This window comes from Aedes albopictus, chromosome 1, assembly GCF_035046485.1.
Source record: "Aedes albopictus strain Foshan chromosome 1, AalbF5, whole genome shotgun sequence".
NCBI classification, from domain to species: Eukaryota; Metazoa; Arthropoda; class Insecta; order Diptera; family Culicidae; genus Aedes; species Aedes albopictus.
The window spans coordinates 216,543,767-216,615,855 of record NC_085136.1 but is presented as its reverse complement, the minus strand read 5'-3'; the positions used below and the strand labels follow the sequence as shown (position 1 = coordinate 216,615,855).

General features: G+C 40.8%; 1 protein-coding gene across 4 annotated transcripts; it reads left to right on the top strand.

Moving 5' to 3' along the window:
- The first annotated feature begins 38,461 nt into the window (after nucleotides 1-38,461).
- LOC109621608 (fatty acid hydroxylase domain-containing protein 2) lies at nucleotides 38,462-58,903 on the top strand. 4 transcript variants are annotated; one of them, XM_020075684.3, is made up of 4 exons: nucleotides 38,462-38,976; nucleotides 39,051-39,304; nucleotides 56,560-57,020; nucleotides 58,693-58,903. In XM_020075684.3, the coding sequence occupies exons 2-4, from the start codon at nucleotides 39,077-39,079 to the stop codon at nucleotides 58,805-58,807; spliced, it is 804 nt and encodes a 267-aa protein (XP_019931243.3). In that variant the 5' UTR covers nucleotides 38,462-38,976; nucleotides 39,051-39,076; the 3' UTR covers nucleotides 58,808-58,903. The 4 variants fall into 4 exon arrangements, with proteins under 4 accessions (XP_019931243.3, XP_019931241.3, XP_062704344.1 ...); XM_020075682.3 differs by having other exon boundaries at nucleotides 38,463-38,976; nucleotides 39,054-39,304; XM_062848360.1 differs by having other exon boundaries at nucleotides 38,463-39,304.
- The last annotated feature ends 13,186 nt before the right edge of the window (nucleotides 58,904-72,089 follow it).

Here is a 72,089-nt window from a genome sequence, read left to right as displayed (position 1 = left end):
CTAACACGTCACAATTTTGAGCTATACCTCAATTTATAGGGCAAAATATGCAATTTTGGGCTTTTTTGACTGCAAGCCATTAAGCAGGGAAATATTTTTTTTTCAAGCAATCAAAAGGTTAATTGGTCAATTAACATCTAAATTACGCTCGTTCTGATGGGTAAGACAATCACTCATAGCATGTCTTCTCAATATCTTGGTCTCTGGTTCGACTCTAAATGCACCTGGGGGAAGCACATTGTGTATCTGATACAAAAATGCCAAAAGCGAATCAATTTTATGCGAACTATTACCGGAACTTGGTGGGGAGCACACCCGGAAGATCTGATCAGGCTGTACCAAACAACCATTCTGTCGGTTTTAGAATACGGTAGCTTCTGTTTTCAATCCGCGGCGAAAACACACTTACTGAAGATTCAACGGGTTCAGTACCGTTGCCTTCGGATCGCGTTAGGTTGCATGAACTCAACTCACACTATGAGCTTAGAGGTACTTGCTGGTGTACAGCCTCTGACAGACCGCTTTGCGGAGTTATCGTTCCGGTTCCTCATCCGATGCGAGGTTGTGAATCCATTGGTCATTGAAAACTTCGAAAAGCTGCTTGCACAGAACCCTCAAACTCGTTTTATGAGTGTGTACTACTGGTACATGACGTTGGAGGTAAGCCCATCTCCGGTTAACACCAATCGTGATAACTTCTCAGACTTCGACAGTTCCTCTGTGGATTTTGATCTGTCCATGAAGGATGAGATCACCGGAATACCAGAATCTTTTCGTTCCGTGTGTATTCCACAAATTTTTGCAAGTAAGTTCGGGCATGTTAGCGGGGACAGACAGTTCTTCACAGATGGTTCGAAAACCGATGATTCGACTGGTTTCGGTGTCTACAACGAATTTCATAGCGCCACCTTCATGCTTCAAAAGCCATGCTCGGTATACATTGCTGAGCTAGCGGCTATATACTACACCTTAGAGTACATTCGCACTCTCCCACCTGAGCACTACTTCATTTTTACCGACAGTCTAAGTTCTCTGGAGGCTGTTCGGTCAATGAAACTGATGAAGCACTCAGCGTACTTCCTGAATGGAATTCGCCAAGTCTTGAGTGCTTTGTCCAAACGCTCATACACCATCACCATAGCTTGGGTCCCTTCACATTGCTCAATTCCGGGCAATGAGAAAGCGGACTCTCTGGCTAAGGTGGGCGCTAACGAAGGCGATATTGACGAGCGTCAAATTGCCTTCGACGAATTTTTTGCATTAGCCCGTCAGGAGACCTTGATCAGCTGGCAACACAAATGGAGAGATGGAGAGATGGGTAGATGGTTGCACTCCATCATTCCGCAGGTATCGAAGAAGCCATGGTTCAAAGGGTTGGATTTAGGCCGCGATTTCATTCGTGTAATGTGTCGGCTGATGTCCAACCACTATTTGTTAAACGCACATACCTTCCGTATTGGGCTCTCGGAAAGCAATCTCTGTGTCTGCGGCGTGGCTTACCAGGATATCGAACATGTCGTGTGGGGATGCGATGAGCATCGTGAAGTCAGATCTGAGCTGTATGAAACTCTCCGGGTCCGAGGAAAACAACAGAAACCCGTTAGAGAAGTGTTGGCAGGCCTTGATTTGGAGTACATGGATCTTATTTACCAGTTTTTGAAACGTGTTGATGTCAGAATTTGATCTCGTACGTTCCTTGTTTTCGTTGCCCGAAATTTGGTTTTGTTGTTCGCTCCCTGTCTTTCGTTGCCCCCCTTTCCGTTTGTCCTCTTCTTGTCGTTGTCCTCCGATAAAGCCCTTTCTGTTTAGTCCCGTTACAGATCAGGACAGTCGGTCCCATCAAGGTTTTTAGTATAAGATAGCAAGTAATTTAGTATAAGTCCCTTAATTCCCTCCTTTCCAACTTTATATATTTGTTATCCCTAACCTCGAAACAGCCGCGAGTACTTCTGCTCCCAAAACTAACCTAGTATTAAGTCAGTATAAATTAAAAAAAAAACAACATGTAAAATCAACATAAAAAAATGTAAAGATGATTTCGGCTCTGTTATGCCCAAGTGGCGCCCGAGCCTTCCAAATAAACGAATAAGTAAAAAAAAAACATCTAAATTAACGACTCATGCAAAATATCTCGATTTACCTAATCAAATTTGATAGATTTAAGCATTTTATGTTAGTATGAAAACTTGCATGCAACTTTTGGAGGGTGACTTGTATGGGAAATATCGTACTTAACATAAATCACTTAAAACTATCAAAATCGATTAGGTAAAACGAAATATTTTGCATGAGTCATTAATTTAGATGTTAATTGATCAATTAACCTTTTGATTGCTCAAAAAAATATTTATGTGCTTAATGGCTTGCAAAAGCCCAAAATCGCATATTTTGCCCTATAAATTGAGGTATAGCTCAAAATTGTGACGTGTTGGAGCAAATCTGAGCCCGGATTCGGATTCAGCGGCCCAAAAACCTTCGGAGACACATAAGTTTGCTCTTGAGACAGACCAAAAGTTAATTTTTGTTACGCTGTGTTATTGTCGAAACAAAGTATGTAGCACCAGGAAAAAACAACTCTGAACTACGCATTATAAGTTCTTCAGCTTGCTGTTTATAGTACGTCAAATTAATGTTATTTCTAGGTATTTTAATGACAAACAAAGTAATATGTTATTAAGATGTTCAAAAGATGTTGTTTAAACGTATTGCAGGCATACCTTTTTCATTAGGCGATCAATGATCAATTTATGATAAGGTTACAGTGACTGCTAAAAAAAACCTACATTTTCATGGAAAATGAAAAGTAAGCCGAAAATTCTTTGTTATATTGTTGGAGAGAAAGACTTTTGAAAATATTTTTATTTTCTATATCAAAGAAATATCACATAATTTATTTTATTTTTGGAGATATTCCCATTATCAACATTTTTAGACGGCACTGTATACCAATGCCACCATGTTGCCTTCACGTAAACTTGATTGAAATGTATTAAAAATGTAGCAAACTAGCTGAATATTTGTGGCATTAAGGTGAATATATAACGAAGCCACACCTCAAATTTTAAAGAGCACAAATCTGAGGAACCAAAATACGGATTGCGCTGAAAAGTTGATCGATTGGTGACCCGCTGGTGGTGACCAATCCATCAACTTTTCAGCTCAAACCAACCCTCGGTTCTTCAGATTTGTGCTTTTGAAAAGCGCTTGAATTTTTGGTCACTGAAAACTTTTATTTTACCGTAAATCTGGACTCGCATAGAGGATTTGATCACTGTACTGGGCAATGACAATATGATTATTCCCTAATTTTTTTATGACTTCATAATAATGTTTGACCACCAGCATTTCGTAGGAGGGAGCTGATAGTAAAATTGTGATTTTGAACTTGAGCTGTCAGATATTATTGAATAGTTTGCGTTTGGTATTAGCTTTACTTCCTGCTAACATGAGCACAGAAAGAAGGTATTGGTGATGTTTTTGGATACTTCTCAAAAACATAATGTATGTTCTGACGATGTATTGAAAAACATCTTGTATAACCAGTGTTGGTAAAAACTCAAATTCTCAAATCTCATGGTTGAGTTGTTTCACGCGCGATTCTTGACTCGCCAAACTCACCGCCGAAAAAATCATGCATGAGTTGACTCGTGATTTCACTCATTGCTTTATTTCTTGATGTTCTTATTATTTACATCGAAGTTTTTAGGATCATATGATAGAACAAAAGCCAATCAAGCGTACAACAACATCGAATGCCGTTCAAATTGATTTGGATTCGTTTTACAAGCGAACGACATTTTGGCGCTTGACTCGGGAGAGCGAGATTATGCATAAACATCTCGCGCGTGAGAAAATGATTCAGAATCGCGCGCGAGTTTGCTCACGTAGGAGCGGTTCATGAGTGTGCTTTGAGTGTGATTTTATCAACACTGTGTATAACATCAAAGATGTTGTATAATCCGCCTTTTTTTGCGCTTTTTCGGTGATAAAAGTGTATGAATTTTAGTTTTTCGTATTCGTGACCTAACATGAGGATTTGTATGAAGCTTGTATTATATACATTTATATAACAAAATGTGTTACTTGGGAGGCCACCCCGGCCTTAGCCTGATTCTTTATATTTAGTGCTAGGAAACGTATTTTTGACTTTAGTTTACAAAGTTTTATCTCAATTTCTATCTATATCCACTTATGTTATGTGTGGTCATGCAAGTACGTGAAGTGTTCGAGTTTCGGGTGCTTAGGACCATCTTTGTCTCAAGGAGAACGGTGTGTAGCGATGAAGATGAAGAATCTAGAATCCGGAAGGTCGCAAAAGCTGGAAGGATACGATGGGTAGGGCATGTTGTGAGAATGCCGGACAACAACTCTGCAAAGCAGGCATTCGCAAGAGATCCGGTAGGTACAAGAAAACAGCAGCGTAAAATGGACGGACCAAGTGCAGCCAGAACGATTTGGCGAATGCGGGACGCGTCCTAGGATGAAGGACTTCAATCACGAACAGGGTGTTGCGGCGAGGAAATGTTGATTCAGTTTTATTGTAATAACGATGTTATTCAAAATAAGTGAAAATGTTAAATCTTCAAAATGATCAATATGTGCTAAAGGGGGAATTAACATGCTGCTAGAAGAATTTCTCATCAAGTTATTCTTGCACAGAAATAAAAACAATCCAACAGGTCAGAGATTACACGTGTAGTATCCAGCTGAAAACTACAACTAAAACAAATCTGCCCAACAAAACATTAACCTGTGCTTGCAACACTTGGGTAACATACGCTACCCGACGATAGTTCATTCATATCTACAGATTTCATAGAAAATCCGAAAAAGAAAAAGGACCTTCCAGTCTCACTGCACATCAAACCGAAACCCAAAGGAAGTACCTAGAATACTACCAGCAGTAGACCATCAGCAACACAGCAGCAGCGCCGGGCAACGAAAGCGGGAGGAAAACACGACATCCTGAACGAACGAACGGGCCCCGGCCTGCTGAACCTTCGAGCACCGCCGGCATACACGTGGGACACAAGGGGGCACAAACACTCAAGGAATTGTGTGTATAGATTTTCCCTCCGCCGGTTTTCCGCCTTTGGTTCCGATCTCAACCGACACCGATGCACAGTGGTTCGGAGGGTGTTGGCTTTTGGCACAAGGAAAACCTTGGGGTTGCAAGTCCCCACTGAAGCAACTGGGGTTCATGATCGAGGACAATCTGAAATTCGGAATGGCACTGTCGAAGTGTCACCTACAACGAATGAGCTCGTAGGAAGTTGTCAAACCGGCTTCACCGACAGGTGGTCGATAATAGAACAGATTTTCAGAACAGAATACGTCCGCTTAGAGCTATGGAAAATCTGAAAATGTTTTATGAGAACTTTAGAAGATTTTTTAGAAAAAAAGGTTACTAAAACATTCAATGAAATTAGTGCTCCTGATTGTAAGTTGTCATGTGATATTCTGATACACATTTACATACACCAGACCACCGTGCAGAGCCATTTCTGCTTGGAAGGAAGAAGGAAAGTCTCTTTTTCTCGTCGATTTTCTGGCTCCGACCCACACCGAGGCGAGGGTCCAGACCGGTGCGATTCCTCAGCACATCAGCGGCTGGCATTTACGGTGAATGACGTCATGGGCAATATGTCATATTTACGGAACGAGTGCCATTGCATTGCCGGTGCCGGATGCAGCGGGAATTGACTGTCCCGGAGGCGCGCCGAACACCTGGTCGGCATTTATGGACGCGACCTGCTGCCAACCGGAGTGGGATGAAACTTGCACACTCTCTCTCTCCCCATTTCTACCAATATATTCCAGTTTAATTTTCTCCTCCAGCCAGTCGATGGGTGTTCGGTGCTGCTAGGTCGTTTGGAGGCGGGAAGATAATTCCGAGCATAGTGCTGGATATTTTACGTTGTCAGGAAAAGATGAAGACTGAAGCACTGCCGTAGCTGCCGTTGTTGTTGAATGGCGCGAACGCACATGCTTCGGTGACACAATCAAAATCCATGTGGAGCAAGGTTCTGCCGGACAGTTTGCCTCTGTGCGTGCAATAGATGAGGGCGCATGTTTCTGTGGATTGTGTGATTTGTAGGAAATACTGATAAATTTGAAATATCCGTTGGCAGCGTCGTCATGCTGACTGCAGACGATATTAGAAGAGGCAACCGTTTTCTAGGAACTATGATGCTCGGTTCGCGGATTAATTCAGCGAGTTTGACGTTGCCGAAAATAGCTGCAGGCGTTGTGTTGGAGGGGTTCCGAGTAACAGCGCTTGTGCGACTATGCGAACGTTTCACCATTTTCGACTGATCAATCTCCACAGAAACTGGATGCTCACTTAGCACTCGCCAAAAATGATGACATCTCTGCATTGTAGGTATATTGCCTTTTCCGTCAATGTCGTCGAAATGAAACCACCCACGACCCGCGGAATGTGCGCAGGCAATGACTCTTTCTTATAACAGTATCAGCAACATTTTGTCAGTTGGGCCACACATAGCTCAGGCAGTAAACACGCACAGGAGAGCGATATTACGTTAAGGGTGAGTGGGCTCGAATCCCGATTCTTTAAGGATCTTCTCGACTATGATTCATTTCACCACATAGTTCTGCCAGTAGATTCTGAAGTATGACTTATTCAATCTGTTTAACCCGTAAACACCCGGGACGATCTACTTTTGGTAGAAATGCAATATCTTCTTTGTTTTAAAACATTTTACCCCGGATTTTTTTTATAGTCAAGGGGAATAGTTGTGCTAAGAAATGCATGGTACCTTCTCCCTTTGCACCCTCCCCCCTTTTGCGGGGAGCCGAAAATACGTGGCTTTTTTTTTATATAAATTCTGCATGTTTTTGCTCAAATTTCATCGTTGTGCTAGTCATTAATAGTTTTTACTGATCCTAGACATGCAATGTATTACTACCCATCATAGTCTGTTGAAGTTTTGATCCCAGAGCTATTCTAAGGCCTCCAAAGTACTCCGAAGTTTGTGACACAAATCTAACATTCTCAACCAAATTTTATACACGATGAATGATCACAGAACATAGTCTACGGTACTCAAAAAGCCTCAAAGCACCCCTAAAAAGTTCACGGTACATGACCTGGGTGATCTAGGTCATCCAAACTACTCTGGAATTCATTTTCTTAAGATCTTGAACATCTACCATCGTTTGTGTTCACTCTGTTCAAGAAATTTAGTCACGTTGATGTCCATTAGACCTCACAATGCTATGAGCAACTTGATATTGTGGTAATTCGATATTCTCTGAAATTCAAATGGCCTCCAATACACTTTGAAGTTTGGGTTACGATATCTACATACTGTATCATGCTTTAGTTGTGAAAAATTTCCGTGGAATTTAGTCTATACTGCCAATGGAACCTCAGTGCACATCTATAATGCTTTTGGTACATTCATGGGATATTCCAGGCTTTCCAAACTATTCTGGAGTTAGGAACTTCAAGGCCTGCAGGCTCTACTCTTGTCTTCCTTCACTATAACGGCATAATGCTTTCACGATTGTGTCTGTTGCACCTTATTATATTGCGAGTATCTCTATTTGTTGCTATTTGGGTGTCCACTGGCATACAAATGGACGCAATGTATTTTTAAGTATGGGTCATAATATCTGTAAATCTTAGGATATTTTTATTGTAGCGAATGCTCACGGAATATAATCTACGCTACTCTTGGAACCTCAAAGTGCAATTCTGACAACTTGGCAACATTCACTTGGTGAACTAAGTCATCCAAACTGTTCTGGAATTAAGACCTTCAAGCTCTACAAGCTCTACTCTTGTATCACTTTACTTTATCGATGCAATTCTTCCACGATTACCTCTGTTGTATCTCATAATATGTTGAGTATTTCTTTGTGTGCCTTGTGCATCCACTGACACACAAATGATCCTTATGATATTTGTAAGTATAGTTACCCAAGAATTTCTCAAGGCGTTCCTCGGAAATTCCTCCTGGAGTCCCTCAGAAGTTTATCGTGATGTTCTCCGAGAATACCTCTACGAGTTTCTAGGGAATGTCTCAGGATTTCCCGTGGAATTTCTCAGGAGATTCCCAGCAGTTTCTCCAAAAATTTCATCAGGTGGTATGCTGGAATTCCTCCGAAAATTACTCAGGAATTCCTCCGAAAATTCCCCAAGGATTTTGTTGCCGCTGGGCACACTGCTCAAAGCCATCCGTTAGATGTGTGACAACTACTTTGCGAGGTGGTTCTGTCATGTGTGGAAATAGCTGTGTCATGCGAAAGAAGACGAAATTATTGTGAAAAGAACAAATTATTTGCTACAAAGTGCGCCCTGATTAGTTAAACCCTTTTACTAGTAATTGCATTATTCTACATTTATTTTCCTATTTAAAGTGCTCAAACTTTATGTTATTACTAAATGCGAATCGGTAAACAGTTAAAAGTAGGTTAAATTTCTATATTTCACCTAAAATGATTATAAGTTATTTCCATTTGCAGCTGAATTGTGTTGATATACATATTTTGTTGTGCAGAAGGCAGAATTGTGGAGATGAGATAGAACACCGATAGTGTAAGATTAACAATTATAATCTGTTGAAATGATTAACTAATAAACCTATTTTGCAGTTAAAAGCTGCATCGAAACGCATTCATTGTGTGAGTGCTACTATAAACCCGGCGATCACTATTTCCCCTCTCTGCCCCCGCAACAGATTTCACGGAAGTCCCATAGAGTTCTTCCAAGAATCTCTCCATGAATTTCAAAGACTCCTACTGGACCTTCCCGAAGAATTTCACCAGAGAACCCTCTAAGATTTCTGCCAATAATCCCTTCAGGAATTTCGCCAGAAATTCTTCCAGGGGTTTTTCAAGAAATCCCTTCAAAAATTCATTTAAATAATCCTCCAGAATGTCTTTTTTGAATACCTCCTAGATTCTTCAGGAAACTTCCAGTAATTCCTCAAGAAAATACTCCCGGGACAACTCCAGGGATTCCACCGAGAATAACTTCAAGGATTTTTCCAAGTACTGCTCCGAGACTTCTTCCAAGAATTTTTCCAATATTTCTCAAGGAAATACTCCAAGAATTCCTCCAAAACTTTTCCTGCAAAAATTGATGTAGTAATTTATGAAAGAATTTTTAAAGAATTTCCTTGAACTGCGAGGAAATTTTGAAGTTATTTTTTTTTTTTTAATTTTTATTTTCTGGAGGGATTCCTGTAGGATTTCATGAAGCATTTCCTGTAAGAATTCATGGAGTAATTCATGGAGTAATTCCGAATTCACGTTAGGCATTTCCCGCAAGAACTGGAATTGAAGGAATTTCTGAAGAAATTTTTGTAGTAATTTCTACAGCAGTTCCTGTAGGAATTCCTGCAGTTATTCCTGGAGGAATTCCTTGAATATTTCTTGAAGGAATTCCTGAGTTGTTTCCCGGACGATTTGCTGTAGTAATTCCAGGAGGAATTCGTAGAGTAACTGCTAGAGAAATTCCTGGAGTAATTCCTGAAGGAACTCCTGGGGTATTTGCTGGAGGAATTTCTGAAACATATCCTGGAGTATATTCAGGAAGAATTCTTGGAGGAATACCTGGAGGAATGACAGATAGAATTCCTGGAAGAATTTTAGGAGGAACCCCTGTGAGGAATTCCGGGAAGAACCCCTGTTGGAATTGCTGCAGCTATACTGGGATAATTTTGTGGAGGAATTCCAGGAGGTATTCCTGGAGGAACTCTTGAAGTATTTCTGGAGGACACCGTGGAGGAATTTCTTAAGGAATACCTTGATGAATTCATAGATAAATTAGCAGTTATTCAAGAATAAATTCCTGGAGGTATTCCTGGAGGAATTTCTGGAGAAATACCAGGAGTATTCCCTGGGAGAATTCCTGGAGAAAACTCTGAAGGAATCCCTGGAAGAATTTCTGGAAGAATCCTTTGAATCCTGAAGAAATCCTTGGATTAGTTGTTGGAGGAAATCTTGGATGAATTCCTGGACGAATACTCGAATGAATTCCTTGATGAGTCCATGAAGGAATTCGCGAAGGAATCGCTGGAGGTATTTCTGAAGGAACCCCTTAAGGAATCCCTGGAAGAATTTGTAGAGAAATCGCTGGAGCAATCCCTGGAGAAATTCTTAGGAAAATTGCAGGAGGAATCCCTAGAAAACTTCCAGGAGGAATCCCAGGAGAAATTTCTGGAGGAACTCTTGAGAAATTTTTTTTGAGGAGTTCTAAGGGAATGCCTGGCAAAATCTTTGGAGGACTGCCGTGGTATCTCCAGGGAATTTCTAGAGGATTCCCGAGGAACTCCTGCAGGGTTATTCGAGAGGTTCTTGAAGTAATTTCTGAGGAACTCCTGAAGGAGTTCCAGCATAGCTCCTGATGAAATTTTCGAGAAGCTGCTGGGAATCTCCTGCAGAATTTCACGGGAAGTCCTGAGACATTCCCTAGAAACTCGTAGAGGTATTCTCGGAGAACATCACGATGAACTTCTAAGGGACTCCTGGAGGAATTTCCTAGGAACGCCTAGATGAATTCTTGGGTAATTTCCGACACTTCCAAAATCATTAAGATCATTTGTATGTCAGTGGATTCACAAGGAACACAAAGAAATACTCAACATATTATGAGATACAACAGAGGTAATCGTGGAAGAATTACATCGATAAAGTAAAGAGATATAAGAGTGGAGCTTGTAGAACTTGAAGGTCTTCATTCCAGAACAGTTTGGTTGACCTAGATCACCAAGTGAATGTTGCCAAGTTATCAGAATTGCACTCTTAGGTTCTAAGAGTAGCGTAGATTATATTCCGCGAGCATTCGCTATAATAAAAATATTCTAAGATTTACAGATATTACGACCCATACTGCAAAATACATTGCGTCCATTTGTATGCCAGTAGACACCCAAATAGCAACAAATAGAGATACTCGCAATATAATAAGGTGCAACAGACACAATCGTGAAAGAATTATGCCGTTAGAGTGAAGAAAAACAAGAGTAGAGCCTGCAGGCCTTGAAGTTCCTAACTCCAGAATAGTTTGGAAAGCCTGGAATATCCCATGAATGTACCAAAAGCATTATAGATGTGCGCTGAGGTTCCATTAGCAGTACAGACTACATTCCACGGAAATTTTTCACAACTAAAGCATGATACAGTATGTAGATATCGTAACCCAAACTTCAAAGTGTATTGGAGGCCATTTGAATTTCACAGAATGTCGAATTACCACAATATCAAGTTGCTCATAGCATTGTGAGGTCTAATGGACATCAACGTGACTAAATTTCTTGAACAGAGTGAACACAAACGATGGTAGATGTTCAAGATCTTAAGAAAATGAATTCCAGAGTAGTTTGGATGATCTAGATCACCCAGGTCATGTACCGTGAATTTTCTAGGGGTGCTTTGAGGCTTTTTGAGTACCGTAGACTATGTTCTGTGATCATTCATCGTGTATAAAATTTGGTTGAGAATGTTAGATTTGTGTCACAAACTTCGGAGTACTTTGGAGGCCTTAGAATAGCTCTGGGATCAAAACTTCAACAGACTATGATGGGTAGTAATACATTGCATGTCTAGGATCAGTAAAAAGTATTGATGATGAGCAAAACGATGAAATTTGAGCAAAAACATGCAAAATTTATAAAAAATACAAAAAAAAGCCACATATTTTCGGCTCCCCGCAAAAGGGGGGAGGGTGCAAAGGGGGGAGGTACCATGCATTTCTTAGCACAACTATTCCCCTTGACTATAAAAAAAATCCGGGGTAAAATGTTTTAAAACAAAGAAGATATTGCATTTCTACCAAAAGTAGATCGTCCCGGGTGTTTACGGGTTAATCAGCAATACACAACAACCTCTTTACCCTGCATGAAAAGAGGAAAAGCTACTTAGAACCAATATTGTGCATGGGAATATTCAATAACGACGGTAACTATTGCAACGGCGCAACCAGGGAGTGTTTATAGGGGAGACCAAAGGGATATTGCAGGGGCGTTTCGGGGGGTCCCAAGGAGTTTCAGCAAATACCAGGAGATCTTCGGGGGATTTTTCGGGGGTCTCAGGGGATTTTCGAAAGCATTGCAAAGAGTTTCTTCGACGAGTTTTGCAGACGTTACAGGTACCTACGTTTTCGAAGGTTTTAGAGGGTCTCAGATATGGGATCCGAGGGGGCTTTAGGGGGATTTTGGAGGCATTTCAAAAAGTTTCATAGCATTTTCGGTGGGATTCAGAGGCGTTACGCAGGCGTTTTCGGGGGTTTTGGAGGGTCTCAGGTGTGTTACATGGGGTCTGAGGGTGTTTTAGGGAAATTTAGGAGGCATTCAAGGAAGTTTCAGATGATTTTCAGAGACCCGATCATAATATCTTGTGGAACGCCCCTGAAATGATCTTTGATTTAAATGTGTTCTTAAAACCCACTGATACGACCCTGACCTGAAATGCATCGAAACGCCCCTGAAACCTCCGTAATCCCATTGAAACGTCCTTGAAATCATCATAATCAATTTGAAATGCCCCTGAAATCACTTTCGATGCCTTTAATAGGCACCAGAAACTCCCTGAAAAGCACTTGAAAACTCTTTGAAACGCTCTTGAAATGCTATCAAACGCCCCTAAAATTTCTAGAACGCCCTTAAAATGTTCCTGAAACTCCCTGAAATTCTATGAACTGACACTGAAATGCCTTAAAGCTCTTTAAAGGTTCCTGAGATCCCCTGTATAGCCTGTATAGCCCTTTGAAAAGTTTCTGAACCCCCATAATACTTTTGAAATGTCGTGAATTCCCTGTAATTCCATTAATACGCCAACAAAACCTGACAGAAGGCCCTTAACCTTACTTATGCATCACGTTGGGAAAAGCTCGCTGACGTAGTGCAAGGTTTGGGTAAAAAATGACCCGAATGCACAGGGAGAGTTAAGTGGCTCCTCAAATCCCCTGTAACAACCCCCTGAGACGCTCCTGCAACTGCAACCCCTTGGGCCCCTTTTTTGGGGCTTTCTGGGAATTACCGAGAAACCTTCTTGGCCTCATCTCAAACGCCAGCAAGAACTATTCTCGCAAACTAAGTTTAATCATTACAACCTCAACTTAATTTTAACACAAAATTCCCTCATTGTACAGTGTACACCTTTTTTAATTATTGCGCATTTTTGATTTTGCGCCCTCAGCCAAGTGCATAAAGAAGAGGTTCCAGTGTACTTTGTCTTCGATTGTTTAGTTATTTTTATTCATTTATTTTTCTCACTCTCCTTATGACACCCCAGCCAACACACGATCGCATATGATGTTGTATAGGATGCTAAAGTGGAGGCGATATGCGTACACTTTACTCGCGGTCAAATGGAAGCATGTATGCATATGGCTTCCACTTTAGTATCCTATTCAACATCATAAACGACTACGTGTTGGCTGGGACCTTCTAAGCAAGCCAATGTTAAACAGCAAGCACGAGAGACCTTGCCGTAATCCTATGCGAGATTCGAAGGGCTCGATTGTTGATAGTATCCCTGATACTCGAACTACGTATGTACAGTGTCGGACAAAACAATAAGACCACCGTTCCTATTTCATACAAAATGGTCAAGTTTGACCATTTTGTATGGAATAGGACCGGTGGTCTTATTGTTTTTTTCCGACACTGTATATCACACGATTTATCGTCGCTTCAATCAATCGTGTCGATTGTATCGTATGCTGATTTGAAGTCAATGCATACTGAACAGGTGATGAGTGGGCACATTATACAGTGATAGACATTCGTTTAGCCGAGGCTAAAAAAAAATAAAAAAATGCCAGGAAACTCATACAAAAGATTTTATGATAAAACTTTTTTATCGTAGTGATAGTATATCTAGTACTGTTTTATAAAAATGTGATACATCACACTTACATATACACTGAAATAAAAACGAGGGTAAAAACCCTTCAAATGTCATTTTTTGCCTAGACATTCGTTTAGCCGAATTGTACAATTTTTAGAATTCCATAATAAAAAACTATCAAATTTCGAAAAATATCCAATAAAGTCATTTTGTATGGTGATCTGCATTATAGATCGACTTGTAAATCATGAATTAGATCGTTTTTGGAAGTATTGCCATATTAATTTTGCATGCATCTCATATAAATATGTCATAATATTTTAAATGTTTCTCAATTGAGATTTGATGTAGTTATTTTTATCGGAAGTGTTTCAAAAGAATCTAATGAAAGTTTCATAACCAAAGCAGGTTGAAATTTTGTGAAAAACAACGTTTTTAACAGAAAAAAATAACACAAACCATCAAAAAATCACGTATTTAAGTATTGTTTTGATGAAATATGATGGTTTCACTTGCATAAATCACAGCGTTTACCACTATTACGTCTTCTAATAGCTCCCAATATCTTCTAGACTGTATTCTGGCTGAAAAAATATACATTGGACGGCTCATATTTTAAGAAATGGCACCGAAAGTATTCAAACTTCTAGCATGAACTACTTGTTTCATAATTTAGACATTCTTTTCAAATAAATCATGTTAAAAATGAATGTGGTTCACAACTAAGACTCATTTATAATATATTTCTTCAGATTGAATGAAATAAGCCAATTATTTAACCAAATCTTGCATTTTTGTATGAGCATCTGCTTTTGAATAAACAGGGTACACAAAATCTGACACTTCTTGCAGTTCTTTCACTTTGCAGTCTTCTAACTCATTTGGTAATGGTAGTATCAAACATGTTTACTCCACAGGCATTAGGGCACGTATTTATTTCAATTCAGAACTATTTATTTTAGCTTTTATCAATCCCATTTTAAAGTTTAACCAACCAAAAACCAATATACTTATTTTTTTCATGACATTTTATGCAATAATTTGAACATTTCTGACCATAATTCTGTGCCATATTTTCAAAACTGCTAATCTAGATTACGTTTGAGTGTTTACAGAAATTAGTTTTCTTAAATAAATTTGTTTATCGTCGCTTCTCCTTATCGGGATATTTTTTAATAATATTTCTCTGAATTTCACTAATAAATTAACTTTCAAGGTCAAATATCTTGCTAACACGTCATAAACTCAATGCCTTGGAGTATTTTCTCGAAATATACTCACGAAATTGCAAAAAATCTATTGAAAACCAATTTTTCATTTACCTCGGCTAAACGAATGTCTAGGCAAAAAATGAAATTTGAAGGGTTCTTACCCTCGGTTTTGTTTCAGTGTATATGTAAGTTTAATCACGGTGCTCCATTTACCGTTATTATAAAATAAAATATACCATCAAAACCTGAAACGCCATTCTCTTTATTTATCTATCCTACACCTCTGGACAAATTTTTAAAATCATCGTTGGGCGAAATTTTGAGTTACGCCCTTTTAGAGGGCCTAACCTCTAAAAAATCGAGTTTTCTATATAATAACACCATATTTAATAACAGAATCATGAATTAAAGGCATCAATAACAGAAGTTATCATGAACAACATTGAAATTTGGTAGTATGCATCCATATAAATATCGGTGGAGTGCATTTTGTATCAAAATTTGTCATTACGTCAGTATACGGAAGAAGTTCTTAGGGCCTATAGAAAACAAACATTACATTGGTGTAACAAATTCAAAGATGTTCATATTACTCTCCGTCAAGACGATAGTATTTACATGCTCAGCAGCAACATTTCAAAAGGACGTAACTGATCTTCAACACAATATCTTCTCGAATCTCATCTTTCCCAGGACACCAACAACCACTATCGGAAAGAATTGCATTTCCTCCGTCCAGTAAGTTAGACAAAAAGAAATATGTCTGTGTGCCACATATCTTAAGTTATAAGAATAGAATTTCAAAACATCGAAAGGCCAAAAGACAAAAAGTCGGAACAGGCAACAAATAATCAAACATAATATTCTGGGTGAAAATTCTTTCTTCTTTTAAAATATGTAGGTAAGACCTTTTGTCCCTACTAATTTAACTTTTCTTCGAGCTATTGTATTTCATTATTTATTTCATTCCTGCAGCAACATTTGAGAAGGGCCCAACAGGATTTGTGCTTTTTTTCGAAATCGCTTCGAGGGCCTTACAGCAGCCCACCCACGCAAATGAACACCGTTATCCGAAAGACCGATGTTTGCTCTATCTGAAAACTGTCTTAGTTTGTGTAAATAAGTTAATGGGGGCTCAGGAGCGACGTGTGAAGTCATTTTTTACCAATGCTTGTATGCCCTTTTCAAATGTTGCTCTAGATTTGTACGATTTATCTTTTCAGCTTCAGCATTTCAGAAGGGCGTAAGTAGTTGATGATACGGCTCCTTCTTCTATGGATGTAGACTGCATGTCACCCGGCCAATGCAAGCCATCGAAAGAGGAGCATTCTTTTTGTCTAGAAGTTCCACGCCACAGCTTTGAAAAAAGGTGTTGTTTTGGAAAGTAGTTACGCGTTCTTGAAATGTTGAGGCTGAGAGGACAAAATGTAGAAATGCAAAAAAAAAATCGAAGACAATATTGCGCGTTTCGCCGTAGATTATCGCACAAAAATGTTCAAAATCGCTAATAGATCGTCGCCAGTACATCATATCGAGTCCGTGTCTTCTACAATGAATGCGGAAAATAGCTATTGATTGACCACGCAGAAGACACTGAATCGATTAAATGTATCCGCGCATATTTATTTACATTTTTGCATAACTTTGCGCGATAATTTTTCTTGTACTGTATAGTAGGTTGAAAAAAATAAAGTTAGTAGGGCCAAAAGGTCTTATACTAAAAAAAAAAGAAAGAATTTTCATGCAGCATTTTATGTGTGATTATTTGAAGCCTGATTCGACTTTTTGTCTTTTGGCCTTTCAATGTTTTGGTTTTCTATACTTTTACCTTAAGCCGTTTGGCACACAGACAAATTTGTTTTTGTTTCATTTGTGGTTGCCCATATTTGACTATTGTTTTTAAAGCAGATTTTCTGTATAGAGAGTGTATGCTCTTCATATATCGGTGCTAACATTTCAAAATGGCGAAACTGCTTGCCGAAACCAAACCTTTATCTCTTCGTTGCAATGTACAACCACTACTGGACGGAGGAAATGCAATTCTTTCCGATAGTGGTTGTTGGTGTCCTGGAAAAGATGAGATACGATCTACAGCTATGGGAGAAGATATTGTTTTAAAAGATCAGTTACGTCCTTTTCAAATGTTGGTGCTGATATGCATGTGTATACTATCGCTATGACTGACAGTAATATGAACTTCTATTGACATGTGGAATCACAATGTACACCAATGTAATGTTAGTTGTCTATAGGCCCTAAGAACTTCTACCGTATATTGACGTAATGACAAATTTTGATACAAAATGCACTCCACCGATATTCATATGGATGCATACTACCAAATTTCAATATTGTTCATGATAACTTCTGTTATTGATGCCTTTAATTCATGATTCTGTTATTAAATATGGTGTTATTCTATAGAAAACTCGATTTTTTAGAGGTTAGGCCCTTTAAAAGGGCGTAACTCAAAATTTCGCCCAACGATGATTTTAAAAATTTGTCCAGAGGTGTAGGATAGATAAACAAAGAGAATGGCGTTTCAGGTTTTGATGGTATATTTTATTTTATAATAACGGTAAATGGAGCACCGTGATTTAATGTATCACATTTTTATAAAACTGTACTAGATATACTATTACTACGATAAAAAAGTTTTATCATAAAATCTTTTGTATGAGTTTCCTGACACTTTTTTTGTTCTCGGCTAAACGAATGTCTATCACTGTATTCGCGGCATTCCTGCATCACGTGACGAATGGTGAACATCTGATCCATTGCAGCACGTTCACCCATAAATCCAACCTGATATTGCCTCACGAGTTCTCTTGTAATAGGTGATAGACGACGGCATGAAATTTGGGAGTGCACCTTGTAGACATCGCTCAATAATGTGATCGCGCGGTGGTTCCCTCAATCCAACTTGTCGCCCTTTTTGTGAATGGGACACACGGTACGAAAAAACTATTGTTGCTAATATCTCGACTCATTCCAGGATTTCTTCTGGAAAGTCTCCTGGTATTCCACCCAGGATTTTTCCTGGTTACTCTTCATGTATTGTTTATAAGGATCCCTCCCTAGAATTATTCAGGCACTCATCCCGGTATTTTATATGAGCTTCCTCACGAAATTCTTTCAAGGAAATCTTCTCAGATTTCTTTCGAGATTCTCTCAGGGATTCCACCCGGGATTCCTTCATGTATATCTCCTGGGGTTCATTTCAAAATGTCACCTTGGTTTTCGTCAAGGATTCTTCCAGGCATTCCTAGCGGGATTCCTTCAGAGATTTACCCGGTTTTTGAAATTGGATTTTTACGGGATTCTTTGAGCGATTTGCCCCGGATTTTTCCCTGACTTTTCTGGGATTCCTCCATTGATCATTTTCGTGTTTCCTTCAGGGATATATGATTTCTTCTAGGAATGTCTTGAGGTTGAAGGATTTATCATTGACATCACTGTCGTCATTGATATTTCAAAAGCAGTTTTCTCTTTCAAAACATAAAGGTATATAATAAAAATGTATTCACTGCATTGCATTCTAAATCTGCAATATAGTGAATACATTTGCATAACGATCATTTGTGTTTTGACCGAGAAAACTACTTTCGAAATTTCAATGATGACGACGATATCAATGACGAGTTCTTCAACCTTAAAGCTTCATCCAGCATTCTGTCAGGGACTCCTGTAGTTTCTTGGGTATTATTGCAAGATTCATTCAGGGATTTCTTCCGGGCTTTCTTCAGAAATTCGCCCCAGGAAAAGGCGGAAATTTCTGCATAGTGTTTTCTCAACCTTTTCTGAAATTCCCCTAGGGGCTGTCCATAAACTCTTAGGGAGTTACGCTCCAAACAAATTTCCAAAACTTTGTATGGACAAAAGTCGTCGATGGGGAGTGGGGGTTCTGAGATGGCCTAAAAAAAGTCTACGTAGTTTATGGACAGCGCCATTATTGGTTTCTCGGGTTTCCCTAGATAAAGGACACACGGAGCATTTTTTATAAGCGCAAATCCCTCACCCCATATCATGGTACGATTAGAAACTGCCTTGAGATATTCTTTTCTTGGTTTCTCCCGAGATTTTTTCAGGGATTTTCTCGGGACTCCTTCTGGCTTTCTTTTAGATTTTCCTTTTTCGTCCCATTTACTATTCTTCAGTGTTTTCTCACAGGGTTTCTTAAATGTTTGAGATGGCCGTTACATTTATGCGATTGGAGGATGCTTGTTTTTCTTAGTTATTTATAACATGAATACCCCAGAGAGGACAGGCATTCGATTTTGCCTCATTATGAATGGAGACGCATAGTACTTCAGTATTGGACTCAATGTGCGTCTCACTTAAAGCTTTCGGACTGCTTGTCTCTCTTGTACGCAGCACGCACATGAGAGAAATAAACAACCCTGTATCACAACGTTACATTCAAACAGCTTGAAAAAATATTGCGCCGTTCCTTTCACTTTTTGTCTACGCCGTATTTTCCTAGGGAATCGCGCCACTTGGGCGGTGGCTTCTATATTCGTCTGTTTTCCACTATAACTCTGTCAAATTTGAACCAATCGACACAACTTTTGGAATGTGGTGAGACAGGTATAGTATCTACCCGTGTACAACATTTAAAGTCAATTGGTTCAAAATTGACTGAGTTATAGTGGAAAACAGACGAATATAGAAGCCACCGCCCAAGTGGCGCGATACCCTACTTCAATGTTTCTGATAGCGACAAGAATGAAAAAAAAACCTCAGCGACAAAGACTCCACTCCACTCTACTGCCTCTTTCTAACGATAAAGTTTTGAATTGGATGCTAAGCTTTTGGTCAACGGTTTCAATCGCCACGAACTCCTTTAATGCGAGAGTAGGCGAAAGCAGTCAACTGACATTGCTCTAAATCATTGTTAAATGATCCTTCGTTCATTTCAAAGTGCATATCCTAGCTTGAACAGTAATACGAAAGAAGATTTGGTTTTAGCTGTAGCTACCGCAAAAAGAGTACAGCAAACACCAGGCCAACTGAAATTCAACCTATCGAACAAGGGACGAAAATCGATTCAATTTACCCGATGAGCGTTTCTGTATAGGCAAGCAAGAAAGCTGGCTAAGCCATACCGTTCCATCAGTTCCATCGTTGTAACTGAGCACATGCCGACTATAAAGTAGAAAGCGAGTCAAACTAAGTTCCATGAAAGTCTTCAGAAAAAATCTATACTAAATTGTGCCAAAAGGGTTTGCGAGAATAACCAATCATTTCTCCAGAAAATGTGCGAAACTACATTATACATTATTGGACAGCGACATTATGCACTACCAAGTTAACTACATAATAACGCGGACGAGTCTTTTTTACTTCTATCGTTTCAAGTTCTTATTCGAGAGGATAGAAGATGGAAGATAGAAGATAGAAGATAGAAGATAGAAGATAGAAGATAGAAGATAGAAGATAGAAGATAGAAGATAGAAGATAGAAGATAGAAGATAGAAGATAGAAGATAGAAGATAGAAGATAGAAGATAGAAGATAGAAGATAGAAGATAGAAGATAGAAGATAGAAGATAGAAGATAGAAGATAGAAGATAGAAGATAGAAGATAGAAGATAGAAGATAGAAGATAGAAGATAGAAGATAGAAGATAGAAGATAGAAGATAGAAGATAGAAGATAGAAGATAGAAGATAGAAGATAGAAGATAGAAGATAGAAGATAGAAGATAGAAGATAGAAGATAGAAGATAGAAGATAGAAGATAGAAGATAGAAGATAGAAGATAGAAGATAGAAGATAGAAGATAGAAGATAGAAGATAGAAGATAGAAGATAGAAGATAGAAGATAGAAGATAGAAGATAGAAGATAGAAGATAGAAGATAGAAGATAGAAGATAGAAGATAGAAGATAGAAGATAGAAGATAGAAGATAGAAGATAGAAGATAGAAGATAGAAGATAGAAGATAGAAGATAGAAGATAGAAGATAGAAGATAGAAGATAGAAGATAGAAGATAGAAGATAGAAGATAGAAGATAGAAGATAGAAGATAGAAGATAGAAGATAGAAGATAGAAGATAGAAGATAGAAGATAGAAGATAGAAGATAGAAGATAGAAGATAGAAGATAGAAGATAGAAGATAGAAGATAGAAGATAGAAGATAGAAGATAGAAGATAGAAGATAGAAGATAGAAGATAGAAGATAGAAGATAGAAGATAGAAGATAGAAGATAGAAGATAGAAGATAGAAGATAGAAGATAGAAGATAGAAGATAGAAGATAGAAGATAGAAGATAGAAGATAGAAGATAGAAGATAGAAGATAGAAGATAGAAGATAGAAGATAGAAGATAGAAGATAGAAGATAGAAGATAGAAGATAGAAGATAGAAGATAGAAGATAGAAGATAGAAGATAGAAGATAGAAGATAGAAGATAGAAGATAGAAGATAGAAGATAGAAGATAGAAGATAGAAGATAGAAGATAGAAGATAGAAGATAGAAGATAGAAGATAGAAGATAGAAGATAGAAGATAGAAGATAGAAGATAGAAGATAGAAGATAGAAGATAGAAGATAGAAGATAGAAGATAGAAGATAGAAGATAGAAGATAGAAGATAGAAGATAGAAGATAGAAGATAGAAGATAGAAGATAGAAGATAGAAGATAGAAGATAGAAGATAGAAGATAGAAGATAGAAGATAGAAGATAGAAGATAGAAGATAGAAGATAGAAGATAGAAGATAGAAGATAGAAGATAGAAGATAGAAGATAGAAGATAGAAGATAGAAGATAGAAGATAGAAGATAGAAGATAGAAGATAGAAGATAGAAGATAGAAGATAGAAGATAGAAGATAGAAGATAGAAGATAGAAGATAGAAGATAGAAGATAGAAGATAGAAGATAGAAGATAGAAGATAGAAGATAGAAGATAGAAGATAGAAGATAGAAGATAGAAGATAGAAGATAGAAGATAGAAGATAGAAGATAGAAGATAGAAGATAGAAGATAGAAGATAGAAGATAGAAGATAGAAGATAGAAGATAGAAGATAGAAGATAGAAGATAGAAGATAGAAGATAGAAGATAGAAGATAGAAGATAGAAGATAGAAGATAGAAGATAGAAGATAGAAGATAGAAGATAGAAGATAGAAGATAGAAGATAGAAGATAGAAGATAGAAGATAGAAGATAGAAGATAGAAGATAGAAGATAGAAGATAGAAGATAGAAGATAGAAGATAGAAGATAGAAGATAGAAGATAGAAGATAGAAGATAGAAGATAGAAGATAGAAGATAGAAGATAGAAGATAGAAGATAGAAGATAGAAGATAGAAGATAGAAGATAGAAGATAGAAGATAGAAGATAGAAGATAGAAGATAGAAGATAGAAGATAGAAGATAGAAGATAGAAGATAGAAGATAGAAGATAGAAGATAGAAGATAGAAGATAGAAGATAGAAGATAGAAGATAGAAGATAGAAGATAGAAGATAGAAGATAGAAGATAGAAGATAGAAGATAGAAGATAGAAGATAGAAGATAGAAGATAGAAGATAGAAGATAGAAGATAGAAGATAGAAGATAGAAGATAGAAGATAGAAGATAGAAGATAGAAGATAGAAGATAGAAGATAGAAGATAGAAGATAGAAGATAGAAGATAGAAGATAGAAGATAGAAGATAGAAGATAGAAGATAGAAGATAGAAGATAGAAGATAGAAGATAGAAGATAGAAGATAGAAGATAGAAGATAGAAGATAGAAGATAGAAGATAGAAGATAGAAGATAGAAGATAGAAGATAGAAGATAGAAGATAGAAGATAGAAGATAGAAGATAGAAGATAGAAGATAGAAGATAGAAGATAGAAGATAGAAGATAGAAGATAGAAGATAGAAGATAGAAGATAGAAGATAGAAGATAGAAGATAGAAGATAGAAGATAGAAGATAGAAGATAGAAGATAGAAGATAGAAGATAGAAGATAGAAGATAGAAGATAGAAGATAGAAGATAGAAGATAGAAGATAGAAGATAGAAGATAGAAGATAGAAGATAGAAGATAGAAGATAGAAGATAGAAGATAGAAGATAGAAGATAGAAGATAGAAGATAGAAGATAGAAGATAGAAGATAGAAGATAGAAGATAGAAGATAGAAGATAGAAGATAGAAGATAGAAGATAGAAGATAGAAGATAGAAGATAGAAGATAGAAGATAGAAGATAGAAGATAGAAGATAGAAGATAGAAGATAGAAGATAGAAGATAGAAGATAGAAGATAGAAGATAGAAGATAGAAGATAGAAGATAGAAGATAGAAGATAGAAGATAGAAGATAGAAGATAGAAGATAGAAGATAGAAGATAGAAGATAGAAGATAGAAGATAGAAGATAGAAGATAGAAGATAGAAGATAGAAGATAGAAGATAGAAGATAGAAGATAGAAGATAGAAGATAGAAGATAGAAGATAGAAGATAGAAGATAGAAGATAGAAGATAGAAGATAGAAGATAGAAGATAGAAGATAGAAGATAGAAGATAGAAGATAGAAGATAGAAGATAGAAGATAGAAGATAGAAGATAGAAGATAGAAGATAGAAGATAGAAGATAGAAGATAGAAGATAGAAGATAGAAGATAGAAGATAGAAGATAGAAGATAGAAGATAGAAGATAGAAGATAGAAGATAGAAGATAGAAGATAGAAGATAGAAGATAGAAGATAGAAGATAGAAGATAGAAGATAGAAGATAGAAGATAGAAGATAGAAGATAGAAGATAGAAGATAGAAGATAGAAGATAGAAGATAGAAGATAGAAGATAGAAGATAGAAGATAGAAGATAGAAGATAGAAGATAGAAGATAGAAGATAGAAGATAGAAGATAGAAGATAGAAGATAGAAGATAGAAGATAGAAGATAGAAGATAGAAGATAGAAGATAGAAGATAGAAGATAGAAGATAGAAGATAGAAGATAGAAGATAGAAGATAGAAGATAGAAGATAGAAGATAGAAGATGAAGATAGAAGATAGAAGATAGAAGATAGAAGATAGAAGATAGAAGATAATAATAGAAGATAGTAAACTGAAGACGAAAGTAATCAGAGGAAGGCAAAAATAGAAGATAAAAAAAAAGAAGTTGGAAAATATAAACTGGGAAAAAGATACTGGAAGTTCATAATTGCTGTTAAAAATCATGTTCGTTCAACGCTTAGAACAAAGTGAAATAGTATCACTTATACAAAGCATAAACACATGATAAAACAAAAGCTCTAAACCCGATGCTGCAGTGTCTCACAGCACTGTTAGTTTGGGCACACCGATCATCCTGCGGTCCATACAACGCTAAATCGATGAGGGAACATTTTCCCTTCTATCATTTCAACTGTGTAGCTACGTACCTAACTACACTGTGCACACTCGGTGGCAAATAACACCCAGAGCCCATCGGAGAAGGTTCAACATTTTATAAGACGAACCAGTACAGTGACCCCACACCGATGAATCACCTTAATTTTGTACACTATTTATGAATCACCACGTTAATCAAATGAGTGATCCATAAACTGTGGTCATTTTTGCCGATTCATAAATTGTGGGGTCACTGTACCTACTCCAGTCGGCAGAGCTTGCGGTGATGATGATGACAACGACGAACACCGACCGAAGAGCGTGCGCAGTGGACACAGTTCCACAACACAACACGTGAAGTATTGTCCATTGCAGTAAAAACGACCGACGATGGGATTCGTCCATCGAACGGCCAGTTATGACGGCAAAGCGCAATAAAGCTGGTTATTATTGTTATTTTCGTTCTGCTTTTCCGAATACTACTGGACGCTACACGTACCGTAATCCGCGGTCAAATAGACAAGTTGTTAACTTTTAGGAACAAAATTGAGAAATATTGAATGAGAACTTGAAATGTGCAGTTTACCTACGCGGATTCAAATTGCCGCATGAATAGATTTCTTTCAATTGGAACAAGCGGTATCGATATAACTGCATAAACTAGGCCGAAATCCAAATGTTCATATTTTTTTGTACTCAATTAAGAGCTAATTTGAAAATCAATTTCAAAGTTTGTATGGAAGCGATTTGTTTAATCATCCTTCATACCCAAATCATGAAACCCAATTCAGTGAAAACTAAATGACTTCAGTCAATTGATTTTTGCTTTCTACTCTATTTTGAATAACGCTTCAAAATTTCATGATTTATGAGTTGCACTATTAGTTTAATTTTCATTAGTTTTCGATTTAATTTATCAATTATGCATTAATCGTGACAGGATAGACATGACAGTTTCCAGATTTCAGCATGGTTCCACTTCCCGAGTGATAAATTTTCCTCAAATGATCATTTTCACCTCAGTTTACGGTACCTATGGAAACTCAACTGATGATGGAGGACCAGTCTGCCAGTAGCTGTAGCGCGCCAGCAATGCTGCCCGCGTTCAACCTCGATCCGAAGTGCTTGACTGGTGCGCTTGTTTGTTGCGTTGCTTTCTTGCTTTCTGGTTGAAATTATTCACGAGTGGCGGCGCCACCAGCTGAGTCGTCCTCGCGTCGATGGAACTTTCTGATGATGGGATTGTTTGAATTTGAAACGGTTTGGAGTTATTGATCAGCGAATACGAACTGTCGGTTTGTACATAGAGGAGCTTTTGAAAATTACAATAATAATTAATTACAATTAAAATTTGGGCACGCACACTTTATAATGCAGTATGAAACGATCCAGATTTTGCTGAGTAAAACGAAATTTAATAAATTTAAAAACAAAAATGAGTTAGGCTATCATGGGTTTGATTTTCCATCAAATAGGTTAACCCTTTAAATGTCAGGACAAACATTTTAACTATTTTCAATCAGTTGGTACTCAGGACCTATAAAATATTAAAAGAAGCGGTCTTCAATACGATCGACGAGAAGAGTTTTACTACCTACAGCAGTGGTTGTCTAACCGGAAGTACATGTTTGGCCCTTTTTTGCACCGGAAGTAAGTGTTCCCAGGATAGCAATGATTTTATTGCCTTTTTCCGGCTATACCAGTTGGCCTGTTTGTCTGAAGTAGACGTAAAAACTTGAAGTATTTTTAGATAAAGTACGTTTTATTGGCAAATTGTAAAAAAAACTACCACTTGTTTTGGTGGGATTCAAACCCACGACTCCGTATCGCTAGTCCGGCGCTTCAACCAACTAAGTTCCCTGGAGCATTTTTTTTGGTGATTCTGGAGTGAATCTAGGATTTAGTGATACTTCTGATCTATTTTAGGACTTAAAATTATAGAATAGAGCAATGCAAAATCACAACTTTGAGGCTGATTTCTAGTATGAGTCTAGTCTAGTTTCTAAAGCAATAATAAAGCAATAGCACGGCTGTAGCTCTGTAATGAATCGGTCAAAATGGCCAAATAATTGACTGAGAACTCTTTGGTGTATGTTTATTATTTGTGCCAAATTTCATAAAAATCGATGCATAAGGCCGAAACATGAACGATGCATAGGGCCGGGGATGATAAATAATAAATGTATTTGATGAAAAATTACCCGAGCAATAAGGCGAAATCGTTAAACTCATCGGATGTGTTAAGAAATTTTCTCGGCAACTCTAATCTCACTTTAAATTTTTTAAATTTCTTAAATAATTTATTCGTGCCCCCCCTCAAAATGTCGAATTTCGACAAAAAATTTCCGAGGGGGGGGTGACATAAGAGAAAATCGAAATTTGTGTCAGCCTAACTTTTAACTGTGGAGGAAAAACAAACAGACGTGGTTTTAAGTATTTTGTACAATCATGACCAATTTTCATACACATAGTAGATGGTTCTTTTACGCTACCGTTTAAAGTTCTGTGATGATAATTATGAAATTTCGTTAGCAGTTATGATACTTATAGAGACACTTTCTTGCAAAATTTCAACAACTTTTATCAATTGGTGTTAGTGAAATTTTTTCGTGTTTTTCATGTGCGATGTTTTCCTATTCATAACTTTTGAATTTCTCTGCCAATTTTCATGAAATTTTCACAGAAGGTAGTTGATTATGTCTAGATTGAGTTTAAATAAGGGAGAAAGTAACATGAGAGAGTTCTCTTCATCGACTCTCTCTTCTGCAAATTAAAGTGACAAGATGCAAATTCAATCAAACTTTTTTATTTACACTTAGACGCTAGATTGCATCGCAACCTAGCGATATATGACCAAAAAGTGCAACCATACTTGTATCTTGTTACTTCAATTTGAAGAAGAGAGAGTCGATGAAGAGAACTCTTCAATCTAGATGTGTTTATTATGTCTGCAAAATTTGATGATTATTAGTATAGTACTTTCAATTAGTACAATCGAGGAGCTAAAATCACGTTCAGTTCCAATACATGTTTCGATTAAAAAATTGTTGACAGAGCATCGATTTTTTTTAAATGGTGCCTAAGCATTGAATGTAGATTGAAAGGTTTGTGTTCCAAATTTCAGACATTTCTTTTGCCAAATTCAAAAGTTGCAGCGCTGACAAGCAAAACTAGGGGCTGTACAAAATTCAATGGCGCACATTAGGCTGTCCCTTATTTTGCAAAAATTGGAAATGTTATAAGTTCATTAGTGGAAAATGATCGTTTTAGCTAAAAAATGATCGTGTTAAAATTTGAAGTCCGTATCTCAAGGCTAAGGGGCCTAAAGTTGTCAAAAATGGTATGGGACCAAAAAAAAACATGACATTTTTTTCGACGAAAAAATACGCTATTCTACAAAAACCGGTGATTTTAGGACCCTATAGGGCTAAAAATGTGCTTAGAATTGCGATATCTCTACTCGTTTTTGGGCTATTGGACAAAATAGGGTAAGTTTCCTTCGGAATCTAAAAAAATGATCAAAAATGCTGATTTTTCGATTGTTTTTCTGTCAATATCTCGGAAACGAGAAGAGATATCGCAAATCTAAGCACATTTTTGGCCCTTTAGGTTCCGAAAATCACTGGTTTTAGTAGAATAGTGTATCTGTTTTGTCGAAAAAAAATTCATGTTTTTTTGGTCCCATACCATTTTTGACAACTTTAGGCCCCTTGAGGGACCACTCAGCCTTGAGATACGGACTTCAAATTTTGACACGATCATTTCTTAGCTGAAACGATCATTTTACACTAACGAACTTATAACATTTTTAATTTTTGCAAAATAAGAGACGGCCTAGCGCACATTCTACTCTTTCATTGCTACAACAAAAAGTACAGCACCGATTCACTTGAAATTTTGTAGGTGAAATAAACACATCTTAAGATGTTATTAGGCCAAATTTGAGCTATTTTAATGTATCTATTACAGATTTATAGCTGTATTTCTGTGTCCCGATACAGGCTCTATCTGGAATTTGGTTACATAGGTGTATAATGCGAATAATTCCGATATGATCGAAAGACTATGTTTTGAATGTTTAGTGTTGTGTTATCGTAGAAAATGTTTCTTATATTAGAACCGTACTGTTGAAAAGCTTTTGCTCTATTTGCTTAATTGAGAAACGTAGGAGAAGGTAAAGCATAACTAGCGCAACCTGGATGATTTTATAAGTGTCTTTGTCTTACATCTGGAGTAGAGTTTATTAATTTAACTAAGACACGCCAATATTTGGTCCGGGTGATACTAAATTTACCATATCAAAAAAACAATCAAAGATAGTGTTACCTTTTAGGCGCTGAAAAAATGTTGGGGACAAAACGCACCTGGAGGTGGGACGTTTCACGATTTAGCTTATCATGAAATTACAAGACACTCCATCTAACCATTCACGGCAGCAATGAATGGAAGGTCCAGACTATCGTACTCGTTTTTGGGCCGCCGCTCTCCATCCTCGGTTCCGTCCCGTCAGTAAGGATCCAAGGTAGAGGAAGTCCTCCAGAATGTAGAATTAGCTTTCATATTACTCCACTACCTTTTACGTATCCCCGTCTACCGTAACGTTACTTCCTAGACGAATCCTGTTGTGTTCGGTTCCGGTTACTAGCAAACACTTTGTAATTTTGACGCATTTACTACCAGTCTGACCTTTGCTGCTTCACGGTTTAGAGGTGGATGTACAGCTCTACCACCGTTCTCACTTCTTCTTCTTTTTTGTGGCCGTGCGGTTAGCCTCACCAAGCGTATAACCGTATCATGCTATGGGGTGAGGGTTCGATTCACGCTCCGAGTGATGAAAAGTTTCGAAAGAAATGTCTCTTCCTCGTATCCACTGGGGCTCGTAATATGTGGCATGTCCGTCTAGTGTTAAGTTTCGTTCTGTCTGTACAGCCTCGGCTGAAGACGGTGTACGAGTCTTTTTTTTCTTCTTCTTGGCGTAACGTCCCCACTTCTGGGACAAAGTCTGCTTCTCATCTTAAAGTTCTGAGCAGTGAAGAGAATTGTCAGACAAAAGAGGCACAAAACAAGCAACAAAGAAGACGCGGCGATTACACTTTATCCCAACTGGTAACAGATGATGACATGATCTCATTTTTTTTTTGTTGCAGACAAAACGGAAGCTGAATTTGTTGCGTACTTTTCAACTCGTGAATAATCAATTATTATCAACCCAAAATCGAAACTTTTTGATGATACATCTTCAGCAGCGTTGCAGTGTTTACCGACTCGAAGCTACCGCGCGAAAATCACAATGCAAGCCTTAAAAATCTCTAAACTCGTGGTGTACGATCTTTGTCCTATTCTGTTCAAGTTGGGACAAACCTATGTCGCTTTGGGAGAATGTCGCAACAAACTCAGGTTGCGACATTGTCGTTATTGTTGCGCGATGGTTGAATTTTGATTCACTGGTTCTGAGCATTTTCACAGTTGTTAACCTTCCGTAACTCGCGCGGTTGGCCACCACCGCCAGCACCACGCTAATGCTGAATAAAAGCGAGATTTTTTCAACGTGTTGTACAAAATACAACAGCGCGATCACTCGAGGGTTAACTGAGAGCTTCCTCTCTTCCAATGACCATTTTGCATGTGTATATAATGTGGAAGAGCTGCAAAACGGTGAGTCGATAAGGAGAGCGTCCAACATAGCTCTGGTCCTCACAAGTTCTTACCTCATGTTTCCACGGGTCAAGCGATGACAAAGACCGCCAGCTAAGAGTTGTGTGCTTAGCTGGTAGTGCAGCCTGGACACTGTTGTCCTTCTGACTTCAGCTAGATTGAGGAGGTACGACCCGAGCGTCTGTTCACCAAGAAGGTACGGCTCAAACAGCGTCTGTTCTGGCATCCAGCGGCTGAGTAAGAAACGCTGCACCACGCCCAGCTAGATCCAGGGTGGTAGCCCCATCAGCGTGGTCGTCCCAGTGTTGGTTGGGTCGTTAAACAGAACTGGCACGATGGCCCTCCGGCGAGACAGGAGTGTTCTGCCGAAATTCTGCAAAGTGACGTAAGCGACATTGATAGTTTTGGCCCATTTTTTGGTTATTATGCATAAAACTCTTGCTCATCCTCTAAGTTTCTTTCCATAGATGATAGATTACGACTAGATCTTGCATTCTAATACAGCAGGCATACCACAGCGTTATTTTTACACCAGATATTATATATAATATACCAAAAAATATCGACATTTTGAATGGCGCTTACGTCACTTTGCAGAATTACGGCAGTGTTGGCGTAGGCCCAATAAGCCACCCGTAAAAATCCCCATTGCGAATAACATAGGAGAAAATACGACTCGATACAATAGGCAAAGACCCACACGACGAAATAAGAACTACGATTGGAAACTTGGAACATAGAATTGCAAGTCACTAGGTTTCGCAGGATGTGACAGGATAATCTACGACGAACTATATCCCGGTAATTTCGACATCGTGGCGTTGCAGGAACTTTGTTGGACTGGACAGAAAGTGTGGAAAAGCGGGCATCGAGCGGCTACCTTCTACCAAAGCTGTGGCACCACAAATGAACTGGGAACAGGATTTATAGTGTTGGGCAAGATGCGACAACGTGTGATCGGGTGGCAGCCGAGCAACGCAAGGATGTGCATGTTGAGAGTTAAGGGCCGTTTCTTCAACTACAGCATCATCAATGTCCACTGCCCACACGAAGGGAGACCCGATGACGAGAAAAAATCGTTCTACGCACAGTTAAAGCAAACATACGATGGTTGCTCGCCGCGTGACGTGAAAATCGTTGTCGGCCCATGAACGCGCAGGTAGGAAGGGAGGAAATGTACAGACCGGTAATCGGGCGAAACAACCTGCACGTCGTATCGAATGATAACAGCCAGAGATGCGTAAACTTTGCAGCCTGCCGTGGTATGGTAGTCCGAAGCACCTTCTTCCCCCGCAAAGATATCCACAAAGCCACCTGAAGATCACCCGACCACCAAACAGAAAACCAAATCGACCACGTTCTAATCGACGGTAAATTCTTCTCGGATATATTTAACCAACGTCCGCACATACCGCAGTGCGAATATAGATTCGGATCACTACTTAGTCGCTGTGTGCATGCGCTCAAAACTTTCGACAGTTATCACCACGCGTCGAAGTCGAACGCCGCGGCTCAACATCGAGCGGCTGCATAACGTAGAAGTGGCTCAAGACTACGCGCAGCAGTTAGCAGTGGCCCTACCAACGGAAGAGCAGCTTGGCGCAGCTACACTTGAAGATGGCTATAGGGACATCCGATCCGCCATAGGTATTACCTCGGCTGCAGCACTAGGCTTCGCGACTCTGAATCACAGAAACAACTGGTACGACGGCGAATGTGAACAGTTGAAAAACGAGAAGAATGCAGCATGGGCGAGAATGCTGCAACACCGTACGAGAGCGAATGAAGCAAGTTACAGACAGGCGCGGAACAGGCAGAACTCAGTCTTCCGTATGAAGAAGCGCCAGCAGGAAGTACGTGATCGCGAAGCGAAGGAAGAGCTGTACCGCGCTAAGGACACACGAAAGTTCTACGAGAAGCTGAACCGCTCGCGCAGAGGCTTTGTGCCACAAGCCGACATGTGCCGAGATAATCACGGGAATATTCTCACGAACGAGCGTGAGGTGGTCGAGAGGTGGCGGCAGCATTACGATGAGCACCTCAATAATGGCGACGTTGCAAGTACCGAAGGTGGCGCGGTAACAGATCTAGGAGTATGTGCACAGGACGAAAGACTTCCTGCCCCTGACCTCCAAGAGACTGAGGAGGAGGTTGGCCGATTGTGAAACAACAAAGCCGCTGGAGCAGATCAACTACCAAGCGAGCTTCTAAAATACGGTGGAGCAGCACTGGTGAGACCACTACACTGGGTCGTTACCAAGATTTGGGAGGAGGAAGTATTACCGGAGGAATGAATGGAAGGTACCGTGATTTCGGGTGAAATTGATCGACGCGAGGGCCATTTTTATTTGTCAAAAATATAGCTTTGAAGTTAAAACGATTTGTAGAAAATGACCATCATCTGGCTCAAGGGTAATTAAATGATAAGTTAACATGTTTTACAGCTAATTAGTCACATATTTCTGTATTAAGTTTCATATTTTCCGAGACTGCGTGTTAGGCGAATTTTAAAGACACTTTCAAATTTTTGTTACCGTAGCAGTATCGCACATGCAATGAATATTCGACTGAATGTTTATAGCTGCCAAGCATTCATTAAATCCGATTTCGTCATCAAAAATTCCATAAATATTCAAATGTATGCATAAAATTATACTTTTTGGAAGTACAGTAGTGTAATTACATGTTTAGTATGGAAATTGCATACTTTCAGGCGTTTTCTTGCGGTTTGTTTTTACTGTAAATTAAAATAGGGAATCGCGCCACTTGGGCGGTGGCTTCTATATTCGTCTGTTTTCCACTATAACTCTGTCAAATTTGAACCAATCGACACAACTTTTGGAATGTGGTGAGACAGGTATAGTATCTACCCGTGTACAACATTTAAAGTCAATTGGTTCAAAATTGACTGAGTTATAGTGGAAAACAGACGAATATAGAAGCCACCGCCCAAGTGGCGCGATACCCTAATTGAAAATTTAGAAAAGTTGTAAAAGTTTTGCATAGCTTTTCGCATTCTGGGGTGGTTGTTTTATTTGGAAAACATATTTTCAGAACTTACAAAGGCATTCCACTGACTGATCAATTTCACCCCGAAAGTAATATTTTTGATTTTTTATTTCAAATGACATTTATTGTGATAAAATGATTTGTAATAAAAGTTTCAACCTCGTTGACTGATGAAAACCGTGGTCGTACTTGTTTCAAAACTTTGAGTTCAACCATATCGTTGAATATTCAAAAATAAGGCGCCAAAAACTGCAAAAAGTGATCAATTTCACCCGAAATCACGGTATCGTGTGTCCCATCTACAAAAAGGGCGACAAGTTGGATTGCGGGAACTACCGCGCGATCACACTACTGAGCGCTGCCTACAAGATAAGGACTGTTCAATTTATAAAACGGACAACTTGCTTGTGTGATATCTTTTTTATTTTTCAATAAAATCATTATCAGTTTTTTGCATAACTTTCTATAGCTATTCTCAAATGTAGGAAAAATATACCGTAAAACGGGGTATCTTTGATAATGCGGGTAACTTTGATAGTGCGGCAGGCATTGTGTAATATATCTTATAACTATGATTCCTTCAACCAGTTAAGAAAAAGGCAAACGTAAATCAATTCTATACATATGAAAGTTCATCTTAGACGTATTTTCATCAAAATCTAGTTTATATTCAACTTTTTGGACAAAAATTAAAAATTGTTGATATTTTTGTCATTTATCAACCCCTTCAAACAATCTGCTATATGACTTCGTTAGAACTATTTTTTCAATGAATGGACTTTTATTCTCGATAGATTCATCATAGTAGATTCCAAATCTGGCCTTGAATCTCTTAACGAAGTGTGTTTTAACAAAATGGAAGCAATTTTGTAAATTGGGATATTAATCTCCATACATTGATAAACGCCTAAAAGTATGCAATGCCCTTGTAATTTCATGTAGATAAATATGTGTTGTTCAAAATTTGTTAATAAAACATTCAAAAACTATCCAAAAAAGAAAACTAACCATGAATAGCATGTAATCATATATTGATGTACCGTTTAGCATTTATTATTACAAAGATAATGATTTTTGATAGGTAAATTTGTTCTGTTTTGCACTCAATACTCCACAAACTCATTTTTATGTGTAGAATTTAGTAAAAAATATATGTTTTGATATGAAAATTCTATCTAATATATTCTACAAGCCTCCTCTCATCATGTTCATACTCCTAAGATTTCAATCTGTGATAATTTTTTAATGATTTGATGTGTTTTTAACGAATTATCAAAGTTACCCCAAAATGAAAATCTGATTTTCGGTTATAAGAAAAACTAAAAGTTATCCAAAATATTTCAGATTATCGAATCTTTCAATTGCAGTACTTGTTTTAAAAACATAAAACTCGGGGAAATACTGTAACATGTAAAAATATTGAGAAAATTCGCTGAAAAACTATCAAAGTTACCCCATTTTACGGTAACATTAAGCAAAATGTTCTTTATTGTGTAACCGAAGCGGTTTTCGTAAAACATCAATAAAAACCCATTTCTCAAAATTCGACATAACTTTCCACATACTTAAGATGCACATTTTCATGAAGTTTTCAATGTATTGGAATCTTATACTATTCTACTGAAGGTAAAGCTTAATAGTTGATCAGTAATTATGCACCAAGCAGTCTCCGGCATAATATAGTGAGTTACCTTATTTTCATAGAAATTATGAAAAAATGTTCATTTAAGTCCTGTGCTGCAATAACATCACGGATTCGGCTAAAAATTTGTCCAGAGTAGTAGAAAATTGCTCTCTGAATGATACAGAAGAAAAATTTACTTATAACTGCATTTTTCATCAAAAATTTAGTCCATAAAGATGGCCATATTAAAAAATGTCATACTTTTTGCTCCATTGATGCAGATTTTCGACCCTAGCGAATCTTGTTATTATTTTTTTCAGCAAAGTTGGTCCCATGTTATTGTACACCTTATTTAATAATAATCGGATGCAAAGTTTCCATTTCCTACATTATTGTTATGCAAAATTTACATTAGGTTGCATTGTTATTTGTAAGAACCTTCAAAGAACGAAACCGTTTTGATTACTGTGTCTGCAATAGCGCACAATAACCAAACCAGCAATGCTATTAAGAAGCAGTTTTCTGCATTTAAAACCACATTATTCCCACTTTCGACTGGATGCATAAAAAAAAATGATTATTTAATATTTTCATGCCCGTTTTGCTTTACAATTGAATTTTATTGAAAAAATCGAATCTTACCTCAGACTTTAATATCTCAACACTTAATTTTCCGACTGAGTTTAAATTTTGCCGAATGTTTATTACTCATGCTGCTGCAGCATGGCACATACTTTTCTGGTATTAAAAACGATATACCATATGTGAACAGTAATTTTGTATATATTTTCAATTTTCAGCAATCGAAAAATTCACCTTATTTAACACCTGGCCGATTTTCTATAAAATAAAACTATTATTTTATTCGATTCAAAAATGATCACTATAATGACAGATGATGTACTGAACAACGTAGCAAGGGTGGTTAAATTTAAACTACGCGTCTTCTTTTTATAGCCTTGTAAAGTTGTCCGTTTTATAAATTGAACAGTCCTTACTCTCTCAAATTTAATGCCGCCGTCTATCACCGATTGCAAGAGAGTTCGTGGGGCAATATCAGGCTGGATTTATGGGTGAACGCGCTACAACGGACCAGATGTTCGCCATCCGCCAGGTGTTGCAGAAATGCCGCGAATACAACGTGCCCACACATCACCTGTTCATCGATTTCAAATCGGCGTATGATACAATCGATCGAGAACAGCTATGGCAGATTATGCACGAATACGGATTCCCGGATAAACTGATACGATTGATCAAGGCGACGATGGATCGAGTGATGTGCGTAGTTCGAGCACCGACGAACCGACGTGACAGTGGTGATTCAAAAGTGTCCCCCCCCAAATTTAACGGTCGACCACCGAAGCGAGCGATCGCTTCTGTCAAATCAGCGCAGACGCGAACCGTTTCCTATATGAACACATGGGGGTTCGATGTCGAGCTACCAAACCATCGCGGGCCGTTATAGAAGTGGCGATAGTTTTCGCTTATTTTTCATCATGGCGTCGCGGACAACAAATTTGAATTTATTTGTTCTAGCTGTCACGTCGGTTCGTCGGTGGTTCGAGTATCAGGGACACTCTCGAGTCCCTTCGAATCTCGCAGAGGGTTACGGCAAGGTGATGGTCTTTCGTGCTTGCTGTTCAACATTGCGTTAGAATGTGTAATAAGGAGAGCGATAAACACGAGTGGAACGATTTTCACGAAGTCTGTTCAGCTGCTTGGTTTCGCTGATGATATTGATATTATTGCTCGTAAATTTGAGACGATGGCGGAAACGTACATCCGACTAAAGAGTGAAGCCAGATTCGCCATTAATGTGTCGAAGACAAAGTACATGATGGCAAAGGGCTCGAGGGAGGAATCAGCGCGCCCGCTACCCCGAATGTATATCGACGGTGATGAAATCGAGGTGGTTGAAGAATTCGTGTACTTGAGCTCACTGGTGACCGTCGAAACCAGCAGAGAAATTCAGAGGCGCATTGTGGCAGAAAATCATGCTTACTTTGGACTCCGCAGAACTCTACGATCGAATAAAGTTCGCCGTAACACGAAGTTAACTATTTACAAAACGCTGATTAGACCGGTCGTTCTCTATAGGCTCGAAACATGGACCCTACGTGCAGAGGAGTTTTCGAACGGTTGCGTACCATCTACGGCGGAGTACAGATGGAAGACGGGACTTGTTATCACAGTAGAATCACTTGACATAATCCGGAACCACACGATGAAGGTGACTTGTTCCACCAAAGCTCCTCTCCTCAATGAGACAGCTTCACACTGACACCACAGAGAAACAGACGTAACACATAGAACAAATTTCATTAAAAAAATTTGTCACGAAAACGTAATCGCCCAATGCTAAACGTACTTTGTTTGGCCGGGCCGCCACTAGATGGTGGTAGTGAGCAAACGTCAAACAAGAGCAAAAACGATGCCAGCGCCGCGAGTGGTCGATCGACCTACTACTGAATATATGAATCAACCGTTAAAAATGTGATCGATGGGAAGCAATGAGAGTGTGACGTCTGTTTCTCTGTGCTGACACCATCATCATGGTGCTGACTGTCACTGTTTCTTGCTAGGGGCGGACCCCCAAGGGGTATAACAGTAAACTATATTTACACTCCACAAGTTCCATTTAGGTTAAATTTATTTCGGCCAGGAATGACCCTGAAACCCCTGAATCTCTTGGAACGATTCTGAAGCCCCCTGAAACCTCATGAATCGCCCATGAAACACCCCTGAAACGGCTGGAACCCTCTGAAAAATAACCCTTTTAGTGTTCTACATGTAACAACTTCCACCGTTATTAACTGAGAGCTTCCACTGCCAATGACCATTTTGCATGTGGCAGGTACGAATATACTCATGCCCGAGGAAGTCAAGGAAATTGATTTTGAAACGATTTCAGATACAAATTCCTTGTCGGTGTTAAACGTATCTAAATACCAAGGTAAGATGTAAGATACTTCAACTAATATTCATAGATTAGTAAGAAAAGGAAAATAGCAAAAAATAGTTATGAAATTTGCGCAGATTTGTATGGGCACATCACTATTTAGCAAACTTTTCTAAAAAATTAAGCTCTCACATCTTAGAAGTAACTATTTAATTGCATCTCACTGGATTAAAAGTGACCTCCATGCAATAAAACAGAAAATATCACCATTTGAAAATCGGTGACACATTTTTTTTTATTCTAAGCAGTTTTTCAACATTTAGAAACTTCCAAACTACCAAAACTTCACAAACTTCGCAGAAATAATGACATTTTAGAGTAAAAACGCCAGCTTTTCATAACTAACGCAGTGCGTCTCGTTATTGACATTTGCGGGAATCTCTTATCTTGGTATTTAGGTATTTAGATACGTTGGTCGGTGTTTACCTACGCTGTATCATCCCATAGGTGTCAAAGAAACCGTACTTCAAGGGGTTAGGTTGCGACTTCATTCGTGTAATGTGTCCGGCAGATGTCCAACCAACCACTATTTTGTTATTTTTTTTTTCAGATTATTAATATATGTTTCCAGTTTAATTTTTTATCTGTTTCAACGAGATTTTTAGCCCTAGGCTAGTTCATATCGGGACCCACGTTGACTTCCATTCCGAAGGAAGAACACACGTTTTGCGAGTTTGTCGGGAGTGGGATTCGATCCCAGAGGTCCTCGGGATGATGACAATGATGAACAAATTATATCGGCTCAGTTATGCCCATGGGATGGGACAAACGAATAAGTAAAGAAAAATGTTCACCATCTTCCAAAAGCTCCCAGGAAAGTTTTAAGCAACAGCCAAGATAAATATTTCTATCACTTTCTCGAAAGTAGGAACCTCCCCATCAAATGATCGATCGGCTGAACTTTGATGTTCCCCAAGAACCTCTCCAACGTCTTGTAGCCGAGAATCGTAAGAGTATACTTGAGCTTCGTGTTGTCATCGAACGATGAAACCGGCAAACAATACCCCGCGCGACGACAGCATCCAGATGATGAGATGCTAAAGCAAGCATGTGGTTAAACTAGCCATGGCGTAAATTATCCAAAAACTACGCACAATCAATCGATAATAGCCCAAGCACGCGGTCGACCATTCAGTCGGTGTTGTTCCATCGATCGGCTAACGCTGAACAGGATTTTAGATAAGGAGCAGTACATCGTTCGAATCACGATAATTGGGCGATCATAAGAAATCTCCAAAATTGCATGGGTGCAACCTGAAAGGTGCAACTGTCGGTAACAGCAGGAGTGAATCCAACGTGTTGTACTCGATCAACTACGTAACGTTTATTTTCTGCCAAATCACGCTGGCTGTATGTGAATCATCGAGTTTTTTCGTAAGTGAACTTTGTTCATCTACCGAAAAAGTATCCGAAGCTGAGCTTTGCCAATCAGTGTGATTTATTACAAGCAGGTGAAGTGGAACCCGAACCCGAAATGAGCTGTGAAGTGTGCCAGAGGCAGTGGGAAATCTTTCTGGATACCTACAGACCCAATCAGCATGTGGTCTGGATTGTCGGTACAATTGTTTACACAACCGTTGTAGCAGCGATCATTTCCGGATCGTTCATGTTCATGGACATAACAGGTTTCCCGAAGCGGTTACGGAAGTACAAGCTGCAGCCGGGAACCAATGAACCGCTTACCTGGCTTCAACTGAAAAAGGTGAGTTTTGGTTAGGGGATCGCTCTTAACAGTTTTTGGCAATAGTTTTTTGAATATTTGTTGATATTACTAAACTCAATGCTATAAAATAGTACCGTAAACCGTGGTGAAATTGACCTCTCGTTATAGTAATTCCATACTAGTAACTTTGAAACGTCGTTATGATTAAAAACTTCTTACCTCATCTAGCTCATAGATGTCTAGAGTTAAATGAGGACTTTTCAGTTACAAAAAAAGAGTCAGTTTAGCATTATGTTGAAGGTTTTTCATGATGTTTCCTATATAGCTGATAGCTGGCAATAGACAATCAATTGTCACTAGGAGTAGGTTTAACCGCTCCGTGTTTAAAGTTTTTGTGGAATCTTGGTTGTATAAAGTATTGTAGCTATTCTACACATGAATCAGTATCTAAAGTTTTCAACGTAAGAGTTCCGTAATCTGCACAGATCGAAAAAAGAGTGTAAAATTCTGTGACATATGGTGCACCTGATTGGATCCAATCGAGCGTGGGATTTCACAGAAGTTTACGCGACATATCATGTAAAAGTCCTAAAATATCATGTAAACTTCCATTGTATGTCATGTATTTTAGCATGACTATGTGTGTTAACATGACATATAACACATTTTTACATTATATATCATGTACACCATCATAACAATAAGTTTACATGACTTAACTGAAGTTTACATGACGTGTAAATCTCATTATTTTTATCTGTGTGGGGGTAGTCTAGGGGGTAGTTGATCACCGTGGTGAAGTTGATTACAATGGGATCCACGTCCTTCATCCGCTAAGCACGCTACAATATAATGTTTCAATGGATAAACTTCTGACGTAAATCAGTTGTGTGAATATATTTGAAGAATTTTTAAAGGTTTTTATTCCAATTGTGTCAGATTTTACATACAAATATCGACTTTTTTTGGACGTTTATTAAAACTCGGTAAAAAGACTGTCTTTCAAAAAATCGTCTTGTCAACTCCTTGATTATCAGAAGTCTCACAAAATACTTTTATTTATTCATGGTAGGCTTATTGAACATAGGTTTGAGTTTAAATTGATGTTAACATATAAGTTCTATTTGGAAATAGCATATTTTGCATTTTTATTGTATATTTTTCGAGACTTTGCCTATCTTTAGGCGGTAAATGTGGATCATTCTGTAACTTACTAAACTTTATTTTATCTTCATCATACAAAAAACAACAGTTGTAATATTTTTTAAAACTTATGCAGATTCAGCATTATCATATTTAGTTTATTCATCAATTTTTCAATCTTAGAATGTGTCATTGATTGATCAGCTTCACCCCAGATTAATTGTTTTCAAATTTGGCTATTTGAACATTTTTTTTACAAAATGTAGCAGAATTTCGTTTACGGAACTTGATACAGATCCACTTATTACATTTTTTAAAAATAAGGAGTGTATCGTAAAGTAGTTGAAAATGTTTAAAATAGCCTCAAAAACAGGCTTGGCATTGGTCACCGTTAATACTCACTTTCAAACCGACCTGAGCATGTGTTCGTTTTCACTGCCACACAATCGCAATAGGCTCATGAAATCGCCGTACAGCGTAGTCAAGATGAAAAAACAAATTGTTTGTCGGTTGCGTTGTTACCTCGGGGACTTCAACAATCACGATTATGTTTTGAGTGACGTTCGGAGTTCTCGGCCTTTTGAATCGATGGTCATGACGGTCGCGACAGTACTGCAGTAGTGTGTGGCGCTTATTGGATTAGGTGCCTAGAATTTGGAAATGCATTCTAGACTCGATAAAGAAATGTGATAGTAAATATCATTCAATAAGTATAAAAAGAAGGCTTTCCCAAAGCTACACATTTTCGTAGTGATGAGTCCGGCTAATAAGCATGAATGGCTAATGGCGCAGTATCATAACTATCGAGGCCATAACGTCCCAGGTCTTCATGACGAAACAAGCAGATACGTCACAAAGTCCTAGGAAAAAGGAACATAGAATTCTATGACACTTCCCAATTTTTGGACATTTTTTCGCATAAAAGGCTATTCCCATTACGCCAGGCCGAGACCGTGTCGGGCCCCGGCCGTGCCCCGGGCATCGATTTCTCACATGCTATTACTATGGGGAGTTGCACATCACACCGTGCCGGGGATCGGTCGGCTAGTGAGAAGCACGCCATAGATATCGTTAGAAAGAAATCGATGACCCGGGGCACTGCCGGGGCCCGGTAGGGTCCCGGCCCGGTAAAGTGAGAAGACCGCATAAAAAGGCGTCATGAGGATCGGGAGATTTTGGCCCCGGATGATCCAGCCTCAAGCCATGCATAAGTTACATTACGCTTCGATGGGAAGGATAGAGGATTTATTCCCGATTGTTAAATATGTTGGCTATATAAACATTTTCGACCGACATTAGCAATTACGTTAGGATTCCCAATTTAGCATCCTGTACTAAAAAAATGCCCCAACTATTTAAAGTTCCACATTAGAAACCCTACATTGATTGAATATGTTGTTTTTCTCCACATTTTTATTGATTTTATGAGATCCCACAATTTCCGGCAGCACACGTTTATTTTAGGTTTGATTTATTGAAAGAAATACACGAAGTTGAAATAAATCAATTACACCGTGTGCCGAGTGCCCGACCTTTGTGATAACACGCACAGTACAAACGGTGTTACATCCTAAAAGACGTGGTGCTTGTTGGTGCAGTTTCTCTAAGCTCCACCACTTGATCCAAATCTTCAGTTAACATCAACAATTCACGGCAACTCTGGTTTATAGTCCTTTCTTGGCGTTCCAAAGCAAGTATCAATCTGCAATATTTGAGCATTTATATAAAAATATTAATTATAAAGCATACTAACTCTACAGACGGCATCAAATCAAACCTAGAATTTCAAGAAGGACAGACTCGTTCATTGACGGTCAAACGAGCGATAGTCAAGACGGGTGATGGTTGAATAACGAAAAAAGTCGTTATGGTTACCTATGGTATCTGGGTCGTGTCGATGTCCTTTGGGTAGTTGATGCATGGTTGCTACCATCGCATTCGTTGGCGACGCATCACATGGGCAAAACCCTAGCATGCTTGTGAACCTCATGACTAATGCCAAGCCTGAAAATAGTTTAATACAACTTTTAAGTAATTTTATTTTTGGAGATACTGTATAAATCCTTGAAAAAAGAAATGGCTTTAAGGATTTTCTAAAAATGTTCTTTTAACTGGGTTTTTAACCTAGATTACTGAACGCACACACACACACACACACACACCACACCGGTCAGGCTAAGGCCGGGGTGGCCTCTGCTGTACATAGTAGCCGCCTCCACTCCACTCGGTCCATGGCTGTTTGTCTCCAGTTCCGCACTCTGCGCAGGGTCCGCAGATCGTCCTCCACTTGGTCGACCCACCTAGCTCGCTGCGCTCCATGTCTTCTTGTACCGGTCGGATGACTCTCGAGAACCATTTTAGTCGGGTTGCTATCCGACATCCTGATAACGTGACCCGCCCACCGTAGCCTCCCGATTTTCGCGGTATGGACGATGGTTGGTTCTCTCAGCAGCTGATGCAGCTCGTGGTTCATTCGCCTTCTCCAAGTCCCGTCTTCCATCTGCACTCCGCCGTAGATAGTACGCAACACCTTCCGTTCGAAAACTCCAAGGGCGCGTTGGTCCTCTGCACGTAGGGTCCATGTTTCGTGCCCATAGAGGACGACCGGTCTAATCAGCGTTTTGTAGATGGTTAACTTCGTGTTACGGCGAACTTTAGTCGATCGTAGAGTTCTGCGGAGTCCAAAGTAAGCACGATTTCCTGCCACAATGCGCCTCTGAATTTCTCTGCTGGTGTCGTTGTCGGCGGTCACCAGTGAGCCCAAGTACACGAATTCTTCAACCGCCTCGATTTCATTACCGTCGATATGAATTCGGGGTGGCGGGCGCGGTGATTCCTCCCTGGAGCCCTTTGCCATCATGTACTTTGTCTTCGACACATTAATCACTAATCCGATTCGCCTGGCTTCACTCTTTAGTCGGATGTACGTTTCCGCCATCGTCTCAAATTTACGAGCAATAATATCAATATCATCGGCGAAACCAAGCAGCTGAACGGACTTCATGAAAATCGTCCCACTCGTGTTTATCCCCGCTCTTCTTATTACACCCTCCAAAGCAATGTTGAACAGCAAGCACGAAAGACCATCACCTTGCCGTAACCCTCTGCGAGATTCGAAGGGACTCGAGAGTGTCCCTGATACTTGAACTACGCACATCACTCGATCCATCGTCGCCTTGATCAATCGTATCAGTTTATCCGGGAATCCGTATTCGTGCATAATCTGCCATAGCTGTTCTCGATCGATTGTATCATATGCCGATTTGAAATCGATGAACAAGTGATGTGTGGGCACGTTGTATTCGCGGCATTTCTGCAACACGTGGCGGATGGCGAACATCTGGTCCGTTGTAGCGCGTTCACCCATAAATCCAGCCTGATATTGCCCCACGAACTCTCTTGCAATGGGTGATAGACGGCGGCATAAAATTTGAGAGAGTATCTTGTAGGCAGCGCTCAGTAGTGTGATCGCGCGGTAGTTCCCGCAATCCAACTTGTCGCCCTTTTTGTAGATGGGACACACGATACCTTCCATCCATTCCTCCGGTAATACTTCCTCCTCCCAAATCTTGGTAATGACCCAGTGTAGTGCTCTCACCAGTGCTTCTCCACCGTATTTTAGAAGCTCGCTTGGTAGTTGATCTGCTCCAGCGGCTTTGTTGTTTTTCAACTGGCCAACTTCCTCCTCAATCTCTTGAAGGTTGGGGACCGGAAGTCTTTCGTCCTGTGCACATACTCCTAGATCTGTTACCACGCCACCTTCGGTACTTGCAACGTCGCCATTGAGGTGCTCATCGTAATGCTGCCGCCACCTCTCGACCACCTCACGCTCGCTCGTGAGCGGTGACAGATTACTGAACGCATGTTTTTAAATTTTTGCACATCTCCTAAAAAATTGAAATTGCGAAAAAAGTTCGATAATGTTCGAAAATTGTTAATTTTTTTGTGCTAATATAATAAGCTCCAAAATCCTCATGATATAGGCAAATTATTTTTTTCAAGAAAAATCTCCACTGCATTTAAGCGCAATTCTTAAAAATGAAAAAAATGCCATTTTTGAGGAACCTCTTTTTTCTATGCTCCTCCAAATCATGTTTACGCAAATAAAAATACATAAAATGAAAAAAATCGCATTTTTTTTAAATAGGGTATGTTTTTTTATTTATGGACGAATAAGTTAGAGCAAAAAAAAGAATTTTATAACCTTTTAAGAAGTTCAAAGCAGAACTTTAAAGTTTGACAAAAAAAATAGTCGTTTTTTGGAGTGGACCATTTTGTAGGTATAGGAGATTTTTCTATCGAAAATATGAATTTTGAAAGTCGGTGTTGAATGATATGTTATGTGTACATAACTGTTAACAAGCATCAATATTTTCCAGATTTTTTATCGTACAAATTTTATTTCCTACAGATTTTTGAAATGTTGAAAAAACCTAACATAATTGCATTTTGTGCAGATTTTTATTTTGTGAGGTGTGTTCATTTAACCATATTTTCAATAATACTAAACATTTTCCAAATTTTTCCAAGCTGTTCTAAACTTAACTATATTTTGAAGATTTCATAGAAGAACCGGAATGAAAAGACCAACCCAGCTTCGAGATAGAGCATCCTGAACATGTTCAACTACTTTCCGATACACTCCTTATCTGTTTGTAATCAGACCCACCGCACCACCGTTCAGACTGATAAGAGCAACAATGGATGGTGTGCAGAACAGCGTATGTTTTTTTTGGTGAACTATCAAGTTCATTCGAATCTCGACGGGGACTACGACAAGATGAAGGACTTTCCTACCTACTATTCAGCATCGCCCTGGAAGGTGTTAGGCCACCGACGAACCGACGTGACAGCTAGAACAAATAAATTCAAATTTGTTATCCCCGACGCCATGATGAAAAATAGCCGAACACTACCGCCTCCTCTATAACGGTTCGCGTTGTTTTGATAGCTTGACTCCAAACCATCGTGTACTCATATAGGAAAAGGTTCGCGCCTGAGCTGATTTGACAGAAGCGTTCGCTCGCTTTGCTGGTCGACCGTTAAATTTAGGGGGACACTTTTGAAACACCACTGTCACGTCGGTTCGTCGGTGGTTAGGCGACGAGTCGGGCTCAACAGCCGGGGTACGATCTTCACGAAATCCGAATGATATGGATATTATTGCCAGAACATTTGGAACGGTGGCAGAACTGTGCACCCGCATGAAACGTGAAGCAGCAAAGGTCGGACCAATGGTGAATGTGGCTAAGACAAAGTACATGCTGGTAGGTGGGACTGAGCGAGACAGGACAAGCCTTGGCAGCGATGTTTCTATAGACGGGGATATTTTCGAGGTGGTAGAAGAATTCGTCTACCTCGGTTCCTTGCTAACAGCTGACAATAATGTAAGCCGTGAAATACGAAGGCGCATTATCAGTGCAAGTCGTGTCTACTAAGAACTCCAGAAAAAACTGCGGTCGAAAAAGATTCACCCCCGCACCAAATGTACCTTGTTCAAGACGCTAATAAGGCTGGTGATTCTCTACTGACACGAGACATGGACGATGCTCGAGGAGGACCTGCAAGCACACGGAGTTTTCGAGCGATGCGTGCTGAGGACGATCTTCGGCGGCGTGCAGGAGAACGGTGTATGGCGGAGAAGAATGAACCACGAGCTCACTGCACTCTACGGTGAACCCAACAAAATTGAATACGCTAAAGCTGAACGGATACGGTGGGCATGCCCTGTAGGGCATGTAGCAAGAATGTCGGACAACAAACAAACAACACCCTGCAAAGTTAGTGTTTGATAACCATCCGGTTGGTACAAGGAGGCGTGGAGCGCAGAGAGCACGATGGGCGGACCAGGTGGAGCGTGATCTGGCATGCGTTGGGCGTGACCGACGTTGGAGATCTGCAGCTGCAAATCGAGTGTTATGACGGCAAATGGTTGATTCAGTGTTATTTGATGTTGAACTAAATAAATGAATGAATGAAATTCACGAATAAAAAGAAATTAAAAAAAAAAAGAATGAATGGGCTAAGAAAGCAACGTCATCAGTCCATTCAAAGTCATTCAGGTATAGACCTGTGCGCCGACTTTATTTTGCTCGGCGGCGGCGTGAGGGCCATTTTTGGCCGGCGGCGGCGGCGTCATCGGCGTCACGCCGGTGGCAGCTTTCGGCGGCGGCGGCGGCGGCGTGAATCGGCGTGACCAAAATTTGAATGTCAACATTGGCGAAACAAAGAAGTTGTCTCTACGCTGTAGAATTTGTAGTTCAGTCTTTGCTTTTTCATGACCATTTATGACATGAATTATTATTATGCCAGTATACAGGATGCAGTATTTGGCCAAAAAGAAACCAATGCTCTGACATCTTGTTTGATTTATTAGTGTCAAACAGATGTTTTTTCTTGAGTTCATTTGTCAAATATTTGACCCTGAGTAATTATACCCTTACGTTTGAATAAACACCTTTTTTATTCCTGTTCGGGTCCATCACTGTGGCCAGTAATAAGACCTTTTGTGAAATTACCCGTATCCGTATTAGTGCATGTTGCATTACTCCATTGCAAATTAAGGGCAAAAATATAGATTTTGCTACAGTTTTCGTTTTGTTTTCTTAGAACCTTCAGAAGCTATCACATTTGATAATAAGGTCGCACTATTTTCAAGGAATCCTCGAATGATTTCCAAAAGAATTCCAGGAGGAGCCTTGAAGAAACTGCTGGAACAATCCCTGCAAGAACTGCTGTATGAAACCCTTAAGGAACTTTTGTTGAAATCACTGATATGTAGTTCAAGAATCTCTCTTAGAGAGATCACTGAAAAAAAAACTTATGAAGAATTCTCGAAGGAATTCCTAGAGGATTCCCCAAAAGAATTAAAGCAGGAATCCCGGAGGAATTTCAGAAGGAATCCCCAATGGAATTTAGGAGTAATCCTGGAAGGAGTTTCAGGAGGAATGCCCGTAGGAATTCCATGTGGGAACGCTGAAAGAATTCCAGAAGAAATTCCCGCAGAATTTGCATAAGGAAATCCCAAAAGAATTCCAGCACGAATTCCAAGCAAATTCCAGCAGTAATCTCCAAAGAAATCCCAACAGGAATTCCCAAAGGATTTCCAGAAAGAATCCTCGGAAGTATTCCAGTGGCAATTTCAAAGTGAATTCGAAAAAGAATCCCTTTAGGATTTCTAAGAGGAATCAACGAAAAATATCCAAGAGTAATCTCTGAAGGAATTCCAGGAGAAATCCCTGAGGGATTTCTAGGAGAAATTGCCGAAAGTATTCCAAGAGGAAACCTCGAAGGAATTCTAAGAGAAATCTCCGAAGAAATTTGAAGTGAAACCCCAAAAGGAATTCTAGGAGGAAACCTCAAAGGAATTCCAGGAGAAATCTATGGAAAAAACTCATGAGGAACCCTCGTTAAAGTCCAGGAGGAATCCCTGAAAAAAGTGCAGGAGGAATCCCCGGAGAAATTTTAGGAGGAATCCTCGAAGGAAGTTCAGGAGAAATCCTCGAAGAAATTCCAGAAGGAATGCCAGGAGAAATCCCCAAACGAAGTCCAGAAGGTATACCCGACAGAATTCCAGAAGAAATTCCTACATGAATCCCAGGGGGAACCCCTTTAAGGAATTCCGGGAGGAATCTCCGAAGGAACTCCAAGCGGAATTCTCGAAGGAGTTTCAAGAGGAAACCCCGAAGGAAGTACAGGAGGAATCCCTGAAGAAATTCCCGAAAGAACTCTGTGAAGAATTCCCGCAGGAATTCCAAGAGAAAATCCAGAAAAAATACCTGCGCGTATCTCAAAGGAATTCAAGCAGTACATCAAAGAAATTGCAAAAATCCTTAAAATAATTTCAGTGGGAATTTCAACGATGATTCAAGAAATAATCCCCGAAGAATTGTGAGGACGAACCAAAGAAAAATATACCCAAGAGGAATCTCTGAATGAATTCCGGGAGAAATTCCTAAAAAAACTAAGAGGACCGAAGGAATTCCAAGATGAATCCCCGAAAAAATTCCAGGAGAACTCAGAAAGGAGGAATCCCCGAAGGAATTCTAGGAGGACTCACCGAAGGAAACCCCGAAGAAATTCTAGGAGGAATTCCATGAGGCATCTCCGAAGAATTTGGAAGTGAAAGCTCCAAAGGAATTCCAAGAGGAAACTTTGAAGAAATTACAGGAGGAATCCCAGAAGCAACTCTAGGAAGAATCTCTGAAGGAATTCTAGGAGGAATATCCGAAGGAATTCAAGGAATAATTCTAGGAGAAATCTCCGATGAATTCTACAAATAATCTCCGAACTTCAGAAGAAATCCCCGGAGGAATTCAAGGAGGAATCCCTGAAAGAAGTCCAGGAGAAATTTCCGAAGAAATTCCCGAAGGAATCCCGAAGGAACTTAAAAAGGAATCTCCAAATTAATTCCAGGAGGAATCCCGCATAAATTTTAGAAGAAATTATCGAAAGAATTCCAGGAGGACTGCTGGAGGAATTCCATGAGGAAATATAGGAGGAATTTCCAAAGAGTTCTAAGAGAAATTATCTAAGAAATTCCAGGAGGAAACCCTGGAGAAATTTCAGGGGAACTCCACGACGGAGTATCAAATGAAAACTCTGAAAGAAATTCTGATGGAATCCTCGAAGGAATTCCAGAAGAAATCTCCAAAAGAATTTCAGGAAGATTTCCTGAAGGAACTCTATGAGAGACTCCAAATAAGTTGTACGAGAAATCCCCGGAAGAATTCCAAGAAGGAGGTTTAAGTTGTATCTTCGAAGGAAATCCAGGAGGAATCCCCAAAGGCAGTCCAGGAGGAATCCATGACGGAATATCAGGAGGAATCCTTGAAATAATTTCAGAAGGAATCCTTGAAGGAAGTCTAGGAAGAAACCCTGAAGAAAATCTAGGAAGAATCCCCGTAGGAATTCCAAGAGGAATCTTCGAAATAATTCCAGGAGGAATTTCCGAATGATTTCTTTGAAGAATCTCCAAATAAATTCCAGGAGGAATTCCCGTAGGAACTTCAGGAGAAATGCTCTAGGTAGTCCAAGAGGAACCCCTGAAGTAAATCCAAGAGGAATCCCCGAAGAAATTACTGGGCAAATTGCTGCAGTAATGCCAGGGGAAATACCCTAAAGAATTCCGGTAGCAATCTCCGAAGCATTTCCAGGTGAAATTCTTGAAGGATTTTCAGCGGAATCTCCCGAGGGAATCTTTCTGGGTAGACGGATCCCTGCAGGATTTGTAAGAGGAATTCCCGAAAGATTGTCAGGAGGAGTCCCCGAAAGAATTTCTGGAGGAATTCCAGAAGGAAATACTTGAGGAATTCTTGTAGAAACTCCATGAGAGATCCCTAAATAATATCCTGGAGATATGCCTGATTATATTCCTAAGGAAATTTTTGAAGGAACTTTAACAATATTCCCTGAAAGAACTCCTGTAAGAAATCTCTGATATAACTCCTGGTGCATTCGTAAGTCCTCCTGGAAAAATCTCAGAAAGAATCCCAAGAGCGATCCCTTGAAGAACTCATAAATGAATTCCTAAATGAACTTCTCGAGGAATCCCCTAAGGTTATCTTGTAGGATTCTGAATGAACTTCTGAAGGAATCCCTGAAGAAATTCAGGAGGAACCTCTGAAGAAACATCTTCATGAATCCCGGAAACTTCTGGAGGAATCTATGAAGAAACTCTTGGACTTATTGCTGTAAGAACTCCTGTATGAATGTCTAAAATAACTTTATAAAATAGCCGTATTCGAATTTTGTCAAGACTAGATAAGCCATTTCAAAGTTAAATTCTATCGCAGTCGAATCCAAAAATCGTTAATTGCTGTTCGACAGAACAACACTGGACGAAAAATCAGCAATATTTGAGTCCCTGAGGAAGGTACCAAATGTAACCGAAACGTCGGTGTTATCGAAAAATCGAAACGTGAATCGGTGAATTTATAAATTTATTTCCAGCGTTGAATCGGCGTGCGAAAAAAATTATAAATTCATTTGGTGATTCACATCTGTCTCATACATGTGGTAATTGCACGATTCACAATTCTATTTGATATCCTAGCGTCGGCTCAAACAATAGATTTTTTCAATTTGACCGATTGTAGTATAACAATTTTGCATGTGACCTAATTTAAGCCAAAAATTTAGTTTTTAGTTTAGTTTTAAGAAAAAATAGGTATAAACTCAGATTATAAAAACAACTGTGCTCTGAGATCGTTGATTCTATTCTTCCATCCACTGCTGTCAGATTGTTTCGTCCAACCTTCACATCTAACGATCCTTCGGCCGGTGCATGGGTGTGTCTATATCGTTCGAGGGGCTCGCGGATCGACTAGGCGCTACTAACAGTCGGACAAGATATAATAATAGCTGTATTTGAAATTTATCAAGACTGGAAAAGGCATTACAACGTAAAATTTCTAAAGGAATCCCTGCAGGAACTCCTAGACTAATGTCTAGGACCTTCTTCCTGAAAGAACTTCTAACGGAACTCTTGATGGATCTCCAGAAGGCATCTATGAATCCTCCTGAAAGAATCTCTGAAGGGACTTCTGAAAGAATACCCGAGCGAACTTCTGTTAAAATAACTTAAAGAACCTCTGAAGGAATTCCTAATGAACACTTGGAGGCATTCCTGAACCCTCCTGGAATTGCTGAGGAGATCCCTGAAGGAACTCCTGAAGAGGTCACCGAAGGAACTTCTGGAGCATTCCTTGAAAGAACTACTATACTGCATGAATCCTTGAAAATGCTCATGAATTAATCTATGAAGGGACTTCTGTAGGAATATCTGAAGGAACTCCTAGATAAATTCCCAAAAGAACTCCTGAAAGAATTTCTGAAAAATTTCCATGAGGCATACCGAAAGGAATCCCTGAAGGAATTTCAGGAGGGATTGTTGAAAAAAATCCAGGAAAGATTTCCTGAAGGAATCCTTGATGGAACTCCTGGAGTAATTTCTGAAGAACACAGAACGCCAGGAGAAACCCATTGTTGGAATTCTAGAGGAATTCCTGGGAGATCTCCTAGAGGAATCTCTGAAGAAACTCCTGGACTAATTCCTGAAGAAACTCCTGTATGTAATCCTGTAGGAATTTCCGAAGAATTCCCTGGAGAAACTCTCTGACTAATCTCTGAAGGACCACCTATTGGATCCCCTGATGAATCTTCTGGATGAATCTCGGATGTATTTCTAGGAGGAATCCCAGAAACCTCCTGAAAAAAAATCTGATCGTACTCCTGTCGAGATCTTCCTGAGAGATCTTCTGAAAAAAAAAGCAAGTTAAAACTCCAAGAGGCATCCCTGAATCTCTGAAGGAACCACTGGAGACATCTTTGAAGAAACTCCTGAAGAGATCTCTAAAGGAACTTCTGAAGAACTCTTTGATTGGAATATCAGAGAAATCTTCGAAAGAGTTTTAGTATTTTATCTCAACTTAATGTAAACAAAATTTTGTTCGTGCACTGATCACCGGCGTGAAAAATGAAAATCGGCGGCGTGACGAACATCGGCGTATGGCGCGCCGCCGATATCACGGTCGGCGTCGGCGTGGGGCAAAAAGTGTCGGCGTCGGCGGCGTGGCGCGGCGGCGCACAGGTCTATTCAGGTACTCTATGGTAATAGGCTGCCACAGCATCCCACGATTTGGTTCACGATCAATCGCACCTACTTTTTTAGTACGTCGATTACGATGAGGAACAGTAGCGGTGATAGTATACATCCTTGCCTCACTCCAGCAACGACCCGGGTGGGATCGGACAAGCCAACGTAGTGTAGTACTTTGTACGAAAATTCCCTGTACTGTGCTTCAATGAGGCCGATGATTTTCTCATGGAGACCTTTGCACCTGAAGGCTCCCCACATATTTTCGTGGGCCGTCCTGGCCGAAAGTTTTTTCGTAATCAATGAACGACAGGTAGAGAAACTCCTGGAATTTATTGATTTGCTACAAGATAATACGGAGCATGATAATATGGTCCACAAAGCATCGTCCGGAATCCTGCTTGCTGCCGTCGAAGAATTTCGTCAATCCTCTCCTGTATACGGTTAAAGGATTACTTTGCAGAAGACTTTGAGAACGATACACAGTAACATCACAGACAAACAGACGTCTCACTCTACTCACTTACCATCGTTTCCCTTTTTAACGGATTATTCAAATATTCTGTAGTTCGCAAATCGCTCGCTCAAATAGAGTTAATAAACTAGGAAGAATGTCGCTGACGTCGCCGTTGTAATATCTTTTGCTGGCGGAGATAGGGAGGGATATAAGTGTCAAAGCGAAAAAGTATGCAGTTTGACAGATAGATACCCGGCATGTTTGCGAACGAGAAGAAAGGGAACAGCATTGATTTTTATCGCATTTTGTTCCAAGTGATACGTCTGTTTGTCTGTGGTAACATGATGCCCTGTCAATTATCGCATACAGTCAGCTAAGGATTTTTTGTTATCTTCAGCTTGCATCCACTCGACCGGAAATGTCGCGGGTTACCGTATGTTGCAGAAAAACTGATGCAGAAGTTGTGCATATACTACGGAGTCAGCTTTGAGCCTCTCGGCCGATATGCGATGGACCCCTGGGGCATGCTACGGATGGCTGTTTCTATCTCCTGCACTGATGGAGCTTCGGTGTTGACACGGGTAATGCGTCGAACCCTTGGCGGATCATGCTGAGGTGTTGATGGCGTGGTCGAAAGGGTTTCCGAAGTGCTTAAACCAGCGTTTCAACTGGTCAGCCGGGTCGGTCAATAGCTGTCCAGGTGCGTTTTTCACAGGCATCGTATCATTCATCTTAGTCCCACTAAGGCGACGTGTAAAGGAGACGAATGTCGCCTAAATATGATTGTGCGATATTTGCCAGAAAACCGTTCGCCAGAAAACCATTCGCCAGAATGAAAAACGCCAGAAAGTACCATTTGCCAGAAAGTACCATTTGCCAGAAAGTACCATTTGCCAGAATACTATTTGCCCGAAAGTACCATTTGCCAGAATGTACCAATCCCCAGAATTTAATATTAAATATTAAGTTCTGGGGAATGGTACATTCTGGCAAAGGGTACTTTCGGGCAAATAGAAATTTTCTCCGTTTTCTAAGAATTAATTGAAACTAAAGATGTGATTGTGAGAATTTGGTGGATATAATTCAGTCCATTTACATAAAAAAAATGTCATAAGTTTCAATCGTTATTCAATATTTTCACTGCTAGGATGATCTCTTGGTTTGTTCCGAGAAAGGACGACTAGGGCTAGAACAACGAAAACAACAGGAAATGATTCACCGGTAGTTCTTGAGCAAAGAGAAAATCGATGAAGAGAAATCGATCATAGCAGATACGCCTGTATGATACTAAGCGCGAGACTTCGATGTAACTAGGCTATAAGTGCATATGTCCACAAATATCTGGTATGGTCAAAATACTGCTGACCGAAGTCCATTAGGCCGAATGTTCAATAGGTAGAATGGTGATCACGAATCGCAATTCAGTGATTATAGAACAGGAATTGGAACGGTTTCTTAAATTTGTTCGGTTTTCCAATAATTAGCTGATACTTATACAATATTAATATTGCCTTATTGTTTTACTGCAATCAACAATTTATGCCAAAAACTAGTCTTACGATGAAACTAGAAAGAACAGCCTATGTTCAAAAGAAGGCAAAATTCACCAGTTGAACATCAACGGTTTCGGTGCAAAAAACTATTTTTCTACAATGAAACTATTCTCTCTAGTTCAAATAGTGAATCTTTCCTTCTTCTGAACACAGGCTGTTCTTTCTAGTTTCATCTAGTCTAGTTTTTGGCATAAATTGTTGATTATATTAGAATCGTTAAGCAATATTGATATTGCGGAACAAATAGTTAAATTATTGAAAAAAAAAATAACAGATCTTAAACCCGTATATTGTTCCTATATTTAAAAGAAGGAAAGATTCATGGGTAAAATTCAGTAGCTCTAACTTCAACAATTGTTTTGACAGCATAAAAGAAGAAAACGAAAAAAAAATATGGCCATTCGGCAAAATAACTTTTTGACTCAATGACATTCGACCCAATGGCCTTCAGCCGAATGCCCTTACACCATTAATAGTAAGATTCTATAACAGTAGCCGGAGCGCCATTAGATAAGCCCAAATATGTTAAGCTCACATGTTACAATCACCGTGATAAGGGAATATATTGGTTAGAAATGGCGCACATAAACTAAGAAGTTCATCTAGAAAGAACAGCAGATGATTAAAAGAAGGAATAAACTGCTGGAAATATTAGAATCAATTTCCTCAAGAACAAGCTTTTTAGGCCATATATTCGGCCTAATGGTACATTCAAGCTTGTGATATTGGGGGTACTGGCTTTCGGGCAGTGACAGTCAGGCTAATGGTATAGGTAAAACCGTCACTTAAGTTATTATTTCTGTGTATTTTACTTGTTGCTTCTATAAGGTTTTTGTGTATGGTATTCGATTGCCTTCAGTGTGTGATCAACAATTCCGGGTAATTTTGCTGTTTGGCACCAAAATTATTATTTAAAGTGATCATGTTATTTTTATTGTCAAAAATAAGCTTTAAAATTACTATCAATTGAAAGAAGGGAATCTTTGAAAAATGTTAGTTAAGCCAAAAATTCCATATCAGTAAAAGCTGGAAAGAACATCCTACGTGTTGAAGAAAGGAAAATTCTTCTATTGATCAAATTCCATCAAAATAATATTTGATCAACCGGATCCACATCCTGATCAACTTGTCCACAAAACAAATTTGTGGAAATGTTCTAGCTGTTGTTCGCAATAAAATATTAAATAATGTAAGAGATTTAATGTATTGTAAAGTTTGAAAGGTTTGAGTTTACATCAATTTATTGTTTCAGAGTGATTTGCCCTTCTTCAAACTATAGGCTTTTCTTTAAAAGTTACTCTAAAATTATTTAATGTTTGCTCTTACATCAGTTCCAATAATTTATTTAACTTTCGCATATAAATCTGAACAAAATTAAAATTTTACATTTTTACAATCGTTAGTGTGGGCTAATCGGTCCAAAACAAATAAAAAACACGATTTATTTTTTCAATAAGAATGCTTTAAATTATCATTAGATTGCGACCACTTCTGGATTGAGAACTTCGGAAAATTTCTGGGAAATGGTACTTTCTGGAGAATGGTACATTCTGGCAAATGGTTTTCTGGGAAATGGTTCTTTCTGGCAAACGGTTTTCTGGGAAATGGTATTTTCTGGCAAATGTCATTCTGGTTAGTAGCATTCTGGCGAATGGTTTTCTGGCAAATATCGCACAATCCCTAAATATATTTGCTAACGTTCTTTTGTCCCGCTTGCATGAGCGCTCCACTTCCTTCTCGAGATCCGAATAGCGCTGACGGGCTACGGCTTTGGATACTCGTGGTTTCGCTTGCTCTTTTGCGGCTTTGGCGTTCCCTCGCTCCTCTGTTTTCCTCCAGGTCATGTGTGATCCACTGTTTTCTCTGGATTCGTAGCTCACCCAAATTATTCTTGCCGGTGTCGATGAAGACTTTCTTAATGATGCTTCATTGATTTTTCACGCTTCCTCCTTCCGGAATATCCGCAGCACGGTTCTCCAGCTCCTCGACGGAGGACCTTTTCACCACTGCGACTTCCAGTCGGCGTGTATTGACGGTGCCGGATTTTCTCCTCCTGTCGATAAATCCTTGCAATGCGCAGCCGGATCTCACCGATTAGGTGATGATGGTCGGATGCATTATTGGCGCTACGTTTGTTCCGTACATCAAACAGGCTCCGACTCCATTTCCGGCTGATGCAGATATGGTCGATTCTTTAGAACAGACGCTGTTTGAGCCGCACCTCTTTGCTGCACAGATGCTCGGGACGTAGCTTCTCAATCTAGCTGAAGTCAGAAGGACAACAGTGCCCAGGCTACAATACCAGCTTAGCACACAGTTCTTAGTTGGTGATCTTTGTCATTGATTGACCCGTGGAAGCATGATGTACGAACTTGTAAGGACTAGAACTATGTTAAACGCTCCTTTCAGACCTGCTTCATAAGTTTCACCAAGAAGCCATTTTTTGACAATATTTTTCACCTTGTACCAACATATCGACTATTTTTTGGTTTTCATTCTTCAAACAGCATGCTAGATAATCTACATTTTCGTAATTATTTTCCAGTTGCTCAAAACCGCCACCATCAACATGATTCTGGTAGGAACTCCAGCCCTGACAGTATTTCACGGAATAACTGTTGCACTGGGACGCTCCGTGGATTTGCGAACGTTGCCATCGTTGCTGGAAATACTGTACACGATTCCCATCGCCATGGTGTCCTCCGAAACGGTATTCTACTACAGCCACCGATTGCTGCATTCCAAGCTGTTGTATAAAACCGTGCACAAGAAGCATCACGAGTGGACCGCACCGGTATCGCTGGCCGCCGTCTATGCCCATCCCATTGAACACATCGTCAGCAATATGGCTCCGTTCTATGTGCCGGTCATGATCGTCCGAACGCATCTGGTAACGGCTTGGATTTGGGCAACGATAGTGCTGATGGGTACGCTGCACGATCATTCCGGGTATCATTTGCCGTACCTGTGGGGTACGCCGGATTTCCACGATTTTCACCATCAGAAGTAAGTATAGGATTATTTAGGCATGGGTATTGGGTCTCCAGCAAGACCATGTTGAGGGTGGCGGGTTCGATTCCTAGTCGGTCCAGGAACTTAGGGGCCGTACACAAATTACGTCACGCTCTTAGGGGGGAAGGGGGGGTTTTGCAGAGCGTGACGACTCATACTAAAAATTATAAGGTTCAATACAAAAAGTGTGACATAGGGGGGAGGGGGGGGGCGGTTCGAAAATGGTGGATTTTTGCGTGACATAATTTGTGTATCACCCCTTATTGTAATGTCAATTTTCTTGACGTGCTTAAGCATAGAATATCTTCGTGCCTGACACACCTGATATATACATGCAAAATGGTTATTGACAAAGGAAGCAGTGAATAGATGTCGAAGTGCTCATAAAATGCTAATCTGAGAAGCATGCTTTGTCACAGTTGGGACGTACGCCAAGTAGAGGAGAGGACTGAAAGGAAGAATAACTGAAACTCATAGGTCTTACTTACAATAACAGACAAAATACCAATAAGTTAGCCTACGAAATAATTGGTATAGTGTTGCTATCCAAGAAGTGTTGTCTTGCTTATCGGTCACACTTTGGTTAATATCACTCATGTGCACAGTTTATTATTCTACGCATTTTGGCGAACCCCGATTAACGTATAATCGTTGTGCTATCCCTATCGGAATTTGGTGAGGCATTTGTTTTCAATTTGCTATGGCTATATTTTGACCAGATTTTCTTATCAGGGAGTACACCACTTCACCTTTATGCCTATGGTTGTTTCGCTCTCAAGATAATTTACTTAACGCAGCACTGAGCGTATATTGCCCCTTAGTGTGAACTGGGTGGTGATATTGCCAACATGAGTTGTGAGGTGTGTCAACGGCAGTGGGAACGATTCTTGGATGTCTACAATCCAAATCCGACAGCGCTATGGATATTCGGTACCGTAATCTACACGGTGCTAGTGGTGACCGTTGTGTCCGGTTTATTTATGTTCATGGACTTCACTGGTCTCCCGAAAAGCTTCCGAAAATACAAGATTCAACCGGGGACCAATGAACCGTTGACCTGGGTACAATTGAAGAAGGTAGCTTTATTGAACTGTTTTTATGATGTTTTTACTACAAAGAAAGTTTACTTAATTACAGTTGTTAAAAACAGCATTTATCAATATCGTTGTGGTAGCAATACCAACGCTAGCTATGTTTCACATGATTTCGGTGAAAACGGGTCGCTTATCAGATCTTAGGAAGTTACCAACTGTCGGAGAAATTCTGTACACGATTCCCGTATCGATGTTGCTAACCGAAGTGGCATTTTACTACAGTCATCGACTGTTGCACTCCAAATATTTGTACAAAGTGATTCACAAAAAGCATCATGAATGGACCGCACCGGTGTCGTTAGCCGCTGTCTACGCACACCCCATCGAGCATATTGTCAGCAATATGGCGCCACTGTATCTAGGCATCCTGGTGACCAAGGCACACTTGATTACAATGTGGATATGGGCTACGATAGCACTTCTTGGAACATTACATGACCATTCGGGCTATCATCTGCCGTATTTGCTGGGCAGCCCAGATGTCCACGATTTCCATCATCAGAAGTAAACCAAGTTTTTAGACATAGGCATTTACATGAATCTTGAAATCTAACTTCTATTCCTCTTTCCAGGTTCAATCAATGCTACGGGGCCATCGGCATCCTCGACTGGCTTCATGGAACTGACGTTCAATTCAGGCGTCACAAGGCCAAACTGAGAGCAGCACTACAGGACTCGGATAGATAAGGCATAAGAATGTTGAACATGATTGTTTTTTTTTTCGGGAGGAAGGTTCTTGAGTGTTCAATAAAACAATTTGAACAGTTACTTGGGAAAACAAAATGCCAACAAGTGTTTAAGTTCAAGGGCAAAAACCTTCATATGAGTCTAGATGTACATGTAAATGTACAAAACCAGCGCCGAACATATAGTAGAGCACATCTTTGTCGGTTTTAGACAATGTTCCATTTCCCCGGAAGTTTAGGGTTCTTCGGTCTTTTTCAACTGCGTTCGCTTGAAACATGCCGCTGCGCTTCACACCAAATCGTAGTTTCCCACCGAGCATTTTCTACAATACTTTGTGCATAAGAAATCCGAAAGCTTTTCGATCTATCTCCTTTACGTCGACAACACGTGACCACAGAAGAGGGCTATTGGAAGAACCAGCGTCTCAGAAGGGATTTGATCATTTCAAATATGTTTTGAATTGTATATTTAAGTAGGCCATGGTGTCGACAATATGGCCTTTCGGTAAATCTGAGTAAAACATCTGTCTGGAGCGTTCTCTTCAACTCACACGGCAGCGCTCGAAGTTCTCTTTGACGTTGCGCCACTACACATTCATCTCAAACAAGAAGCATTTTCTTGCACTTACCGCACTATGCACTATGGGTACCCGGTTTACTAGAGGAAAGTCCTGTGAACTTCAGTTCAACACACACCTCCTTGTTTCCACTTGTGGTGAATCTGGACAAAGTTGTCCTGGCTCCAAGTGATCTTACAATTGCTTGTAATTTTCCATACAGGACATTTTCCACGAAATTCCTTTCCCGGGAAGAGTGGACATCTGGATATCTGGAGAGAAGTATTTCAGACAGCATTGCATGTTACGCTGATGGTTCTCTTCTCGAAGGTCGGTGTTTATTCTCGTGAGCTAAGGCTGCATCAGTCTTATTCACTTGGTAGACACTGCACCGTTTTTTCAGGCCGAAATCTTTGCTCTTATGTGCGGAGTGTAATCGACACTTCAGCAGCATGTAATGGGCAAAGTAATATATTTCTGTTCAGATAGCCAGACTGCTTTTAAAGCACTTGCTTCGGCCAACTCCAGGTCGAGGATAGTTATCGCTTGTCGAACTCAAATCGAGGAGCTGAATTCAGCAAACGCTGTTCATCTTGTATGGGTACCTGGCCATTGATTCATCGCTGGAAATGAATTGGCTGATGAGTTAGCTCGCACTGGAGCATCACATGACTCCATTGGCCCTGAGCCAGCTATTCCGATATCAAAGTGTTGGGTAAAGCTTCAGATTGACACCTGGGCTGTCACTCAGCACAAACAATATATTATACTGGAATAGTTTGGAGTCATGTCGTCAAACAAAATTGTATTGCACTGAGCCATCTCTAGGGGTGGCGAAGTATCTAACAAATCTGTCAAAGCAGAATTGCAGCATGCTGGTCAAAGCACCGACTCAGCTATCACATAGCGAATTTTCAACAAGCTGATTCATTTGCATGTGATAGCTGTGAATCCGATTATGGAACTTCGTATCATTTTATGTAATTGTCCAGTTTTTGCTCAACTGCGTTTCCGAGTACTCGGAAAACACTTATTAAGTGAAACTGACTTCAGAAACCTGAATCTTCAGGACGTTCTGTTGTTCTTGACCCGCTGTGGTAAAGAGCTAGAGCTATAGGCTCTCTTTACGCTTCATGCGTTATCACAGTGCTCTTTTCAGGACGCTGATTGAACCTATTGTGGTACGCATATGTGTTACATACATATTACGATGTCCTTTTCAGGGCCCTGTAGCATAATCGGGCTAATAATATTAGCTACAAGTTACAAGTACCTACTAATATTACAAGTGCTAATAATTTGTGTTGCATAAAGGCTCAATTTTCCACTAATATTATTAGCAATTGTAATATTAGTGACCATGAAAATACAAGTTGTTTTGGTTCATTTACCTGTCAAAATTCATCCGACAGTTCACTATTAATTTGAAATGGCAGTTGATGTTTATTTTCTGCATTTTCCGCGTAACATTCGGAAATAACTTCATTTATTCCGAAGTTTTGCATTCTTTATACGATACAAGAAGAAAAGCATGTGCTGTTTGGATCATTTTCGGCCGCTCTGACGAAATATTTTTTTTTACAAAGTATGACACTGCAAGTACCTAGATTTTTAGTAAAATGCCCCAAAGATTTAATAGTATTATGTCCATTAAAATGATTGTATCATTTCTAGCGTGTTAGTAAAAAGGATTAATTATAACGTGAATTAAACACTCTCGATTTTGAGTGCATCTACCATAAACATATTTATAGCAATTGCCTTCCCAATAAACCACCCGATCTGTGTCGGGCCTTTTGGATTTCAACTACCGAACGTGAAAGACGTGCTTCCAACGAACTCCGAAAAACCTCTTTATACAGTTTCTCCGGTCCGCTAAAAAGTTAACAGTCGTGTCTGCTATCGGTTGATTAAGCTAATAAGTCGTTTAGCTAAAGTGGTTTCTCAACATATCATCTGGCGACGAGAAAAAGGAAAACCAGTGCAGTGAATCGCCCGGACAGTGATTTTTCTTCCGGAATCAGCGCGGAAAACGAATCGGAATTTTCGTTCCTCCGCCACCCGAGCAGCACCTTCGTAGGAGTAGCTAAGGTAAAACGCAACAGAATCAACCCGTGGCTGTCGGCCGGACGTTCCGGAGATTTGGTAGAGGTAAGGAACACGACGAATATTTTTTTGTGTTTGACGAACGCCATTTTGGAACGCATTAAGGTGACACTTTGTTTCTTTTGTTTCGCGAATAAGAAAAGAGACAATAGACAGTGAACAATTGTGATAATTTTTTATTGCGTAGGTTTGATGAGTGTTTTTCTTCCTTTTGTTTAAATTAGCCGTAAAATAATTTTCTGGCAGCTCATCGACTGTTCATCCAACGAGTTTTTCTAATTGGAATTAGCGGTGTGATTTGTAGTTCTGATAACATTTTCGGCTTTGGGGAAGTGTTGATAAAGATGTCTCATGTAGCTCCGAACATTGACCCCTACCGTAAAGGGCAGTCATTCGCATCATGGTATAAGCGACTCGGCTACCATTTCCGCATTAACAAGGTGGCGGATGAGAACAAGAAAGATCAATTGTTTCTTTTGGGGGGCGAATACCTGTTCGAGGTGGCCCAAAATTTATACCTTAGTGAGGAATTGCTGGATGCAGCCCCACTTGACGAATTGATACAAAAACTAAAACAGAAGCTTGACAAAACGGATTCAGCTTTGATCCAGCGGTATAAGTTTGGGTCCCGGATGCAGCAACCGGATGAAAAGGCCAGTGATTTCTTATTTTCCCTAAAGCTTCAGGCAGAGTACTGCAACTTCAAGGATGACAAAGATGGCCGCATCCTTGACAGAGTTCTCATTGGGCTGTCTGATGACGCTTTGAGACAAAAATTATTAACTGAAGACGAGAAAAATTTGAATCTAGCTCAAGCGGAGAAAATAATAACTACTTGGGAAATGGCCACTTCCCATGCTAGAGCCCTAACAAGAGAGGATGGTTCCGCACAAATCGCATCCATAGGCAGCCTCACTGGGGGTCGAGGGGCGGTTTTGCAGCGTATAGCGGATTTGGCGCAGGGCCGAGGTCGAGTTCCCGTGAAAAGCCGTTTAGGTTACAGGCCACAGTACAAATCACCGGTGAGGAACGCCGACCGCAGCTCGAAACCATACAATAGGTACAACCAAGGGTATAACGACCGCACTCATTTCCGCAGTCCATCGCGAAACAGGCAGCCCAGAAATGTGCGCTTCGAGGAATCACATCGCCGCTATCAGGATGCACCGGTATACCCTGCTGAGCTGGAGCCGGAACAACAAGTAGTGATCGATCAGAGAATTTGCAGTTATTGCGGAGTGGCCGGGCACGTTAAGAGGAAGTGCTTCCGTTTAAAGCAACTTAAAAAAGACCCTATCAATAATGTCAACTTGGGAAAGCCTGGTTCGAGCACGGTGAACACTATATCCAACATGATGAACCAGATGACGTGGGATGACTCTAGCGACGATTCAGATCAAGGTGATTTAGAGTGTATGCATATTTCTTCTATTAACCATTTAAGCAGTCCCTGTTTACTTGAACTAACCGTTGCGGGAAAAATTTTGCAAATGGAAGTTGATAGTGGAGCTTCTGTTTCTGTGATTGGAAAAAGGTTGTTTGATACTAGGTTGAATGTGCCCCTTAGGGAACGTCCATAAATTACGTCACGCGTTGAGGGGGGAGGGGGGGTTCAGCAAAATGTGACGACCCATGTTACTCAAAAATCTCTTTCCCGTCAATTAGGGATGCGAGAATGACGGAAACAACAAACTGCAGCCCGAACTCAATTTGTCATAACAAAGTTGCTTTATTGCTCTGATTTGCAAAGAGCCTACCTGTCCCTACTGTTTCTTAAGGCTCAAGCATTCGTCATCATTTTTCGGAAAATAAAAAGCAGTTTTCTCGCTGCAAATCAAAACATCGACCATGAAAATATATTCACTGCATTGTATTCCTCATGTGGAGTACAGTGAATATATTTTCATAGCAAAGACTTTTGTTTTGAACGAAAAAACTGCTTTCAAATGTTTGATGATGACGATGATTTCAATGACGAATTGTTCCACGTTAACTCTAGTTCATATAGCTTAACTTAGGGTATTCGCAGCTCACCGAAAATGGGGATTGCACCAGCAACCGTGTATCATCGATCCTCCCTAATGGGGGCCTTGCCGCGACGTGCCGGCCAGCCTGCACTCCGCCATCGTTCTCATCAGGTGGCGGGCCTCTGTCACCTCGAATCACCGAGGCCGTTGACACTCCCAGCTGCCTCTTTCGATGGCCGTCGCGTAGCCTCCGTCTGGGGAATTCCAGAAGGCTCGGCGGAGGAGGTGATTTGCCGATGCGATCGCGCTTGGTTGTGCCGGATTGCTCGCGCCTTCTTGCTCGTGGTTTCCGTGCGTGGCCGACGATTTGGTGCGGATTGGTTCCAGACGGACGAGGGTAGAGACGGGAACGCCTCTGACGTGCAGAGCTCCCTCCGAGGTTCCCTCTATGTGCGCTGTGAAGATGGTAAACAAAACCCTGTGGGGACGTTTAGGTTAAGTGCGGTTTATTCCTGCTGTGAATAATTTCATTACCCTATAGAGGGGCTTGTTTGGTGCGACACACTCTCTCCGTTGCCGAGTAGCTCGATCTGGAGCTTATTCGCAGGTGGTTTAGATTCCTGAAAAGCACGCCAATTAGTATCAAGCCTATAGTGCCTTTTGCTTCACTTAAAGTGTGGAGCCTCGTAGCCGTGCGGTTAGGGTCACCAAGCTTCTAATCGCACCATGCTGTGGGGTGAGGGTTCGATTCCCGCTCCGGGCGATGAAACTTTTCGTGAGAATAGTTTCTTCTCCGTATCCACTGGTGCATGCTCCGTGTGTCCCTTGTCTAGTGTTAAGTTTCATTCAGTCTGTGCAGCCTTTGGCTGAAGACGGTGTCCGCGTCTTTTTTTATGCAAGGATGCCCGATCGTGCTCAATCCTCGTGTCAGAGTGCTGCGGTCCGTCTCCTGGACAGTCTGGTCAATACGCTCCCTGTTGTTACAAATCGGATATCATCAAATGAACATTGGTAGATGATTCTGAACTTACAGAAAAGCGATGTTGGCCGCAAATCGTTACGTTGACAGTCCAGACGCAGCGGATTGGGCGACTGTTCTCTCGACAGCTCCCGACACGTGCGGAATGTTGTGACGCGGGTTTTTGCCTGTTTTAAGTTATGTATCTGATTAATTGCAACTGCGGTTTATTTCCTTTGCGGATGCACTTACACTGAAGAAACCGGATCTGCGCTAGCGTAATCTCTATGGCCAATCTCGTTCCGGCCCGACTTTGGAGATTCGGTTTCTGCGCACTATCACCCACTATGTCCGCTCGTTGTCGAGGCTTTGCCACTTGTGGTGCTCGTTCGTTTTTGGCGGAAGTCTTTTGCTGGCACGACACGTCACGACGATTTCAAGAAAATTTTTCCTTTGCTTCGCTTTTCAAACAATTTAGGGATGCCTAGAAATTGTTTTCCTTCGATGTTTGTTTAACACTTGAACAAATTTACGCTTTTCAGTACAAATAATTGCTCTATAAAACTAACTGTAACACAATCCTACCGAGTGGGCTGAATTTTTCGTGAATCGCGACAGTGATTCACGAAAAATTCATGAAAACTTTCACTTCCTTAAGAAGTGCGTTGGAGATTATACTGATCAATATAAAACCTGAAGAAAGCTAAAGTGCGAGAACCTGTCGTTCTCCAGAGGTAGCGCTAATGACTTCAAACTAAACGAACATGATGCAGCAGCCAGATCTGCTCAGAAAAGATGATCAGATTGCCAACATAGTTTGGCCAGAACGTCTCCAACTAAGTTCTTGTTTGCTTTGCTAAACGTCACCCACAGCGGTGAACATTCAAGTGATCTGTGTTCGTGGTTAGTTACCACCACTGCCAGATTCTACACCAAACGAAAAACATTGGTAAATGGCTCGATTTGAAATTGTCCGTATCAGGATGGTTGATACGGCACGCAAAAAACTCTCAACTAACCGTAGTTAGTTGGGAGGTGGTCGTGTAATTTAGAGGAAAGAGTGGACTTAATCACTCCAAACACCACGAGCCCGGAACAAGGGTTTTACCGCGCCCTTGGGTCGCGTTGCTTAGGATCCGAAGATCAATTTGATTTCGTGGTGCCGCCCCTACGACCTAGAAGACTTCTCAGGATGTGCTAGGCGTACATTTGACGATCTAAATTGGGAAAGAACTTCCTCTCAGTTCGCGTTCTGATCGTGCTGTCTTAGATTGGCGAGGTTTCTATGCATGTTGTGGGGCCTCAAACCGAATCCGCATTGCGTATTTTGTAGCTTTTGCTTCTATTTGGCAGACATGGGGTGTTGCGTACATAGCTGGATGTTACTACGAGGAGCAGACCTGGTGGTCGCGCGTCGCCTTCCTGCCTACCTATCCTAGTCCTGCCGTACCTCTATGTTCCCTTCCGCTGCTCCTCACTCGGAATCGTGTTGCTGCCATAGCGTGGTCTCTGGAGCCTCCCTACTGTACTTCGGGGTCCCAGTCTCCCTTGCCTGACGTAGGCTATGTTGTCGAAGTAAGATGAACTGACCAGTACCGTCGGACGTACGTGTATCGCTTCCTGGTGTTCTGTTCCACGTCGCTGCCATAGCTTGGTCTCTGGTGTCACCCTACTGTGCTTCGGGGTCCAGTCTCCCTTGCCTGACGTAGGCTGTGTTGTCGAAGTAAGATGAACTGACCAGTACCGTCGGACGTACGTGTATCGCTTCCTGGTGTTCTGTTCCGCGTCGCTGCCATAGCTTGGTCTCTGGTGTCACCCTACTGTGCTTCGGGGTCCAGTCTCCCTTGCCTGATGTAGGCTGGTTGGTCGAAGTGATCTTGGATGCTGTATCCGCGGAGCGTGTGTTGATGCTTCCCTGAAGAAGGTTGTCGTTGGCAGTAGTTCCTGCGTACATAGCTTGTTGATAATTTGGCTAATCAGCTTTGAGGTCTTTGGCGTGGTATTTTCCTTGCTTTCCGGTTGCAACGTCTTCCAGGGAGTAAATGTTGTGTCCTAGCACTCCTCTAACGATGGCCGCAGTGAACTTCGGGTTTAGCTTCTGGTTTATGCCATCCACCTTCGATGAGAGTCCAAAGTTTCTCCGCCAGACAACGTCACCTACCTTGAATGACGCCGTACGGGCTCTTAAATTATAGTGCCACTTGCTTCTCTCGTGACTGGCTTTCATCCGTTTCACAACGAACTCGTGGATGCGCTTCAACGTCGACAGGCGTATTTCTTGGGCTACCTTGGGATCTTGATGGGTGTTCATGTCCTGCTGTTTGTAGAGATCTGTGTGGAGTATTAAGTCGCGTTTAAAGTTCGCGAAATGGGGACTTACTCCAGTAGAGTCGTGTTTTGCGCTGTTGATGGCGGCTACAATTGCTGGCAAATTTTCATCCCATGCCTTGTGCTCTTCCTTCAATAATGCACGAATGCACGTCACTAACACTCTGTTCACCCGTTCTGCATTGTTAACCATCGGGCAGTAGTAAGCAGTTGTCATATGCTCGATTTGGTGACGCGCCAACAATGATCGAAACGCTGCGGACAAAAACTGTTTGCCATTGTCGGAGAGAACTATCCTTGGCCGAGAAAATCGTAGAAACACTTCATTCTCCAGAAAGTTGACCATTTTCGTCGAATCTGCGCTACGCATGGGGTGTGCGATGACGTATTTTGTCACCCAGTCGACTGCTACCAAAATCACCGTATTTCCTGCTGTCGAGCGCGTTAGGGGTCCCACAAAATCCAACGAGATCAGCTCCCAAGGGAGTTTGGCCGGTTTCGCATTGCCCATCGTAGGCCTCATTGTTCCTGTAGGAGCTTTGCTTGCCTTGCATGTTGAGCAGGATCTTACGTATTTTCCGACGTCCTGCCGCATCTTTGGCCAATAGAAGTATGTTTGCACCTTGCGCCATGTCTTCTCGAATCCTAGGTGAGCTCCAGTTGTTGCATCATGGAATCTGATGATTGCTTCTACTCGTTCTTTCACTGGTAGCACCTTCTTCCACTTGTGTGTAGTGAACCCCAGCTCATCCGTGCAGCGACAGTTCTTGTAGATTTCTCCGTTGACGCTGCGAAAGTCTGGGAACTGGTCCTGATGTTTCTCCACGCTGTCTTTCAATCTGCCATACCAGCTATCGCCCGTGTTTTGTGCGTCGTACACAATTGAAGCTGCAATTCTAGAAAGCGCATCGGGGACAATGTTGTGAGATCCTTTCCGGTACTTGATTTCAAAATCGAACGCATTCAATCTTAAAATCCACCTGCACATGAGGGCTGTTGGGTTTTTTATTGATCGTAGATAAGAGAGTGCAGAATGGTCACAGAAAACCGTGAATTTGACTCCTTCAACATACCCTCGGAACTTTTCTATTGCTCGAATAACCGCCAGACATTCTCGTTCTGTTACTGAGTAGTTCCGTTCTGAGGCGGATAGTTTTTGAGAAAAGTAGCCGATGGGGTGTTCTTCTCCCTCGAATTCCTGTGTCAACACGGCTCCTATTGCCACGTCACTCGCGTCACATGCTATTGAAAACGGACGCGAATAGTCCGGCATTGCCAGAACCGGAGCTGAGACGAGCATTGATTTGAGTTTGACGAACGAATCTTCGACCTGCGATGTCCAACGAAATTTTGCTTTCGTCTTTGTAAGTTCGGTCAACGGTACCGCTATTCCGGAAAAGTTTTCGATAAATCTCCTATACCAATTACACAATCCCAGAAATCTCTGCACTTCTCTTCTGGTTTGCGGCCTCGGAAAATCCACTATGCAAGAGATCTTCTCTGGATCTACCATCCATCCGTTTTCGTTCAGTACGTAACCCAAATACTTCAACTGGCCCCGTCCTGGAACCGTGAATGCTGTCATGGGCCTTGAGGATTCTTCCAACGGTAGCTGCCAGAAGGCATCTTTGAGATCAATCGAGGAGATGTAGCGACAACCACCGAGATTGCTTATGATCGACGAGATTTGCGGTATCGGGTGCGCCTCATTAACCATGACCGAGTTGAGATGCCTTGCATCTAAGCAGACTCTGTACTGTCCCGTCTTCTTTTTTACTGCGACGAGCGGATTATTCCACGGAGAAAACATAGCTTCTTCAATAACGTCTAGGGATTTCATGCGGTCCACTTCTTTGTTTACCTCATCCAGCACGTATTTCGACATGTGATACACTCTTTGTTTTCTCGGCTTCGCTTCTCCAATGTTGATTCGATGCTCATACATGCTTGTTCTGCCTATCCTGCCTTCGACGCTGATCGGAAACGATGCGACAACCTGATCTAATTGTTCTTGCTGCTCTTCCGTTAGCTGCCTCATTGGTTCCTCGTTCTGCTTATCTTCCTGGGCAATCATTTCTAATGCCTCACACACTGCACGGACGCCAAATTTCTGCCAGAAGTTCATCCCTAGGATTACACAACTTGGCATTGAAGGTACTAACAACACCGGTAGGGTCTCATTCCGTCCATTATAAGCGATTGGTAAGTTGACAAATTCGGTGATTTCGTGTCTAGTTCCATCCGCCGTTTGCACTCCTCCTTTTACTGCTCCTTTCCGTAAATGTAGGTCGTCGATGATCTTCAGATGTTGTCCTCCCAACAGCGAGCAGTTGGCACCGCTGTCTAGTAGTCCGGTCAATTGCTTCCCGAGAATTGTTATTACTGCGTGCGGCCTATTGTCGTTTTCGGTGTTGATGATTATCGAATTTATTTGATTGAGTTCCGGAAAGTCCGAGGCATCATAGAGATTTGGCGAGGGAACTTGCTTCTCGGCTATTGCTGGTTCCCCGCCTGACCGTTTCCCTGATTTGGTGCGCATGTGGGACAATTCCGCAATGAGTAACCTTTTTGGCCACAGCGATAACAGAAGAACATGGCTTGCGGTTTATCACAGTCCATGAACCTGTGACCTTCTGCATCGCAATTCCAGCATGACAAAGCTCGTCGTTGCTCTCCTTCCAAGGATCGTTCAATTGCCAACTGCACCTGCTCCCGCTGCTGTTGATATTTTTGTTGGATTGGCTGACCCGATTGTGAATTCGATGGTTCTGATGAAGGACGTGATGGCTGCGGACGACGAAGCTGCTCTTTACGATCGAAACGTACTTTTAATGCGTTGACCTGCTGTATTAGGCTCTCCAATTGCTGAATGCAGCTATCTTCCTCCAGTTGTGAGCATCCCGGACGATCTTGACCTACATCTGGTACTAGGCCTTCCTGATAGCTCTCCAACGCATGAACCCGCCCAAATCTCGTGGGCTGTTGTGCCTGTCGCTGGATTGTGCTGGGTGTCGCGTAATTTGGTTCCAGTAGTGCATTTTGTGGCAAGGGTAATTTGCGCTGACGATTCAGCAACATTCTAGTCTCGTCAAACCCGTTACAGACCTCCACCATTTCTTGTAAGGACCTTGGACGGGCGGCTGCCACAATAGAAGCATATTCCGTGTTCATATTCTTCTTTACTATGAAGTATCGTTCCTCCTCGGACATTGGAGGCGTTACAAACCGAAATAGTGCCGATATGTCTCGGTAGAATTTTGCAAAGGACTCAGCAGCACCTTGAAAGCGAAAGCACGCCTCTACTCGCAACATCTGTGCATAGCTGCTGGGTAGGAATTCTTGTTTGATCCGATCTTTGAAGTCATTCCACGTAAGTAAAGCTCCTTCGTTGAAGGCCCGACCGTACCAATCGAGAGCATCGTCTTGTAGCAAATGCTTTATGGATCTCAACAGTACGTCGTCAGATACGCCTTCCGACTGTGCGAAACATTCTACCCGGTCCAAGAACGTGTTAAGCGTAGTCGTGTCCTTTTCGCCTCTGAATCGGAATGGCCAGTTATGTATTGCTTTTGGATTCCTGGCGCCTTCCGTTCGTGTCCGCTCCTGCCGTAACAGAATGTTTAGTAGTTCATCTCTAAGGCGGTTGTATTCCCTGGATTGTTCAATGTCCTGCAAAGGTTCGGTTGTGTGGTACGATGGAGGCGGTATGTCTTGATTGTTGTGCGTATTTCGTAGATCTTGAGGATCACACCACGTTCTGACATCCCTCCGAGTACCACTTCCGAGGTTAACTGCAGTTCCTCGCCCTCTTCCTCTGGATTTTGATGTTGAAGACGATGCGATAGGTAATCCGACGAGTCCAGGCGGAGTGCCTTGCGGTTGACCTCCCTCTCTGTCTTCATTTCGTGTCACTGGTGTCTCAGCCAAATCTGTTTCTCCCAGGAGATCTATCAAACTTCGGCGTACCGAGCTAGCAACAGCTGCTCCACTCTCTACATCGCTTCGCCTTGGAGTTTGTTGTAGTGCTGCATCTGTGGTGTTGGATGCTTGCTGGTTTGGATGTATTCTGAGCACGGCACCTGTGTTCACTTCCACTGTAGTTACTGTCGTTGGCACTCTGTTGTTATTCACTGCACTCGCGGAGTTGACAGACGTTGGATCTAATGCGTTCAGAACATCTGATAGTGTGGAACCAATTAACACTTTGAGCACCCGATTCGCTTCATGTAGGTGTTGCGGGGGAGACTCAATTCGCGCTAGTCGGTTCAAATAATGTTGTAATCGTGAAACTGAGTGTTTGAGAAACCCCACGTCTTTCTTTCTCTTTGCAGCTTCCAAGGCTGGGAGAAGAAGCTTGATTCGCGACTGACAAGTTTCAATATTCGTGACATCATCCATCACATGTGTTGAAGCTGGATATGTACGTCCCAAAGTCGTGTCTTCTGCCATAACTTCCCGTAACCGATTACATTTGTTTCGGCGGGTAGTTAGACCTAGCCCAGTAATATGTCTCAATGCCAACTCAAAGTTGAGTTCGTCTTCACTCAAATGCACCGGATCAAAATCCATCATCTAAGTCTTCTGAATGAGCCCAAAAATACGCAAACAAGAACTAATAGAACTTCAGCCACAAACGGTTTACAAATTACTAATGAGTTTTTAGTTGGGCGCCAATGTTACTCAACAATCTCTTTCCCGTCAATTAGGGATGCGAGAATGACGGAAACAACAAACTGCAGCCCGAACTCAATTTGTCATAACAAAGTTGCTTTATTGCTCTGATTTGCAAAGAGCCTACCTGTCCCTACTGTTTCTTAACTCTAGTTCATATAGCTTAACTTAGGGTATTCGCAGCTCACCGAAAATGGGGATTGCACCAGCAACCGTGTATCTTCGATCCTCCCTAATGGGGGCCTTGCCGCGACGTGCCGGCCAGCCTGCACTCCGCCATCGTTCTCATCAGGTGACGGGCCTCTGTCACCTCGAATCACCGAGGCCGTTGACACTCCCAGCTGCCTCTTTCGATGGCCGTCGCGTAGCCTCCGTCTGGGGAATTCCAGAAGGCTCGGCGGAGGAGGTGATTTGCCGATGCGATCGCGCTTGATTGTGCCGGATTGCTCGCGCCTTCTTGCTCGTGGTTTCCGTGCGTGGCCGACGATTTGGTGCGGATTGGTTCCAGACGGACGAGGGTAGAGACGGGAACGCCTCTGACGTGCAGAGCTCCCTCCGAGGTTCCCTCTATGTGCGCTGTGAAGATGGTAAACAAAACCCTGTGGGGACGTTTAGGTTAAGTGCGGTTTATTCCTGCTGTGAATAATTTCATTACCCTGTAGAGGGGCTTGTTTGGTGCGACACACTCTCTCCGTT

Bases quoted from the DNA above. Each gene is read 5' to 3' on its own strand.
- LOC109621608 (XM_020075684.3), top strand. From the start codon at position 39,077: ATGAGCTGTGAAGTGTGCCAGAGGCAGTGGGAAATCTTTCTGGATACC. The intron at 39,305-56,559 runs GTGAGTTTTGGT...ATTATTTTCCAG, and splicing joins CCTGGCTTCAACTGAAAAAG to TTGCTCAAAACCGCCACCAT. The intron at 57,021-58,692 runs GTAAGTATAGGA...TCCTCTTTCCAG, and splicing joins CACGATTTTCACCATCAGAA to GTTCAATCAATGCTACGGGG.